General features: G+C 35.8%; 3 protein-coding genes across 3 annotated transcripts; 1 reads left to right on the top strand and 2 right to left on the bottom strand.

Moving 5' to 3' along the window:
- The first annotated feature begins 12,624 nt into the window (after positions 1-12,624).
- LOC108472186 (receptor-like protein 9DC1) lies at positions 12,625-25,800 on the top strand. Its single transcript, XM_053021403.1, has 7 exons — positions 12,625-12,991; positions 13,040-13,298; positions 13,404-13,452; positions 20,162-20,606; positions 20,655-20,913; positions 21,019-21,067; positions 25,699-25,800. Exons 1-7 carry the CDS (start codon positions 12,625-12,627, stop codon positions 25,798-25,800), a joined length of 1,530 nt encoding a protein of 509 aa, XP_052877363.1.
- Positions 25,801-36,965: 11,165 nt separating this feature from the next.
- LOC108472187 (uncharacterized) lies at positions 36,966-37,838 on the bottom strand. Its single transcript, XM_017773693.1, has 4 exons — positions 37,745-37,838; positions 37,421-37,660; positions 37,278-37,342; positions 36,966-37,166 (listed from the first exon to the last, which is right to left on the bottom strand). Exons 1-4 carry the CDS (start codon positions 37,836-37,838, stop codon positions 36,966-36,968), a joined length of 600 nt encoding a protein of 199 aa, XP_017629182.1.
- A 6,942-nt stretch (positions 37,839-44,780) lies between these two features.
- On the bottom strand, positions 44,781-45,925 carry LOC108472188 (uncharacterized). Its single transcript, XM_017773694.1, has 3 exons — positions 45,472-45,925; positions 45,204-45,295; positions 44,781-45,065 (listed from the first exon to the last, which is right to left on the bottom strand). The coding sequence occupies exons 1-3, from the start codon at positions 45,923-45,925 to the stop codon at positions 44,781-44,783; spliced, it is 831 nt and encodes a 276-aa protein (XP_017629183.1).
- Positions 45,926-72,089: the final 26,164 nt, after the last annotated feature.

Genomic DNA, 72,089 nt, shown 5'->3' with positions numbered 1-72,089 from the left:
AATTACGTGTATTATCAAATTTCCCCACTTAGATAATGCTTGCCCTTAAGCATTTCATGCATTTATCAATATGAGCATATCACTACCATTCAAGTTAGTTCAAACACTATAAGCCTCAATTCAATAAAATAAATAGACATTAGTAAAAATTCTAATCCCATAAAGTCTCCTTCAAGCTAACGCTCAATCCATAATCATGTTAAGCACACAATTTGTGAAAAATAAAATAAAATAAAATAAATAAAATAAAGAACACACAAATTTTACGTGGAAACGCTTTGAAAAAACCACGCAGAGGAGAAGAAAATTCACTATGTCGAAAATTTGAATCAATACAAGAGGAATAGACTATGTCTATTTATAGGCTTGTAAAGCCATATTCTAGTAGGATTGAAACACCTTATCCTAATCAATATAAAATAGATGGAGTTTAATAAGGTTTAAAAACCTTATTCTAAAATAAAATAAAAGAAGTCTAGTTCTATATGGATTTTACTTTTATTTTATTTTCCATCGTATTTTATTTAAATAAGAATTTGGGTCACTTAATTCTAACAATCTCCACCTTGACACAAATTCTCAATGAACAAGTTCTTCATCGCGAACTTTCAATAAACAAGTTCTCCACCTCTTCCATAAAACCCTTAAGGGTTTAACTTCAACAATGAACACCAACCAAGTCTAAGCAATGCTCAAACTTGGTTATAGGAAGTGACTTAGTCATCATATCTGCAGGATTTTCATGAGTACTAATTTTGCTCACAACAATATCACCACAAGCAATAATATCACGAACAAAATGATACCGAACATCAATGTGTTTTGTTCTCTCATGAAACATTTGATCTTTTGTAAGAAAGATGGCACTCTGACTGTCACAAAATACTGTGCTGATTTGAAGGTCTTTATTAAGTTCACTAAAGAGTCCCTTCAACCAAACAGCTTCTTTACAAGCCTCATGAATCGCCATGTACTCACTTTGGTAGACAAAGCGATCGTAGTTTGCAAAGTGGCTTTCCAACTGATTGCACAACCTCCGATTGTAAAGACATAACCTGTGAAAAATCTTCTTCTATCAAGGTCTCCAGCAAAATCAGCATCAACATACCCAATGACTCCATCTCTAGTTCTTCCAAACTGTAAGCAAACATCAGTAGTACCTCGTAAGTATCTTAAAATCCATCGAATCGCTTTCCGTGTTCTTTACCAGATTTGCCATGTATCGCTAACTGCACCGATCGCATATGATAAATCGGACGTAAACAAACTATAGCATACATGAGAGATCCCTCGCACTAGAGTATGGAACATGTGACATGTACTCAATCTCATCATCGATTGTGGAGACAAAGTGATGAAAGTCCGAAATGAGTGCTAAAGGAGTACTAACGAGCTTAGCACTCGCATATTGAACTCGCAAAGAACTTTCTCAATATACCCTTCCGACTTAGGTACAATTTACTTGCTTTTCTATCTTTAAGAATCTCCATACCAAGTATCTTCTTTGTTGGTCCTAAATCTTTCATCTCAAATTCTTCACTTAGTTGGGCTTTGACCTTTCTTATCTCTACTTTATAACCAAGAAAACGCATATAATGGATCTCGGTTCCAATTTTCCATTATCAACACGAGCATATGCAGGACACCCAAAAATCTTTAAATCGTAATAATTAGCGGATTACCGACCATACCTCTTGTGGAGTCTTTTTCTCAATGGCAACGGATGGAGATCGGTTGATAAAAAAAACATGCAAGAGAGGTCAGTTCCCAAAATGACTTCGTAAGTTGGCATTTGACAACATACATCGAACCTTCTCCATGATCATTCTGTTCATTCGCTCGCAACGCTTGCTTTGTGTGGAGTATGACGAATGTCAAGTGTCTCATGATCCTTCGACTTGCACAATCTATTAAACTCATCGTAATGTAACTCTAAGCCATTGTCCGCAGCAGGTATTTTATCTGCTTTTCCCATCTGCTTTTCAATCATAATTTTCCAAGACTTAAATACGGAAAACATATCACTTTTCCGCTTCGGAAGAGCGCCTAAACTTTTCTAGAAAATCATCAATAAAGGTTAGCATATAATTAGCTCCACCTCTCAAGGCACTCTAGATGGCCCCCAGATCGTAATGAATATACTCCAATGTTTCCTTCGTGTTATGGATTCCTCTAGTGAATCGAACTCTCTTTGCTTCCCAAAAACAGTGCTCACGAAATTCAGTTTGCAAATTCCTTGCCCATTAAGAAGTCCTCTTTGCTTAATTCTCATGCCATTCTCACTCATATGCCCTAGGCGCATATGCTAAAGTTTAGTAATATCATCATCGACAAGGAAGAGGAAGCGCAATTGCATCACCGATAGAGAGAACCCGCAAAACATATAACTTGGCAATCTTTCTCGCCTTTCATCACAACAAGGACCCTTTGAAATCTTTAAAATCCCACTTTCATGTGTATCTGCACTTTTGAATCAAGAGTACTCAACGAAATTAAATTTCTTTTCAATTCGGAACATGCCGACGTCACTAAATGTTCGACAACTCCATCAAACATCTTAACTTTAATTGTTCCAACACGCGATTTTACATGAAGCATTATTTCCCATCAAAACAACACCTTCAGATATTGTTTCATAAGTTGTAAACCAATCGATTGGGACTCATGTGGAAGGTGCACTGAATCAAGTATCCACTCCTCGCCACTTTAGAATCATTGATGAGGTACTAGAAGTTCACCATCGCGTAGTCTTCTACAACATCACTTCACCGGAATTTTCGGTTGTTTTCCTTTGATTCGCAACCTCCCTTTTAATCTTATTTTGTAGCTTATAGCACTCGATTTAATGTGCCCTTTCTTCTTGCGAAGTTGCAAGTTTTACCTCTATTTGAAGACTTCGATCTACCCTTAGATTTACCACGAGGATTCCGTTCCTGTGTCCTACCACGATCATCATCAGCATTTCGATCTTGTCTCCCACGAATAATGAGACCCTCTTTCTGAGAGTCGGGTTTAACCACAAGATGCTTCATCTTATCGTCGAGGTTAAAGAATCATAAACCTCATCAACTATGAGAGACTCGCTATATAAAATCGTGTCTCTAAAGGTTGAATAAGACGGGCAACGAACAAAGTAGAATCAACCCTAGATCTTCCTTATCATCATCGAACCTCCATGGCCTCCAAGTTTGAGAGAATTTCTTTAAACACTTAAGTTGTTCGTATACACACCTTTCTCCAAACGATGAGCATAAAGACGCCTTCATATGCAACTTGCTTGTTAGAGTTTTTGACATACATATTTGTTCTAGCCTCTTCGATAATGCAATGTAGTTTTCTCTTTCATCACATCCTCGCAAAATTTCGTTGGACAAATGCGATGTAATTGTATTAATGCCTTTCGATCCTTACGCTTCTTCTCTTCATCGTTAATGTCGAAGGCATCTTATCTATCCTAGCGGGCATCCTCCAGATCCATCGTGCAAGAACCGCTTGCATCTTAATTTGCACAACGCAAATCGTGTTGCGATCTAACAATGAATTTCATACTTCAAAGACGCCATTACCGTGATCAAGATGAATAACCCTAAGCTCGGATACCAGTTTGTGAAAATAAAATAAAATAAAATAAATAAAATAAAGAACACACAAATTTTACGTGGAAACTCTTTTGGGAAAAACCATGGGAGAGGAGAAGAAAATTCACTATGTCGAAAATTTGAATTAATACAAGAGGAATAGACTATGTCTATTTATAGGCTTGTAAAGCCATATTCTAGTAGGATTGAAACACCTTATCCTAATCAATATAAAATAGATGGAGTTTAATAAAGTTTAAAAACCTTATTCTAAAATAAAATAAAAGAAGTCTAGTTCTATATGGATTTTACTTTTATTTTATTTTCCATCGTATTTTATTTAAATAAGAATTTAGGTCACTTAATTCTAACACAATTCTTAAATATTCTCTTAATTAGACTTCATAATATCAATTCATACTAAATTGTCAAGACACCCAAATTAAACAAAAATTCGTAACCGTAAACAATTATATGTCTTTTTTTATATTCGATTTTATTAATTTAAGATTAGAATTTTAATTTGCTACCTTTTGAAAACAGAATATTGAATCAGACAAGAATTATAACTAGCTATTTCTTCTACCTACTAATTATGTGTTGAATTAGTTGTTGCTCAGCCATAGTCGATATTGTTGAATAGGAAAGAAATAGAGCACATGAGTTGTAGCCGTTTTTTTTTACAGAGGAACAGTTCATATTATATGTTTTAGACTTATACCCCGCATTGATAACACCATCCACTGCCATTCCTTCTTTCTCTTCTTTACACATCTCCCACAGCCTCATAAAATACAACCCTCTATCAACTTTGATTTTTGAAGTCATGACCCATCAACTTCTCTTCTCTTATGCATTTCTCCATTGCAAACAGCAACTTCTCGGATAACTCTAATGACATGCCCTGCTTTAAAAAAAGAGAAAAAGATAAATTAAATAAAACCTACAGTGCTCCACAAAGATTAACAAAGGTGAAATTTTGACGATTTTAATTATATGTTTCAGGTGAAATTTCATCTGTTATTGGAAATCATACTTCTCTCATGTACATCAATCTTAGTGGTAACAACTTCACAGGTATAATAACATCTTTATTTTCCTTTGTGCTGTTACAGATATGCAGTCTCTTCTAGTTGTAATAGAATTTTGCTGTATATAACTAATTAACTTTATAATCTTTTAACTTCTTACTGTAATATTTTTGGGTTAAAAAATTAATTACACATACTATCCTTTAACTATGAAATTAGAAATATGTAGGAATATTAATATAATAAAATATCAATAATTTGAATTACTACTTACTTAAATTCAGTATACCAAATATGATAATTTGAATATTAAACTGTCTACACTCAACAAAATTTAACATAATTTATAACGATAAAAAATTATACATTATGCCATAATTTAGGTTCCAAAAATCTAAACTCATAAGAAAATGTCAAGACCCAGAATAAGATTTAGATGAAATTTTATATCTTTTTTATTTTTACATTTTTCATTTTAAATTTAATATTTCAGTTAAGAATTTCATAACACTGTAAGAACGAATTAGAGTCATTCTCATATAAAGAGTTAGATGTTGTGAAATAAATTAATCATTCATTTTATACGCTTCGTTCATGTGACATTGTAAATATTATTTATTTACATTTTTTGTTCCAAATAAAGTTGAAGTCATGAATATTATTCCATTCAAGAAAAAGCCATGAATAGTATTGTGTTATATGTTTAAATACCATTATATTATCTTTTTAATAAAGATATAAAATATTCTCAAATTAATATTTGTTACTTCATAAAAATAAGACTTAACTCGTAAATGAGTACTTAAATTATGTTATTTTTCTCATGTTAGTACATAATTTTTTTAAATGGTGATACTTAAATTATATTTCGTTATTTGAATACCCAAAATATTAGATTCATTAATTTTATTTTTTGTCAATTGTAACATCCACGTCATATAAACTTCTTTTACGCCATTTTTTTACTTCTTTTCATTAATTACATATAGATATTTTAACTGGTAGCATTTGATTTTCACCTTAAATTTATAAATTTAACAAATTATTATTCCCAACTTTTGCAGCATTGCTAACCCAACCAAATTGTTATTTTTTCAATTTATAATCTACACCTATAACTTATAATTTATAATATATATATATATATATATATATATATATATATATATATATATATAAAGAACAAACTTGCAAAATGAAAATATTATGAGTATTGACTATTTTTCTATTTTCTCATAGCAAAATTTTTATTATCATTTATAAGTAAGACTTCTAATTTTACTAAAAGTATTTTATTAAGAGAATTTATTTGATAATAATAAAAATTTAAATTTTATTTAAAATTTACATTAAATTAATTTATGTTCTGAAGTATAATTTAGACGTATTTCTTCCTTTTGATTTGCCTTATTATTTAATTGTGTGATTAATTTTTGCTCAGGCCATGGTTTAACAGAGTATATTAATTATCCAAACATGAATAACAAGACAGATTATTATTTGATTAGTGCATCTGCTGCACCATCATTGTCAAGTAGAAAAATATTCTCATACAGAATGGTTTTTATAACACGAATGTTGAGACTTTTACGATATACCATAATCTCAACTAACTCCCAATTATATAAAAATTATAAACACAAAATATACATTTTAAGTATGCTACTAATTAGATTCCGACTCTAAATAAAATTTCAATTTTCTACTAATAACGTTATTTTTTCATTTTTAAATTTCAGTTGTGAGGAAAGAATTTTATAACTAATAATTAAAACTTTACTTATAATGAACAAAAAATAAACACTACATCAACTAATTTGCTTTATGATTTGAGCTATAACTTAGAGTTTCATAAAAAAATAGTTAAAATTATTTGTAGCTATAATAAATACTACAGCAATAAATGTTCGGTGCAGTGATAAGGAACATATATTGCTCTCTTAAGGGAGAACATTCTTAATAAAAACAATCACGAATCCCAATCATAAACTATAAAATATACATAAAAGTACCATTTATCTCTTTTATAACAAATTATTAGGTATAGTTTCATCTTCTTCTTTTTCTATTTTTATACATTTATGCAATTCCTTTTTACTTTTAAGTAATCGAAATAAAAATTTCTTTAGAATGTAATAGTAGTTTCCTTCAATAGATTACAACTTAAAAGTTGTTGTCATGCATCTAAAATGGTTAAAAGTAGTGTAGTAAATTAACCAACTACTTTTATTGGTTATACACATCGTACATGTATTACAATAAAAACATAGTTATTTTACATTTCTGCTCTAAAAACCTTCAAATCTCTAACTCTAACTCTATTTCAATTTATCTTCAGGAAAAATTCCAACACCACCACCTTCACTGCAATGGTATGAAATTTCAAACAATAATTTTATTGGAGAAATCCTTCCTCAATATGCAATTTGACTTCTCTTATGGGTCTCATTCTATCTGAGAATAATTTGGATGGAACAATTCTTGAGTGCATTGGAAACTTGATGTTCTGCGAAGCGTGTGAAAGAGTAAAATTATTGTCTTGAAAAATCACACCAAGTTCAATTCCGGAAAGAGAGGTAGATCACGAAGATCACTTAAATACCAAGTCTTTCCTAGCGAATATCCCTCTATCGTAATTTAATAGCACAATAAATCACTACAATCACATTCACAAAATATGCAAAACAAATAATAAAGAACACCGAATTTTAACGAGGTTCAAGAAATTTTGCCTACGCCCTCGGGCACTACCAAATATATTTCACTCCAAAATTACAAGTGAAATTTACAAATAGAGAGAGAATAATGCCTTAAGTAGAGAATGGCAATTATGGGATGAAGAAAGTAAGAAATGGTTAGGCCTATTTATAGTTGAGGTTCAAGGATCAACTTGCAATGTCCCTATACAATTAGGGACCAAAATTGCAATTATCCCATGCCAACTTTTAACCCAACTTGCCAACCAATATTACTTTCTATTTCTGTGCCCACCCATTTTGACTTTTCAAACAAATGGGTGGGTTCCAATAATCTCCACCTTGAAGATTTGATTAGGATAATCTTATCTTCACACAATTCTTCGCCTTTGACAACAATACTTGATAGTGCCTTCTTCAACTGTTAAACTTGAGGATATTAATCAAGTTCCAACAATGTTCGAACTTGGTTGTCGTTACCACCTTGGTCATCATATCTTCGGGATTATCTGCAGTCTTGATCTTCAAGACAAATTTTCCCTCTTCAATAATTTCCGCACAAAATGGAATCTGACGTCGATATGCTTTGTACGTGCATGATAGACTTGATTCTTTGCTAAATGAATAGCACTTTGACTATCACAATAACGTTAATATGCTCCAACCAACCCCAAGGTTTTAGCCATACCTTGTAACCAAATAGCCTCCTTTACACTCTTACATGACCATGTACTCCTTCGTGGTTGACAATGCAATCAGAGACGAGTGTAGACTTCCAACTTATTGGTCCTCCGCAAGTGTAAAGACATAACCGTGGTTGATCTTCGCTTGTCCAAATCACCGCATAGTCGTAATCAACGTACCAATAACACCTTTACCAAGTGTATTATCCGCTTGAACAAGAATCCAACATCCACGGTCTTCGAATATACCGTAGAATCTATTTCACACTTGCCAATGTCCTTTTCGGATTATGCATATACCGCTCACTATACTAATCGCCTGTGAAATGTCGGGTCTTGTACACACCATTGCATACATCAAGCTACCCATCGCATTAGAATACGGAACTTGCAACATGTATTCTCGTTCGTATTCGTCGAAGGAGATAGTTGTGCGAAAGCTTGAAATGAGAAGCCAACGGGTACTTACGGTTTTGTCCGTTCGTTCATGCCAAACCGTAGTACCTTTTTCAAATCGCTTCGAGACAAGCTAACTCTATTATGAGCTCTATCTCTCCATATTTCCATGCCGAGAATCTTTTAGCTTCTCCTAGATCTTTCATCTCAAACTCGAGATTGAGTTGAGTCTTCAATCTTTCAATCTCAACTTTGCTCTTAGATGCTATTAGCATATCATCAACATATAAGAGCAAGTATATGAAAGTTTCTTCTTGTAGCTTCGAAAATACACGCAATGATCAAATTTACTTCTTGTGTACCTTTGCCCTTTCATGAACTCGATCAAATCGCTTGTACCATCGCTTCGGAGATTGCTTCAATCCATAAAGCGACTTTGTCGGTTTGCAAACCCAATTTTCTTTTCCAGAACCTTGAATCCATCCTGCGAGTCATATAGATTTCCTCTTCCAAATCACCGTTAAAACGCGTCTTCACATCAAGTGAACTAGTTCAAGATCATATTGCAACCAAGGCTAGCAAAATCTGAATAGACGAATGCTTCACAACCGGAGAAAACACTTCATTGTAATCTATTCCTTCTTTCGAGCGTAACCCTTTGCTACCAATCTAGCCTTGTATCAATTTCAATTTTATCAGAAATCCTTCCTTCTTTGCATACACCCATTTGCATCCAATTGCCTTCTTTCCCTTGGGTAGTGTCACCAACTCCTGTGTCTTATTTTTATGAAGAGACGCATTTCTTCATTCATTGCTTGCTTCCACTTTACACCATCGGGTTACTTATCGCTTCGTAAGTAGAAGGAACATCATCATCTGCAATTGGAAGTGCATAGGCCACTATATCATCAAAGCGAGCAGGGCTTACGAATCTCTCTTCTTGGCCTTCTATATGCAATTGAATCTTGTTTGTAGAGGTTCTTGGGTAGGAACCTCTTCATCATTTGTCCCTCCAATATTAGCGGATCATCGTTAACGCTTTCAAGCTCCACCGCGCAAAGTACTCTGGTTTTGTCATCCTTTGTGAATCCTTGTACTTCAACATGGTTGATTCATCAAAAGTCACATCTCATCGAAAACAATTTTCCTTGTATTAGGACACCGAGACGGTATCCTTTTACTCCATCGCTTATACCCAAGAATAATGCTTTCTTTGCTCTTGGGTCTAACTTAGATTCTTTACATGATAATATGCAAGTGGAACCAAATACATGTAAAGAATCATAATCGAGTGATTTACCTCCACATCTCCATAGGAGTTTTTCCATTTATTGCGGTGATGGCAAGCGGTTAATTAGATGGCACGCATATGTAATCGCCTCAATTAAAATTCTTTGTCCAATCCAAGATTGGACAACATACATCGAACTTTCTCCAAGATAGTTCGATTCATGCGTCTGCCACCCCATTCTCTTGGTGTATCCCGAACAGTGAAGTGTCGCACAATGCCCTCATCTTGGCATACTTGTAGAAATGGATCATTTTGTACTCGACCATTATCCGATCAAGTCGTTTGACCTTTCGACGTCCGAGTCTCCACCATTTTCTTCCATTTAAATGCATCCAAAACTTCACTTTTCTTTTCATTAGATACACCCATACTTTTCTTGAATAATCATCAACAAAAGTAACAAAATAGTGCATACCTCCCAAAGAAGCTACTTTGGTAGGTCCCCACACATCACTGTGAACGTAGTCCAGAATTCCTTTCGTATTGTGAATTGCTAGACCAAATTTTACCCTCTTCTGCTTGCCCGAACACAATGTTCACGAATTCCATTTTGCAAGAATTTGCACCTTTCAACAAGCCTTGCTTCGCCAATATCTGCAAAGCTTTTTCACCAAGATGTCCCAATCGCATATGCCATAATCGGTAGCCTCGAATCTACATCTTTTGTAGAAATTGTTGATGTTGATCCAATAATTGTACTTCCATTTAAAAAGTACAAGTTATTTCTTCTTGTGCCTTTCATCACCGTCAATTGACCAGCTACTACTTTTAGTAATCCATCTCTCAAAGTGATTGTGAGCCCTTTAGATTCTAGGGCCCTAATGAGATGAGATTTTTCTTCGAGCTAGGTACGTAGCGAACATCTGTCAAGACTTGGATTGAGCCGTCGTGATTCTTCAATTGGACTGACCACTCCCATTGTCTTACAAGCACTATCATTGCCCATAAGAACAATTCCACCTTCTAGCTCTTTAAGACTAGAAAACCAGTCCTTATTAGGACACATATGGTAAGTACATCCCGAATCCAAAATCCACTCATCCGTTGACATGCCATTGCCATGCCAACCAAGCTAAAGTCCGACTCCTCATCATGCTCCTACACATGCATTAGAAATAGCCTTGCCCTTTGTAGCTTAGGACAATTCTTTTTCCAATGCCCTTTTCATGGCAAAGGCACATTCATCTTTGCGGGTCTCCTTTGGACTTTCCCTTCTACCAGATTCTGTCATTTGTGAACGTCCTCTATCGTTAAGACTTCGGTTGTATCTCCGTGATCTCTTTTATCTTTCTTTCGAGTCTCAGATCTATACAACGACTTTCTGATCGCATCAAATGTGATCGTGTCCTTCCCATGAAGCAATGTGGTGGTAAGATGATCATATTCATCGGAAGGAATTCAACAACAATAATGCCTTGTCTTCATCTTCAAATTTCTCATCCAAATTTAGCAAGTCGCTAAAATTTTATTGAATGAGTTCACATGGTCATTCATCGACATACCGGTGCATACGTGAATCGATAAAGTTTCTTTTCATATAAAGCCTATTTTCAAGACTTTTCGTTAGAAACTTTTCTTCCAGGTATCCCATAACTTCTTCGACGATGTCTCCTCATGACGAGTACTTCGCCTTTGGCCAAACATAGGCGGATTGTACCACACCTGTCTATTGATCTTGGCCCACCTTGTCATCCATCTTGTCGTTTTTCTTCAAGGGCTATATCTAGCTCTTGCGACATAAGACATCCAGATCTCACATTGCCACATACCAAAATTATTGGTACCGTCAAATTTCTCTACTTCAAATTTTGCATTTGTCACAGAGTCCTTTCGATGCGATGTCAGCCATTTTCTCCTCAATCCCAACTCATCGATATCGTGAACAAAGACCAGTATTCGTAAATAGTGCCTTATACATGAATAGTAATGTATCGTGAATATGTCAGTATACGTGAATAGTACCGTAAACGGTCGTATTCCCCAAGTACGAATCTGCTCGATACCAATTGTTGCTGAGCGTGTGAAAGAGTAAAATTATTGTACTCGAAAAATCACACCAAGTTCAATTCCGGAAAGAGAGGTAGATCACGAAGATCACTTAAATACCAAGTCTTTCCTAGCCGAATATCCTCTATCGTAATTTAATAGCACAATAAATCACTACAATCACATTCACAAAATATACAAAACAAATAATAAAGAACACCGAATTTTAACGAGGTTCAAAGAATTTTGCCTCGTCCTCGAGCACTACCAAATATATTTCACTCCAAAAATTACAAGTGAAATTTACAAATAGAGAGAGAATAATGCCTTAAGTAGAGAATGGCAATTATGGGATGAAAAAGTAAGAAATGGTTAGGCCTATTTATAGTTGAGGTTCAAGGATCAACTTGCAATGTCCCTATACAATTAGGGACCAAAATTGCAATTATCCCATGCCAACTTTTAACCCAACTTGCCAACCAATATTACTTTCTACTTTGGTGCCCACCCATTTTGACTTTTCAAACAAATGGGTGGGTTCCAATACTTGAGTTCTTCCTCTCGTGGTTGATCTAGGGAATAATAATTTTCATGGTCAAATACCGAAAATTTTGCTAAGGGTTGCTTGTTGAAAAGTTTACGCATCAACAACAATGAATTAGAAGGGTCACTACCACAATCTTTGGGTAATTGCCAAGATTTAAAACTTCTCAATGTTGGAAACAACAATTTGAATGATACTTTCCCAATTGGTTACGAAATTTGGATCAGCTACAACTTCTTATCTTGAGGTCGAATAAATTTTACGGTCAAGTGGATAGCTTTGATGTTACAGTTTCCTTAAATCTTTTGCATGTCATTGATCTTTCTCACAATAACTTTAGTGGCTACTTACCTGCTCATTTTTTTGAACATTTGGATGCCATTAGAGAAGGGTATGGAAAGAAAGTTGAACCAAAGTACATGGTAGATGCAATTGGTGGAATTACAATGAATTATGCTCTTGGTTTATCCTTTACAACAAAAGGGTTGGAAACAAAGTTTCAATCACTAGTATCCATTTGGACGATGATTGACTTTTCTAGTAATCAGTTCTCGGGAGAAATTCCAAAAATGCTTGGTGAGCTTCATTTACTTATTGACCTAAACCTCTCCCATAACTGTTTAATAGGTCCTATTCCATCGTCTTTAGGCGATTTGTCAGAGCTTGAATCATTAGATCTCTCATCAAACAAGCTCGAAGGAAAAATTCCAACAGAGTTAAAAAATCTTGGATTCTTAGAGATATTAAACCTCTCTCAGAATCATCTCAAAGGACCCATTCCTCAAGGCAAATAATTTGATACTTTCACTAATGATTCCTACTTGGGAATTCTAGATTTATGTGGTTTGCCATTATCAAAAAGTTGTGATACTGACGAGGAAACTCCAGCCAAATTTGATAAAGATGGTGATGAACTGAATTGGAAAATTTCAATATTGATGGGATATGGAAGTGGGTTGGTGCTGGGAATGAGCATGGCATACATTGTATTCACAACTGGAAAACCATGGTGGTTGATTAGGATCATCGAGCGAGTTCAACAAAGATTTGCAGAAAGGTGGAGAAGCCAACTCTTCGGTGAGTTCAACAAGTTGTAAACAGAACAGAAAACTTCATAGCTTGTTGGTATGCAGGCCTTTTTCTGTAGCTGTTTGGGTGCTTTATTGTATGTTATGTAGTTTGCATTATGTTTTCTTAGGTCCTCTCTCATGGCAATGTTTCCTGGTGTGTTTTTGGTACGTGCACTGGTTTGTAAAGACTGTCGTTTTATCTTTTCAATAAAATTGATATGGATTAGTAAAAAAGAAAAGGAAACCCAAAATTGCAATAAGGAATACATACTCCAAGAATGGTTAATTTATTCCAAAGAATTTGTCAAGAATAAAGGGAGGTAAAATAATCCAAAATTTTATCTTTAATACTTTTGAATTGAATTTGAACCATAGTTTTAATTGCACAATACATTTGTTGTTTGTTTTTAACCTGAATCAGATTTGTCGGATATATATTTTTGAGGTTGATTTATTACAGAAGAGATCTGGAATTGAATCTATAAAAGGAAATGACTTGGTTTAGATTAATGTAAATCTTTTTGTGAAATTATAGATATCTTCATAGTCATGTACTTTTATATATTTAATTGGATAAATATATTCAGAAACCATTTCTAGAATTAATAGTAAAAATTTTGGAAAACTCTTTTAACAAATTACAGATGATTATAATAGGATTTTTAATATAAAACTGGCATAAGTCCTGGGCATTATCGTGGATAATAACATGATTCATTATCATTAAATAAAGTAAAAAAATTATATATATTTATAACTTTAAAGAATTTTTATGTATTTTTTACAAAATTCATGATTAATATCATTATATAGTTCTCAATCATGGATAGATTTGCAGCCCAAACTAATCATTGCATATAATATACATAAAAGTACCATTTATCTCTTTTATAACAAATTATTAGGTATAGTTTCATCTTCTTCTTTTTCTATTTTTATACATTTATGCAATTCCTTTTTACTTTTAAGTAATCGAAATAAAAATTTCTTTAGAATGTAATAGTAGTTTCCTTCAATAGATTACAACTTAAAAGTTGTTGTCATGCATCTAAAATGGTTAAAAGTAGTGTAGTAAATTAACCAACTACTTTTATTGGTTATACACATCGTACATGTATTACATAAAAAACATAGTTATTTTACATTTCTGCTCTAAAAACCTTCAAATCTCTAACTCTAACTCTATTTCAATTTATCTTCGGAAAAATTCCAACACCACCACCTTCACTGCAATGGTATGAAATTTCAAACAATAATTTTATTGGAGAAATCCTTCCTCAATATGCAATTTGACTTCTCTTATGGGTCTCATTCTATCTCGAGAATAATTTGGATGGAACAATTCTTGAGTGCATTGGAAACTTGATGTTGCTGAAGCGTGTGAAAGAGTAAAATTATTGTCTTGAAAAATCACACCAAGTTCAATTCCCGGAAAGAGAGGTAGATCACGAAGATCACTTAAATACCAAGTCTTTCCTAGCCGAATATCCCTCTATCGTAATTTAATAGCACAATAAATCACTACAATCACATTCACAAAATATGCAAAACAAATAATAAAGAACACCGAATTTTAACGAGGTTCAAAGAATTTTGCCTACGCCCTCGGGCACTACCAAATATATTTCACTCCAAAAATTACAAGTGAAATTTACAAATAGAGAGAGAATAATGCCTTAAGTAGAGAATGGCAATTATGGGATGAAGAAAGTAAGAAATGGTTAGGCCTATTTATAGTTGAGGTTCAAGGATCAACTTGCAATGTCCCTATACAATTAGGGACCAAAATTGCAATTATCCCATGCCAACTTTTAACCCAACTTGCCAACCAATATTACTTTCTATTTTTGGTGCCCACCCATTTTGACTTTTCAAACAAATGGGTGGGTTCCAATAATCTCCACCTTGAAGATTTGATTAGATAATCTTATCTTCACACAATTCTTCTCGCCTTTGACAACAATACTTGATAGTGCCTTCTTCAACTGTTAAACTTGTAGGATATTAATCAAGTTCCAACAATGTTCGAACTTGGTTGTTGTTACCACCTTGGTCATCATATCTTGGGATTATCTGCAGTCTTGATCTTTCAAGACAAATTTTCCCTCTTCAATAATTTCCGCACAAAATGGAATCGTGACGTCGATATGCTTTGTACGTGCATGATAGACTTGATTCTTTGCTAAATGAATAGCACTTTGACTATCACAATACACGTTAATATGCTCTGAACCAACCCCAAGGTTTTAGCCATACCTTGTAACCAAATAGCCTCCTTTCTGACCTCTCCATTACATGACCATGTACTCGGCTTCGTGGTTGACAATGCAAGCGTAGATCGTAGTGTAGACTTCCAACTTATTGGTCCTCCAAGCAAGTGTAAAGACATAACCGTGGTTGATCTTCGCTTGTCCAAATCACCGCATAGTCGTAATCAACGTATCCAATAACACCTTTACCAAGTGTATTATCCTCGCTTGAACAAGAATCCAACATCCACGGTCTTACGAATATACCGTAGAATCTATTTCACGACTTGCCAATGTCCTTTTCGTGATTATGCATATACCGCTCACTATACTAATCGCACTGTGAAATGTCGGGTCTTGTACACACCATTGCATACATCAAGCTACCCATCGCATTAGAATACGGAACTTGCAACATGTATTCTCGTTCCGTATTCGTCGAAGGAGATAGTTGTGCGTAAAGCTTGAAATGAGAAGCCAACGGGTACTTACAGGTTTTGTCGCTTCGTTCATGCCAAACCGTAGTACCTTTTTCAAATATCGCTTCGAGACAAGCTAACTCTATTATGAGCTCTATCTCTCCATATTTCCATGCCGAGAATCTTTTAGCTTCTCCTAGATCTTTCATCTCAAACTCGAGATTGAGTTGAGTCTTCAATCTTTCAATCTCAACTTTGCTCTTAGATGCTATTAGCATATCATCAACATATAAGAGCAAGTATATGAAAGTTTCTTCTTGTAGCTTCGAAAATACACGCAATGATCAAATTTACTTCTTGTGTACCTTTGCCCTTTCATGAACTCGATCAAATCGCTTGTACCATCGCTCGGAGATTGCTTCAATCCATAAAGCGACTTTGTCGGTTTGCAAACCCAATTTTCTTTTCCAGCAACCTTGAATCCATCCGGTGAGTCATATAGATTTCCTCTTCCAAATCACCGTGTAAAAACGCGGTCTTCACATCAAGCTGAACTAGTTCAAGATCATATTGCGCAACCAAGGCTAGCAAAATCTGAATAGACGAATGCTTCACAACTGGAGAAAACACTTCATTGTAATCTATTCCTTCTTTCTGAGCGTAACCCTTTGCTACCAATCTAGCCTTGTATCGAATTTCAATTTTATCAGGAAATCCTTCCTTCTTTGCATACACCCATTTGCATCCAATTGCCTTCTTTCCCTTGGGTAGTGTCACCAACTCCCAGGTCTTATTTTTATGAAGAGACTGCATTTCTTCATTCATTGCTTGCTTCCACTTTACACCATCGTGGTTACTTATCGCGTCGTAAGTAGAAGGAACATCATCATCTGCAATTGGAAGTGCATAGGCCACTATATCATCAAAGCGAGCAGGGCTTACGAATCTCTCTTCTTGGCCTTCTATATGCAATTGAATCTTGTTGTTGTAGAGGTTCTTGGGTAGGAACCTCTTCATCATTTGTCCCTCCAATATTAGCCGGATCATCGTTAACGTTTTCAAGCTCCACCGCTGCAAAGTACTCTTGGTTTTGTCATCCTTTGTGAATCCTTGTACTTCAACATGGTTGATTCATCAAAAGTCACATCTCATCGAAAACAATTTTCCTTGTATTAGGACACCGAGACGGTATCCTTTTACTCCATCGTTATACCCAAGAATAATGCTTTCTTTGCTCTTGGGTCTAACTTAGATTCTTTACATGATAATATGCGGTGGAACCAAATACATGTAAAGAATCATAATCGTGAGTGATTTACCATCCACATCTCCATAGGAGTTTTTCCATTTATTGCGGTGATGGCAAACGGTTAATTAGATGGCACGCATATGTAATCGCCTCATTAAAATTCTTTGTCCAATCCAAAGATTGGACAACATACATCGAACTTTCTCCAAGATAGTTCGATTCATGCGTTCTCGCCACCCCATTCTCATGTGGTGTATCCCGAACAGTGAAGTGTCGCACAATGCCCTCATCTTGGCATACTTGTAGAAATGGATCATTTTGTACTCGGTACCATTATCCGATCGAAGTCGTTTGACCTTTCGACGGATCCGAGTCTCCACCATTTTCTTCCATTTTAAATGCATCCAAAACTTCACTTTTCTTTTCATTAGATACACCCATACTTTTCTTGAATAATCATCAACAAAAGTAACAAAATAGTGCATACCTCCCAAAGAAGCTACTTTGGTAGGTCCCCACACATCACTGTGAACGTAGTCCGAATTCCTTCAGATTGTGAATTGCTAGACCAAATTTTACCCTCTTCGCTTGCCCGAACACAATGTTCAGTAATTCCATTTTGCAAGAATTTGCACCTTTCAACAAGCCTTGCTTCGCCAATATCTGCAAAGCTTTTTCACCAAAGATGTCCCAATCGCATATGCCATAATCGGTAGCCTCGAATCTACATCTTTTGTAGAAATTGTTGATGTTGATCCAATAATTGTACTTCCATTTAAAAAGTACAAGTTATTTCTTCTTGTGCCTTTCATCACCGTCAATTGACCAGCTACTACTTTTAGTAATCCATCTCTCAAAGTGATTGTGAGCCCTTTAGATTCTAGGGCCCTAATGAGATGAGATTTTCTTCGAGCTAGGTACGTAGCGAACATCTGTCAAGACTTGGATTGAGCCGTCGTGATTCTTCAATTGACTGTACCCACTCCCATTGTCTTACAAGCACTATCATTGCCCATAAGAACAATTCCACCTTCTAGCTCTTTAAGACTAGAAAACCAGTCCTTATTAGGACACATATGGTAAGTACATCCCGAATCCAAAATCCACTCATCCGTTTGACATGCCATTGCCATGCCAACCAAGCTAAAGTCGACTCCTCATCATGCTCACACACATGCATTAGAAATAGCCTTGCCCTTTTGTAGCTTAGGACAATTCTTTTTCCAATGCCCTTTTCATGGCAAAAGGCACATTCATCTTTGGCGGGTCTCCTTTGGACTTTCCCTTCTACCAGATTTGTCATTGTGTGAACGTCCTCTTCTTCGTTAAGACTTCTGCGGTTGTATCTCCGTGATCTCTTTTATCTTTCTTTCGAGTCTCAGATCTATACAACACTTTCTGATCGCATCAAATGTGATCGTGTCCTTCCCATGAAGCAATGTGGTGGTAAGATGATCATATTCATCGAGAAGGAATTCAACAACAATAATGCCTTGTCTTCATCTTCAAATTTCTCATCCAAATTTAGCAAGTCTGCTAAAATTTTATTGAATGAGTTCACATGGTCATTCATCGACATACCGGTGCATACGTGAATCGATAAAGTTTCTTTTTCATATAAAGCCTATTTTCAAGACTTTTCGTTAGAAACTTTTCTTCCAGGTATCCCATAACTTCTTCACGATGTCTCCCTCATGATGAGTACTTCGCTTTGGCCAAACATAGGCGGATTGTACCACACGCCTTTGTCTATTGATCTTGGCCCACTCCTTGTCATCCATCTTGTCGTTTTTCTTCAAGGGCTATATCTAGCTCTTGGCGACATAAGACATCCAGATCTCACATTGCCACATACCAAAATTATTGGTACCGTCAAATTTCTCTACTTCAAATTTTGCATTTGTCACAGAGTCCTTGCGATGACGATGTCACGCCATTTTTCTCCTCAATCCCAACTCATCAGATCGTGAACAAGATCAGTATTCGTAAATAGTGCCTTATACATGAATAGTAATTGTATACGTGAATAGTGTCAGATATCGTGAATAGTACCGTAAACGGTCGTATTCCCCAAGTACGAATCTGGCTCTGATACCAATTGTTGCGCGGAAGCGTGTGAAAGAGTAAAATTATTGTACTGAAAAATCACACCAAGTTCAATTCCCAGGAAAGAGAGGTAGATCACGAAGATCACTTAAATACCAAGTCTTTCCTAGCCAGAATATCCCTCTATCGTAATTTAATAGCACAATAAATCACTACAATCACATTCACAAAATATACAAAACAAATAATAAAGAACACGAATTTTAACGAGGTTCAAGAAATTTTGCCTACGCCCTCAGCACTACCAAATATATTTCACTCCAAAAATTACAAGTGAAATTTACAAATAGAGAGAGAATAATGCCTTAAGTAGAGAATGGCAATTATGGGATGAAAAAGTAAGAAATGGTTAGGCCTATTTATAGTTGAGGTTCAAGGATCAACTTGCAATGTCCCTATACAATTAGGGACCAAAATTGCAATTATCCCATGCCAACTTTTAACCCAACTTGCCAACCAATATTACTTTCTACTTTGGTGCCCACCCATTTTGACTTTTCAAACAAATGGGTGGGTTCCAATACTTGAGTTCTTCCTCTCGTGGTTGATCTAGGGAATAATAATTTTCATGGTCAAATACCAGAAAATTTTGCTAAGGGTTGCTTGTTGAAAAGTTTACGCATCAACAACAATGAATTAGAAGGGTCACTACCACAATCTTTGGGTAATTGCCAAGATTTAAAACTTCTCAATGTTGGAAACAACAATTTGAATGATACTTTCCCCAATTGGTTACGAAATTTGGATCAGCTACAACTTCTTATCTTGAGGTCGAATAAATTTTACGGTCAAGTGGATAGCTTTGATGTTACAGTTTCCTTAAATCTTTTGCATGTCATTGATCTTTCTCACAATAACTTTAGTGGCTACTTACCTGCTCATTTTTTGAACATTTGGATGCCATTAGAGAAGGGTATGGAAAGAAAGTTGAACCAAAGTACATGGTAGATGCAATTGGTGGAATTACAATGAATTATGCTCTTGGTTTATCCTTTACAACAAAAGGGTTGGAAACAAAGTTTCAATCACTAGTATCCATTTGGACGATGATTGACTTTTCTAGTAATCAGTTCTCGGGAGAAATTCCAAAAATGCTTGGTGAGCTTCATTTACTTATTGACCTAAACCTCTCCCATAACTGTTTAATAGGTCCTATTCCATCGTCTTTAGGCGATTTGTCAGAGCTTGAATCATTAGATCTCTCATCAAACAAGCTCGAAGGAAAAATTCCAACAGAGTTAAAAAATCTTGGATTCTTAGAGATATTAAACCTCTCTCAGAATCATCTCAAAGGACCCATTCCTCAAGGCAAATAATTTGATACTTTCACTAATGATTCCTACTTGGGAATTCTAGATTTATGTGGTTTGCCATTATCAAAAAGTTGTGATACTGACGAGGAAACTCCAGCCAAATTTGATAAAGATGGTGATGAACTGAATTGGAAAATTTCAATATTGATGGGATATGGAAGTGGGTTGGTGCTGGGAATGAGCATGGCATACATTGTATTCACAACTGGAAAACCATGGTGGTTGATTAGGATCATCGAGCGAGTTCAACAAAGATTTGCAGAAAGGTGGAGAAGCCAACTCTTCGGTGAGTTCAACAAGTTGTAAACAGAACAGAAAACTTCATAGCTTGTTGGTATGCAGGCCTTTTTCTGTAGCTGTTTGGGTGCTTTATTGTATGTTATGTAGTTTGCATTATGTTTTCTTAGGTCCTCTCTCATGGCAATGTTTCCTGGTGTGTTTTTGGTACGTGCACTGGTTTGTAAAGACTGTCGTTTTATCTTTTCAATAAAATTGATATGGATTAGTAAAAAAAAAGAAAAGGGAAACCCAAAAATTGCAATAAGGAATACATACTCCAAGAATGGTTAATTTATTCCAAAGAATTTGTCAAGAATAAAGGGAGGTAAAATAATCCAAAATTTTATCTTTAATACTTTTGAATTGAATTTGAACCATAGTTTTAATTGCACAATACATTTGTTGTTTGTTTTAACCTGAATCAGATTTGTCGGATATATATTTTTGAGGTTGATTTATTACAGAAGAGATCTGGAATTGAATCTATAAAAGGAAATGACTTGGTTTAGATTAATGTAAATCTTTTGTGAAATTATAGATATCTTCATAGTCATGTACTTTTATATATTTAATTGGATAAATATATTCAGAAACCATTTCTAGAATTAATAGTAAAAATTTTGGAAAACTCTTTTAACAAATTACAGATGATTATAATAGGATTTTTAATATAAAACTGGCATAAGTCCTGGGCATTATGCGTGGATAATAACATGATTCATTATCATTAAATAAAGTAAAAAAATTATATATATTTATAACTTTAAAGAATTTTTATGTATTTTTTACAAAATTCATGATTAATATCATTATATAGTTCTCAATCATGGATAGATTTGCAGCCCAAACTAATCATTGCATATAATACACATTTGCAATACACAAGAATAGATAAGAACAATCATATAATTTAATCAAATTAAAATTAAACCAATAAATTCTACATAAAATAACAAATATATATATATATATATATATATCCGCGTAGAAAACACAACAAATAGACTTGAGAATGGATTTATAAATTAATAGAGATGCAAATAAAGTATTATATAAATTAAACTTCTTAATAGAAATCGAATCAATTTTTTAAAAAAAATTATTAGACTTACTTAGATAATTGTGGATGAGAAGTAGAGACTACGAGCATTCTTTGCAGTGAAGAGATACTGATCATACTCAAGCAAATCTCCAGCAACCACTCACGGTTTTTTTAAAACCAAACAATTAAATTTCAATATTTGGAGCCCAACAAAATTTTGACGTAAACTAAAGACCTATCACTTTTGAATAAAATTGTGCTGATAATGTGTTATAAAATAGTAATAATAATGCAAAGAACACAAGAATAATAGATGAAAATAAGAGGGATTTTTATTGCATTTCTCTTTTTCTATCATCACTACAAGTAGTATATTCCTATATATATAAGGAGATTAGACCCCTCATTTTCTAATACATAAATAGGAAATGGGTTACAAGAAGATGAAAGGTGAAGAGTTAAGGAAGATGAAAGGTTGAACATTTACATAATAACATTCATAACATGGAGGACTTAAAATAAATACTAATAATTTTATTTAAAAAATCTTAAATTCTAAAACCCTGACCCTTAAATATGAGACCATGGACTTTATACCCAAGACCCTAAACCTAAAATCCTTAAACTCAATATCTTAAATATGAGAATTATTAATATTTATTTATAATAATTATATTTAAATAAAATTATTAGTATGTATTTATAAACCCTCCATATATTTTAATTTAATTTAATGATGATATGTCATTCATTCACCATAGATGAATTTTATTTTCAAAATATACAATTAATCAAATGAAAAGTACTTGATATAACTATAAATAGCTTCGAGGCAAATTTATTAAGTAAAAAGAGATTCATAACTAGTGAGAAATCCAGTAAAGCTAATAATAGAGTTGTACGCAAAGTTAAATCTTTTGTTGTAACTCCATATGATAAAATATTAAGTATAATAACTTAATTTAATTTAATTAGAGGTGTTCATAAGCTAGATCAAGCATATGTTCAGTTTTAAAAAATTTTTAGGCTAGCAACTGATCAGGTCAAATCCCATTTCATTATTTAAAAATAATAAATTTATTTAAATTTAATTATGAAAATATATAAATTTAAAATTTAAAAATCATTAATTATGAAAATATATAAATTTAAAATTAAAAATCATTCTACATAAATTTATTCAAGTCTCTCAAATAAATAGAAGTTTTCAAAGTATTACTACCATACTAAATGACAATCACAATCCTCTCTAAACAACAACTCAAATAGCTAAATGTACAATATAATATTAATGGCGAAGTAAGGTGGATTATTGGAAGATAAGCCTCAAGTTTTGTCTCAATCCAATATCTTTGATCCAAAAGATTAGATATAATCGATCCGATTCTCAAGATACATTTCTCCATGTGAATTGATTTTCATTGATGGGCTTGAGTAATACAACACTATCAAGATAGCCCAAAGATTTTGATATAAGCATTTTGTCGAAACCATTTTTTTTTGAAAAATAGGGTCGTCGATTTTTTTTTTGAAAATGAAAATGGGGAGTTACCACTAATCTTTTTTGTTTAGGTGTGATAGGATCACCTCGTAATTTGATTATTTTAATAAAATGTTTTGTTTTACTAAAACAGCAATTTTGGTCTACGAAATTCAAGAAAACGGGTTAGGGAGTTGGTTACGTACGAGGAAGGATTAGCACCCTCGTAACGCTCAAAATTGGTACCTAATTGATTAATTAATGTTTTAATGTCAAAATTTTATAATCTGTAAAGAATTTAAAAATATGATCCTTCTTTTTATTAATGTTAATTTTATAAAAATGTTTGGATAAATCAAGCGGATGCTAAAGACCTTCTTGTCCCAAGTAATAAAATGTCACATCCAAGACGTTAGGACACATCATTTTAAACCTTCGAGAATAAGCTTGTCTTTTGATTTTCAAAACTCATGCATTTTAATTTTAAAAGGATATTCGATCATTTGGGTCAAACGAGAAAATCGAAATCCAAGACGTTAGGGCATGATATTGCCTTTATTTTTAACCTTTTTGAATGAATACAAGTGTAAATTTTTTAAAGTGATGTATATTTATCTCATTGGAGTAAAAATACTTAATCATTTCTAAATATAATGCATGAAGTGGGGCGATGAATCGATACAAAATGAATGCATAGATAGCGTGTTGGAACAATAAAATATAACATAGATAAAGACATATTTCAATAATAATTTAAATAAAACTAAAAAATGAAAAATTAATATACGATTTAAAAAACGTGACTTAGAAATAAACGAGAAATAATAAAATCACAAAGAAAGAGGAAAAACAAATAAAGTAAAATAAAATAAAATATGAAATACAAGTATGAAAATATGTGTAAAATACGAACCGAATGAAAATGGAAAAACAATAATAATAACAGATGGGTAAATATACAAATAATAAAAATGAAATTTGAAATAGTAAAAACGAGATAATAAATAATAATAAAATAGTAAAAAGATACGAATGGAAAAAAATGTAACTATTTTGATTTAATACATAAAAGCAAATAATCAATCAATAGGTAAATAAATAAACAACAATAGTAAGAAAGAAAATATACCAACATCAAAATATATATAAATGAATAAATAATAATGACGGAGGAAAAGATGAAACAAATAGGTAGATTCCGAAAGAAATAGATAAAAATAATAAATAATAAATAAATAATAATAATAATAATAAAGTAAAGAAATATTAAATAAACGATTAAATAAAGAAATAAAGAAATTAAATTAAATGAGAGACTAAATTGATGTTTAAACTAAACTACAAGTATAAAATATAACAAAATAAGTTAATCGGATGGCAAAACAATAAAAGGGACTAATTCAAAATGTGCAAAAAAGTTAATCGGATGGCAAAACAATAAAAGGGACTAATTCAAAATGTGCAAAAAAGTCAAAGGATTAATACGGAAAATATCCCAAATCCATTAGTGCGCTGTTCCCTTCAGCTAATCAGGGGACTAAATTAAAAGCGAAATAAAATTAACAAGCCAAATCTTAAAAGAGGATAAATAAAAGAATTGGGACTGAATTGAAAATGACTCTGAAAGCAGATGGACCAGCAACATAAACATCCCAAAAAATGCAAACACGCGGATCCCTAGGAGCGGGTTCGGTCGCGCGCAGGTCAATACTAAACGACTTCATTTTGGGGCGTTTCAAGCTATCCCAAAACGGCATCGTTTTGGTGTCTTATTTAAGCCTCAAATTTTTTAACAAATTTCACTTTCTACTTGTATTCCTAAAAAAAAAAAAATTCAGCCAACCCCTCTTTTTTTCTCATAGCCCCCCCGGCCGGAAAAAATAAAAAAGGGGCCATTTTTGGCCTTTTGACTCCCCGAGCCAAAAAAAAGTATCGTTTTTCATCGGAAACAACGAACCCAGCCTTCTACAGCGGCGCGAATGCAAAAAGAAGGGGTAAGATTTGACTTTTCTTTTATATTTTTTGTTTTCTCTTTTTTAAAAAAAAATAAAATAAGTGAAATAAAAATGAAAATAGAAGCAAAATAAAAAACCACCTTTGGAAATCTCTGTTTCGAATGCTCTTATTCTTACGTATTTCAATCATTGTATTTTTTTGTATTTTTATTCTCTGTAAAAAAAATACATTCGATTTCATGGCCTTTATAGCCGAAAAAATACATTGTTTTTTGCTTGTTTTTCTTCTTTTTTCTTGCTGCTGTGTTGTTGTCCTTTTCTTTTCTTGCAGGTAGGGAGGCCAGCTAGCACGCGGTGGTGCGTGGATGCCGTACATGGGAGCAACGGCGGCACCAAGCTGTTGGGGCTAGGGTTTGCTGAAAATGTTGTTTAGGTTTTGGGCCTTTTTGGGCTTACGGTTTAGTTGGGTCTTGTTTTAATATTATTGGGTCATATTTTGTTGTTGGGCTATGGACTATTGTAATTTGGGTTGTAATTTTGGCCCTGGACTGTTTATTTGGTTTAATTTCTTTTTATTTTTTTGGGTCCAAGTTAAAATTGGCCTATTACACATTTGACTATTCGGCAACATACAAACTAAAAAAAGCAATGCTCATAAGAGTATTCGGCAACATAGCAATAAGCACAATTTCACATTCACCTAACATCAACAACAGCTCATAAGCATCCGACCAATGCCTTGAAGAGCACACATCCATTCAATCAATACCACACACACAAAAGTCACAAATGAGTTTGGACACACACTTGAATCTATGCAAAAAGAAGAGTACCTACACATTTACAAAAGCCTCAAGGAATGTTGGACTACATAGGAATCGAGACGAGTAAAAATGTGACACATAATAAAAATCCACGAAACATGGCCACACGGTCATGTGGAGGTCTACACGCTTGTGCGATGGTCTACACACCCGTGTGCAAGTTGCACACACCCATGTAGAGGAGACACACACCCATGTGATTGAGTTACATTGCCGTGTGAGCAGCCCGTGTAACTCATTATCCAAAATAGTTAAAATATGGCGCAGAGCAGACATAGTCGTGTGGAAATCTCACACACCTATGTGGCTAAGGGACACAGCTGTGTGTCCAAAACACATGCCCGTGTGAATAATGACCAAAATCCCCAAACGTAGCCACATGGTTGTCTGGCACCAAAAATCACCCAAAAGTTCTAATTCCAATCTCGCATAGTGATATGAACCGCCCGTGTGTGGCACACACCCTGAGGCCACCCGTGAAGTCACAAAACCACCTTAAAATAGCCTGAAAATCGTGAAATCCTTCATCAAAAGTCCCTAACCTCTTAATAGTTTAGAAACACATGAACTTGTATAGATTTCCATGCCATTCAATAGCAATACTGTACATCAATTGAGCAATTTCCAGAACACATAGAAATTAACGTATTCCACAAAATGAAAATTAATGAAATTGAAGAGTTCCAAACACACACCTGATTTGCGAGATAAGCACCCAAAAACAATCAATGAACCACAATTGCCTCATCTTGAAACTCAGTTACATCTCTCTCTTGAAGCTGTATTAATTGAAGACGACAAAGGGAAAGAAAGCCAGAATGAAGGGAAAGGGAAAATTTTAAAAAGTCTCCATAATACTGACCTAAATTTTTGGAATCAAGAACAATAGGAGAAACCTTAGGTGAGAAAAGAGGGAGAGAGAGAAGAGGAACATGAAGAGAAATTTTTGGAATAACTTCTTTTTTTAGATTAAAAAATAAAATAAAATAACAAATAATAGATAAAATAAATAAGTATTAAAATTTTAAAGCAAAACTCAAATAAAATTTATCCCTCTAAAACACTCACAAGGATTTGAACACACCAACATGTATAGTGTTGCGCGGAAGCGTGTGAAAGAGTAAAAATATTGTACTGAAAAATCACACTAAGTTCAATTCCCAGGAAAGAGAGGTGGATCACGAGGATCACTTAAGTACCAAGTCTTTCCTAGCCAGAATATCCCTCTATCGTAATTTAATAGCACAATAAATCACTACAATCACATTCACAAAATATGCAAAATAAATAATAAAGAACACCGAATTTTAACGAGGTTCAAAGAAATTTTGCCTACGCCCCGGGCACTACCAAATATATTTCACTCCAAAATTACAAGTGAAATTTACAAATAGGGAGAGAGAATAATGCCTTAAGTAGAGAATGGCAATTATAGGATGAAGAAAGTAAGAAATGGTTAGGCCTATTTATAGTTGAGGTTCAAGGATCAACTTGCAATGTCCCTATACAATTAGGGACCAAAATTGCAATTATCCCATGCCAACTTTTAACCCAACTTGCCAACCAATATTACTTTCATTTTTCGGTGCCCACCCATTTTGACTTTTCAAACAAATGGGTGGGTTCCAATAATCTCCACCTTGAAGATTTGATTAGGATAATCTTATCTTCACACAATTCTTTCTGCCTTTGACAACAATACTTGATAGTGCCTTCTTCAACTGTTAAACTTGCAGGATATTAATCAAGTTCAAACAATGTTCGAACTTGGTTGCTGTTACCACCTTGGTCATCATATCTGCGGGATTATCTGCAGTCTTGATCTTTCAAGACAAATTTTCCCTCTTCAATAATTTCCGCACAAAATGGAATCAGACGTCGATATGCTTTGCGTGCATGATAGACTTGATTCTTTGCTAAATGAATAGCACTTTGACTATCACAATACACGTTAATATGCTCCTGAACCAACCCCAAGGTTTTAGCCATACCTTGTAACCAAATAGCCTCCTTTACAGCCTCTGTTACAGCCATGTACTCGACTTCTGTGGTTGACAATACAACTGTAGACTGTAGTGTAGACTTCCAACTTATTGGTCCTCCAGCAAGTGTAAACACATAACCGGTGGTTGATCTTCGCTTGTCCAAATCACCGGCATAGTCGAATCAACGTACCTAATAACACCTTTACCAAGTGTATTATCCTCGCTTGAACAAGAATCCAACATCCACGGTCTTCGAATATACCGTAGAATCCATTTCACGACTTGCCAATGTCCTTTTCCGTGATTATGCATATACCTGCTCACTATACTAACTGCCTGTGAAATGTCGGGTCTTGTACACACCATTGCATACATCAAGCTACCCACTGCATTAGAATACGGAACTTGCAACATGTATTCTCGTTCCGTATTCGTCGAAGGAGATAGTTGTGCGTAAAGCTTGAAATGAGAAGCCAACGGGTACTTACAGTTTTGTCTCGCTTCGCTCATGCCAAACTCAGTAGTACCTTTTTCAAATATTGCTTCGAGACAAGCTAACTCTATTATGAGCTCTATCTCCATATTTCCATGCCGAGAATCTTTTAGCTTCTCCTAGATCTTTCATCTCAAACTCGAGATTGAGTTGAGTCTTCAATCTTTCAATCTCAACTTTGCTCTTAGATGCTATTAGCATATCATCAACATATAAGAGCAAGTATATGAAAGTTTCTTCTTGTAGCTTCGAAAATACACGCAATGATCAAATTTACTTCTTGTGTACCTTTGCCCTTTCATGAACTGATCAAATCGCTTGTACCATCGCCTCGAGATTGCTTCAATCCATAAAGCGACTTTGTCGGTTTGCAAACCCAATTTTCTTTTCCAGCAACCTTGAATCCATCCGGTGAGTCATATAGATTTCCTCTTCCAAATCACCGTAAAAACGCGGTCTTCACATCAAGTGAACTAGTTCAAGATCATATTGCGCAACCAAGGCTAGCAAAATCCGAATAGACGAATGCTTCACAACCGAGAAAACACTTCATTGTAATCTATTCCTTCTTTCGAGTGTAACCCTTTGCTACCAATCTAGCCTTGTATCGAATTTCAATTTTATCGAAATCCTTCCTTCTTTGCATATACCCATTTGCATCCAATTGCCTTCTTTCCTTGGGTAGTGTCACCAACTCCGTGTCTTATTTTTATGAAGAGACTGCATTTCTTCATTCATTGCTTGCTTCCACTTTACACCATCGTGGTTACTTATCGCTTCGTAAGTAGAAGGAACATCATCATCTGCAATTGGAAGTGCATAGGCCACTATATCATCAAAGCGAGCAGCTTACGAATCTCTCTTCTTGGCCTTCTATATGCAATTGAATCTTGTTGTTGTAGAGGTTCTTGGGTAGGAACCTCTTCATCATTTGTCCCTCCAATATTAGCTGGATCATCGTTAACGTTTTCAAGCTCCACCGCCAAAGTACTACTTGGTTTTGTCATCCTTTTGTGAATCCTTGTACTTCAACATGGTTGATTCATCAAAAGTCACATCTCATCGAAAACAATTTTCCTTGTATTAGGACACCGAGACGGTATCCTTTTACTCCATCGCTTATACCCAAGAATAATGCTTTCTTTGCTCTTGGGTCTAACTTAGATTCTTTACATGATAATATGCAGTGGAACCAAATACATGTAAAGAATCATAATCGAGTGATTTACATCCACATCTCCATAGGAGTTTTTCCATTTATTGCGGTGATGGCAACGGTTAATTAGATGGCACGATATGTAATCGCCTCATTAAAATTCTTTGTCCAATCCAAAGATTGGACAACATACATCGAACTTTCTCCAAGATAGTTCGATTCATGCTCGCCACCCCATTCTGCTGTGGTGTATCCCGAACAGTGAAGTGTCGCACAATGCCCTCATCTTGGCATACTTGTAGAAATGGATCATTTTTGTACTCAGTACCATTATCTGATCGAAGTCGTTTGACCTTTCGACCAGTCTGAGTCTCCACCATCTTCTTCCATTTCAGAAATGCATCCAAAACTTCACTTTTTCTTTTCATTAGATACACCCATACTTTTCTTGAATAATCATCAACAAAAGTAACAAAATAGTGCATACCTCCCAAAGAAGCTACTTTGGTAGGTCCCCACACATCACTGTGAACGTAGTCCAGAATTCCTTTCGTATTGTGAATTGCTGGACCAAATTTTACCCTCTTCTGCTTGCCCAGAACACAATGTTCATGTAATTCCATTTTGCAAGAATTTGCACCTTTCAACAAGCCTTGCTTCGCCAATGTCCGCAAAGCTTTTTCACCAAGATGTCCCAATCGCATATGCCATAACTGTAGCCTCGAATCTACATCTTTTGTAGAAATTGTTGATGTTGATCCAATAACTGCATTTCCATTTAAAAAGTACAAGTTATTTCTTCTTGTGCCTTTCATCACCGTCAATTGCCCACTACTACTTTTAGTAATCCATCTCTCAAAGTGATTGTGAGCCCTTTAGATTCTAGGGCCCCTAATGAGATGAGATTTTTCTTCGTGCTAGGTGCGTGAGCTTAACATCTGTCAAGACTTGGATTGAGCCGTCGTGATTCTTCAATTGACTGCATCCACTCCCATTGTCTTACAAGCACTATCATTGCCCATAAGAACAATTCCACCTTCTAGCTCTTTAAGACTAGAAAACCAGTCCTTATTAGGACACATATGGTAAGTACATCCTGAATCCAAAATCCACTCATCCGTTTGACATGCCATTGCCATGCCAACCAAGCTAAAGTCTGACTCCTCATCATGCTCCGCTACACATGCATTAGAAATAGCCTTGCCCTTTTGTAGCTTAGGACAATTCTTTTTCCAATGCCCTTTTTCATGGCAAAAGGCACATTCATCTTTGGCGGGTCTCCCTTTGGACTTTCCCCTTCTACCAGATTTGTTGCTGTGTGAACGTCCTCTTCATCGTTAAGACTTCGCGGTTGTATCTCGTGATCTCTTTTATCTTTCTTTCGAGTCTCGAGATCTATACAACGCACTACGATCGCATCAAATGTGATCGTGTCCTTCCCATGAAGCAATGTGGTGGTAAGATGATCATATTCATCAGGAAGGGAATTCAACAACAATAATGCCTTGTCTTCATCTTCAAATTTCTCATCCAAATTTAGCAAGTCTGCTAAAATTTTATTGAATGAGTTCACATGGTCATTCATCGACATACCGGGTGCATACGTGAATCGATAAAGTTTCTTTTTTCATATAAAGCCTATTTTCAAGACTTTTCGTTAGAAAGTTTTCTTCCATGTATCCCATAACTTCTTCACGATGTCTCCCTCATGATGTAGTACTTCGCTTTTTGGCCAAACATAGGCGGATTGTACCACACGCCTGTCTATTGATCTTGGCCCACTCCTTGTCATCCATCTTGTTAGGTTTTTCTTCAAGGGCTATATCTAGCTCTTGCTGACATAAGACATCCAGGATCTCACATTGCCACATACCAAAATTATTGGTACCGTCAAATTTCTCTACTTCAAATTTTGCATTTGTCACAGTAGTCCTTGCTGATGACGATGCTACTGCCATTTTTCTCCTCAATCCCAACTACTGTATACGTGAACAGTACCGTATTCATAAATAGTGTCGTATATGTGAATAGTACTGTATACGTGAATAGTGCTGTATACGTGAATAGTACCGTAAACGGTCGTATTCCCCAAGTACGAATCTGCTCTCGTACCAATTGTTATGCTGAAGCGTGTGAAAGAGTAAAAATATTGTCTTGAAAAATCACACTAAGTTCAATTCCCAGGAAAGAGAGGTGGATCACGAGGATCACTTAAGTACCAAGTCTTTCCTAGCCAGAATATCCCTCTATCGTAATTTAATAGCACAATAAATCACTACAATCACATTCACAAAATATGCAAAATAAATAATAAAGAACACTGAATTTTAACGAGGTTCAAGAAATTTTGCCTACGCCCCTCAAGCACTACCAAATATATTTCACTCTAAAAATTACAAGTGAAATTTACAAATAGGGAGAGAGAATAATGCCTTAAGTAGAGAATGGCAATTATGGGATGAAGAAAGTAAGAAATGGTTAGGCCTATTTATAGTTGAGGTTCAAGGATCAACTTGCAAAGTCCCTATACAATTAGGGACCAAAATTGCAATTATCCCATGCCAACTTTTAACCCAACTTGCCAACCAATATTACTTTCTACTTTCGGTGCCCACCCATTTTGACTTTTCAAACAAATGGGTGGGTTCCAATATATAGATTTCCATGTCATTCAATAGCAATACCGTACATCAATTGACCAATTTCCAAAACACATAGAAATTACCGTCTTCCACAGAATCAAATCAACAATTCGCTAATGAAATTGAAGAATTCCAACACACACCTGACTTGTGAGACAAGCACCCAAAAACAACTGATGAACTACAATTACCTCAACCTGAAACTCAGCTATATCTCCCTGTTGAAACCGTATTGATTGAAGACGACAAAGGGGAAGAAAGCCAGAACGAAGGGAAAGGGAAAATTTTAAAAAGTCTCCATAATATTGATCCGAATTTTTGGAATCAAGAACAATGGGAGAAACCTTACGTGAGAAAAGAGGGAGAGAGAGAAGATATGAAGAGTAAATTTTGGAATAATGTCCTTTTTTTTAGATTAAAAAATAAAACAAAATATTAAATAATAAATAAAATAAATGAGTATTAAAACTTTAAAACAAAACTCAAATAAAATTGATCCCTCTAAAAACACTCACAAGGATTCAAACACGAGACCTAGAGATTCACTATCACACCCACAACCACTGAACCAACAAGCTCATTCTAACATCAAAACACGATTATAATCCTAATTGCTCACTAACCCTAAACACATACATCAAAACTTCTAACCCCAAATTCTTGGGTGTTACATTTACTCTAGAATCTAGAGGTGAATTTCGAATACATACAACACAACTACCATCACAAGAGAGTAATTCATTCTAACTAGTATAAAATGACTCGATTTCATAATCCGATAATAATAACCCATATTGAGTGTTTCCTTCTCAACGTCAAATGTAGTTCAGATGCAAAATCCATCATGACTCATCTTCACATCCAAACAAAAATCAAAACAAACCATAATATATCCGAGACAAAACTTGATGCTCAACTTTGAACTGTTGACATATTGGACATCATAATACAAACTCAGAAATTTCACGTTTTCTTCCTGGCCACTAAAAATTCAATCTCAAGTTATTACACATTCTGTGATTACCTGATTGAATCAAATAGTCACTGTTATAAGCCTATTGTAAGGTGTCTCATATAATCTCAGAATTGTTTAGCATACATACAATTTCTAGAATTAACGATATTGTTATTCTGGATCTATTCCTGTTTAGTGAACAATTTCAAATATTTTATTTGCATCTCACAATTTTTCTAAAGAATTAATGATTTAATTCTCAACTCCGTAATAATCTACTTAGCATTGTTCAAGGTCATCTGAGTGAAGCATTATTATAAACAATGAACTCCTTTATGGATTTCGGCTGAATCAGTACCGAAGCTTCTGCCAATAAAATTCTCAGCTGATCAAAACTCTATTCGCATTTAACTGACCAAACGAATTCAACATGTCCCTATAATAACTTCTTAATAAATCGTCTATAATACAGATTTTCAAATGCCTAGCATTTCATTCAGGAATCATAACAGGCTATAATAACTTAGATGGAACTTAATGTTAAGCTTTCACTTATTAACAAGCTAAACATTTAACCACAAATTCTGAAATTTCATGTTTCATACTGGACTACTAGTACATCTGTTTCAAATCACAAAATATTTTTATACTACTCGAATGAATGGAATGCATACTATTATGAGCCTCTAATAATTTGTCTCACTTCAATTCCAGATCATTCATAACACACAACCCATTGCAAAAATACAACGTACCATCAACACCAACACTGAACTCTATGAAATGACCATTCTGAATCTATACTTGATTAACTAGCAACTACATTAACTTTTCCTAAAAGTATTCAATTATTAGATAATAATATTTCAATAACTCAAGCCACCGTCATTGTCTTAGGTTCAATTCTTTTTGAATCATTAAATATTTTAGGCTAGACCAGTACAAGAACTTCTGTCACTAAAGCTTTCAGCTGGTCAAAATTCTATTGGCACCTATCCGACCAAACAAACTTAAAATTTTTCTATAATAGCTTAGTTATCGATAAAACAATTATTGAGAAATTTTTAACAAATCTATGATAATAACTAGCTAAGCTCAGAAAACTACGTACCTCTGAAATAATCTTCCAAGCTTTCCAGTTGACAATAGCAGAAATTTTACTCATATCGGCATGAATTCCATCCACAAAAATTAAGTGACCATGAAATCCAACCTCCCTAAGCCAAAATTCACATTTAATAAATTTTGCATATAACTATTTCTCACGTAATATTTGTAAAAAATCTTTAAATGTTGAACATGCTCGGTTCTATTTTAGAATAAATCATTATACCATCAATAAACTCAACCACGAATCTATCCAAATGAGGCTGAAAAACTTGATTCATCATATCCGAATGAGGCTGAAAAACTCGAAGCAAAAGTTTTAAACAAGTTCAAACTAAAGATTTCTCTGTGAAATGAGTAAGTTCTATGTAATTTTCAAAATAACACGAGTGTTTTGGCTAAAATGATATTTTTAGATTTTACTATTTTGAAAGTTAGTATTTTACTTCGGGTTTTTTTAATAATAAACTAATGCAATTCCTCGGATTAGCCTTAACGTCTAGACCGAGTTTAGAGTGTTTCAAAAATATTAATAATTTAAGTTAAAATTACTTAAATTCAGTATACAAATATGATAATTTGAATATTAAAATTTTAGTTAAAATTTCATAACACTATAAGAATGAATTAGAGTCATTCTCATGCATTTAACAAAGGGTTAGATGTTGCGAAATAAATTAATCACTCATTTTATACACTTCATCCATGGGTATACATCGCAAATATTATTTATTTACATTATTTTCCAAATAAAGTTGAAGTTATAAATATTATTTCGTTCAAAAAAGTTATAACTATCATTCAAATATTATTATATTATTTTTAATAAAATATTTTGTATAAAAAATAAAACACCCTTAAATTGGTATTTGCTATTTTATAAAAAAATAAGATTTTAATCTACAAATTAGTATCTAAACTATGATAAATTTTTCTAAGTTAACATTTTTTTTTGTTAGTAGTGATACTGAGCTGTATTTTGTTATTCAAATACCTCAAAATATTAGATCCATTAATTTTTAATCAATTATAACATGCGATATCATATAAATTTAAAAAATCATATTTTAAAATCTTTCATTTTCATTTTTCTTTTACGCCATTTATTTTTACTTTTTTTCATTAATTACATATAGATATTAACTTCTAGGACTTGATTTTTAACCTTAAATTTGTAAATATTAACCTCAACTTTTGCAGAATTGCTAACCCAACCAAATTATTTGTGCCTACAATTTATAATCTACATTTATAACTTATAATTATATATACAAAGAAAAACAACATACAAAATCTCTTAGAATTGATGAAAATGATTTTGAGTATTGAATATTTTTCTATTTTTTCAGAGCAAAAATTTGTATTATTAATAAAAAATTATCATTTATAGGTAAGATATCTAATTAGAATGTCAATTTGGCGGGGTGGGTGCGGGTACTCCCACTGCACCCATCCCAGCCAAGAATTTTCATCTCAATCTCTGCCTTACGATTCATTGTGGGTACAAAACCCAAAATCATTCCCACCCCACCATCCACGTAGGTCCCTAAACCCACCTAATCCTCGTTATACCTGCCTTGCAACCCATTTCATACAATGTATTTATAAGTATCAGTTAAATAAATATAAACCAATTTTTTAAAAAAAAACTATATGAAATACTTGCCCTCCGGACTCCCACCACATATGTGACATTATTCCAACTGTCACCATTTAAACAAAAAGTCATTGCGACCCTTTATTTGGTAAATAAAATATAACTTCAACACGAATTTAAAAAATTGATAAAATAAAGTCCTGACAAAATATTCAAATACAAAATACCCAGGTAGCTACGAAGCTCAGACATATTTTTCGATTGCCTCCACTCAACTATAGCTTCAATCTTCTTGGGATTTACTCGGATCCTTACTACAGTTACCACATGACCCAAAAAGGCAACTTCCTGTAGCTAAAATTCTCACTTGCTGAACTTAGCATACAACTATTTTTCTCAAAGTATTTGAAGTATAGTACGAAGGTGATGATCATGCTCAGTTTCAGATTTAGAGTAAATCAGAATGTCAAGTACGATTGGAATACTCAGTTCATTAGATCCATAAAGGCTACCGGGGTGTTCGTCAAATCAAAACGCATTACTAGGAACTCGTAATGTCCGTAACGAGTCCTGAAGGCAGTTTTGTACTCATCAGTCTCCTTTACTTTGAGCTAATGGTAACTAGAGCATAGATCAATTTTGGAGAAAACAGATACTCCTCGAAACTAGTTGAACAAGTTGTCAATCCTCGATAACGGGCACTTATTCTTGATTGTCAACTAGTTTATCTGTCTCTAATCTATGCACATTTTCATCTATCTGTAATTCTTCTTAACAAACAATACCGGTGCCCGCCATAGAGACATGCTCGATCAGATAAAGCCCCTATGGAGAAGTCCTTAGAGATGTGCCTTTAGCTTGGTCAGCTCCTTCGGTGCTATGTAGTAGGGTGTAATAGACACAGGAGTCGTACCTGGTAATAAATCAATGTCAAATTCCACCTCCCGATCCGGAGTTACTCCGGACAATTCCTCAAGAAATACATTCGAATATTCCTTCACAGTGTATATATCTCCCACGATAAGCTTTACTGGATCAGACTAGAATATGTAGGCAAGGTATGCCTCGCACCCCTTGCAGACTAACTTGTCTTCTACAAGTGTGAAGATTACGTTAGAAAGATAATCTCAATGCTCACAAACAATCACTACCTCTTCATTCTCATTCATTCTCAAAGTAACTCTCTTAGTTGCATAATCTAGACTAACCTGATATTCTACAAGTCAGTCCATTCCTAGAATCAAATCAAACTCATTAAAGGGTAACTCCTTTAGGTCGACTGGAAATGCCTTACCTTGGATCTCCAGGGGTACCCGTCTATATACTCTATCAACCTGAATTGACTGACCCAAAGGAATAATCACAAAAAAATCTCTAATAGTATTTTCAGTAGTTAAATCCAGATTTGCAGAAACAACGCTAGCAATATACAAGTGAGTAGATCCAATATCAATGAGAGTATAGTACGATACAAAATGAATAAAGAAAGTACCTACAATGACATCAGCATCATCGCTATCCTCGAGATACCTCGCTACATACACCAAAGTCGGCTAACGAGCCTCAGCCTAACTTGCACATCTACCTAGTGCTCTCTATCCTCTCCCAGACCCATTACCACTTCTACCAATACCATGACCCCTCGGTGGTTGTGAAACCACTCTCGAAAGTTGAATAGATCTCAGAGTCAGAGTCTGTGCCACTGTTGACATTTATTCTGGTCGATGGGGGAAATCCCTAACTCAATGTTCCATTAACCCGCAACAGAGGTATGCTCCTAACTTCCTCCAGCACTCACTGGATAGTGTTTTCCACAATCATTGTACAGTTGAATCTCAGTCGCTACAGTTGGTACCTCGGGCCTTAGGGGCCTATAAAATCTCACCCATTTCTCAGGGCACTATTTAGAACCAGAGGGACTTGAATCCTTCTTACTCTTACTCTGATCCCTCTTGTGGTCATGCCGCTCACGCTCAGTGCACTTTACTTCCTCTACTATATTTGCTTTATCAATTAGAACTGTAAAAACCCACTCCCTCTGAGGAGCTATCAGAACCCGCAGATCATATCTCAATCCTTCCTCAAACCTCACACACTTTCTATAGTCAGACACTACTAATGTTCGTGCATACCTTTTTAGTCATAAAACCTAGGCTTCATATTCAACCATAGATCGGTTGCTCTGAACTAGGCTCATAAACTCATGTCAGTGAGCCTCAACATAACTTGCCCCTACATACTTACCCTGCAAGGCATTCTTGAAATTATCCCAGTTAACCTATTCAGTTTGAGTACCTTGCTCAACTGTCAACCACCACTGATAGGCTTCGTCTCGGAATAAAGACACCGTACATCTTAATTTCTTAGTGGGGTTAAAATCCAGATCAATCATAATATGCTTGGTAGCTTCGAGCCAGTACTCAGCAACGGTAGGAGTGACGCCTATGATGCCCCTGAATAGTCCGGCCCTATTCGACCAAAGTTGTTCAGTAATTAGCCCTCGGCTTGTCGACCTAGAATGGGTCCCTACGACACTCTCCAATGCTCAAATCATAGCATGGGACAGTACGTCGTCCCCAGTAGTCAGAGTTTAGGACTCCGTCTCAGCAGTGGTGTCTCGCTGGTCTCCAGATTGAGCATACTACCCATAGAGGATGACTCTATTGGAGCTCCTCCTTGGCGTCCTCGACGCCCACAAGTTCCTCGCCCACGACTACCACGCGAAATCATTTTTAGTAATCTAGCTACAATGTCAGAGTGTACGGATTAGTTCAGAAATTCAACATGATAATTGTCGAAACCATTTTTTTTGAAAAAAGGGGTCGACTTTATTTAGAAAACGAAAACGAACATGGTAGTCGCCACCAATCCTTTTTTATGAGGTGTGATCGGGTCACCTTATGATTGATCGTTTTAATAAAACATTTTGATTTACTAAAATAACGATTTTGGTCTATGAAATTCGAGAAAACAGTTCGGGAGTCGGTTACATATGAGGAAGGATTAGCACCTTGTAACACCCAAAATTGGTACCTAATTGATTAATTAATGTCTTAACATTGAATATTTAAAAAAGAAATTGCATTACGATCCCTTTTTTTATTAATTTTAATTTTACTAAAAAAGGGCTTGAATAAATCGAAACAACATTAAAGATCATCTCGTCTCGAGATAACAAAAGCTCACATCCCGTAAATTAGGACACGACACCTTGGACCTTTGAGAATGAGCTTGTCTTTATTTTTATATTTTTGAAATCCCACGTGTTTTAATTTAGAAGGATATTCGGTTATTTAGATTCATCGAGAAAAATTGAAACCCCGTTAGTTAGGGCACGGCTTTCTCAAATTTCTAAACACAAAATATTACCTTTATTTTTATTTAAAATTCATGTATTTTAATTTGAAAGGATATTTGGTGGTTCAACGAGAAAATCGAAACCCCGTAAGTTAGGGTATGATTTCTCATTTTCTCAAAATATGAAATATTGCTTATTTTCAAAATTTCCCTTTTACTTAATTTGAATAAAATTAATGTTATATTTAAAACGATAAAGTAATCTAAAATAAACCAACGATATATGTTGGAAAGGATACGACTTGAAGATGTCAAAATAATAAAATGGATGATAGCATAACACCAAGAAAAGGAAATTGATAACCATATAACAACGTATACACATGCGAGCAATATGAATAAAAAGCAAGGCAATAATAAATAAATAAATAAGAAAATATATACGAAAATGAAAAGAAATGAAAAGGCTGAATTTAAACATAACTGATTTTATTGAAATTTAAACGGAACTGGGGAAAAATTACGAAATAATTAAGGAAATAGCGAATAGAGGACTAAACTGAAAATTCAAAAATGTCTAAATCAAAAATAAAATAAGAGAGAAGGTTAAGTTAAAATAGAAGAAAAATAATAAATAAAAAATAGAAGTTTGGAACCCCAAAACTAATACTAAACAAATAAATAAATAAATATAGTGTAACATAAATCAAAAATCATAATATTAATAATGATGATGATGATATCAATAATAATATAATAAAAGTAAAAATATTTTAAAATTTGAAAGATGTAAAGATATAATAACTAAATAGTAAATAAGATGACAAAAATAAAAATAAGTAAAGTCTATTTAAAAAAAGAATAAGTAAATAAAAATATTTAATATCAAATTAATCAGTTTATTAATATAATATTAATAATAACACAAAAAAGGAGGCTAAATTGGAATCAAAACAGAATTTTGGGTAAAAATCAAGGATGACAAATAGGGTGGAGGACCGAATTGCGACACGTGCACAACATGGAGGGACCGAAATAGAAAATATCCCCGCCCTCCAAAACTGTGATGTTCTTTATGGGACCAAAACAAAATAAAAATAAAATTCTGGGGTAAGAATAAAAGATAAAACAATGAAATAGGACTAAATTGAAACGTATGTTAAAGACCCTCTCATCTCGAGGTAACAAAATGTCACATCCAGTAAATTAGGGCACAACACCTCGAATCCTTGAGAATAAGCTTTTTTTTTTTTTAATTTTCTATTCAAAACTCATGTATTTTAATTTTAAAAGGACATTCGGTTATTTAGGTTGAACGAGAGAAATCGAAACCCAGTAAGTTAGGGCACGACTTCTCAAATTTCCAAATTCAGAACATTATCGGCCGTTTTACCCAAAAAGGTCCTTTTCTAAATTTAATTACGAAAATGGGCCATTTATTGGGTTATTTACCGGATCAGGCCATTTTCCATGAAAACGCGTCCACGTCAGCACGCTTTAGTGTCCACGTCAACAAAATGCTTCCCTGGGGGAGCATTTTGTCCACGTCAGCAAAAAACGCGTCCTTGGGGCACGCTTTGCTGGCGTAGACAAAACGCTCCCCCAGGGAAGTATTTTGCCCGTGTAACGGTCAAAAATTTGACCGTTGGCTTCCAACTCCAAAAAATATATATATAAAAAGGCCCTCCCCAAATCATTTTTCACACAAATCTCTCACAATTTCTATAATTCTCTCAAAATTCCTTTCCCTTCATTTATTTTTCACACAATTCTCTCATAATTCTCAACATTCTTTCAATATTCCCTTAAAAAATCTATCAAATTTCTATCAAAATTCTATCAAATTTTTTTGTTTAAATTTTTTTTGAATTTAATTTTTTTATATTAAAAAGATCTGATTGTGTTAGCAATGGCCGGAGAATTAATCTATCTCAATAATAAGCACATCTTCCTTGATCAAATGACAATGGTAAGTGATAATTTTAAAATTTCAATACTATTCAATATTTTTTAATTTATGCAAATTTAATTAAATTTGCAATACTATTTGATATTTTATTCATTTATGCAATTATAATTAAAATTTCAATACTACTTGATTCTTTTTTCATTTATGATGTTTGCATTAATTAATTTATGCAATTTTAATTATTTTTGTTTTATAAATTTTTATAATAGACTGCAGATCCAAGGTTGCAATGCTACATCCATAATATATTTGGTCCTCCATCGCCATTGATCAAGAATTACTTGCGGGAAGCGGGATTTTGGCACGTGGCCACGATAGGCTGGGGGTGCAAGTTGGACCCGAAACTAATCAGTGAGTTGATAGAAAGGTGGAGACCCGAGACACACACTTTTCATCTTCCATGCGGAAAGTGTACTATCGCTCTAGAAGACGTGCATTTGCAATTGGGATTGCCGGTGGATGTGTACGCAGTCACCGGGTCCGCATCATCTACTGATTGGGGAGCTGTATGCTACAAGCTTTTAGGTGTTATACCGAATAATATTAATGGAGGTCGGATTGAGATGGGCTAGTTACGAGACACATTCTGAAGTCAGATAATGATTCAATTGAACTTGAAAGAATACGATATTCTCGGGCATACATTCTTGAGATGATTGGAGGTTATCTAATACCAGACTTGTCACGAAACCTCATACATATGAGATGGCTACTGAAACTCGTAGATTTTAGAGCAGCCGCGAATTGAGTTGGGGGTCTGCCTTGTTGGCAACATTGTACAAGGAAATGTGCGGGGCGACGCGACCGAACAAAGGCAAAATAGAAGGTTGCCTATCACTACTGCAATCATGGGCACGGTTTCGCTTTCCATTTTTATATCCTCGAGTGGACCACCCATATACATTTCCACTCATAACGAGGTAAATTTTATATTAGATTTTACAATTATTACGTAGATTTAGAATATAATTGTATGCTAAAAATTTATTTAATTAGGTGGAATCATTCGGCGAGTTATGTCGGAATACCTACCTCTCTCGAAGATATACGGCTTCTATTAGACCAACGATCGGATGCAGAAGTAAGTATTAAATAAAATATATATACATAATAAAATAATCATTTCGTATTTAGTATTTAGTATTTAGTATTATGTATTATGTATATAAGTAAAATTTTTATCATGTTCATATGGTTTCAATGGACACCATACGAGGATCCGGCAATTCAGGCAGTAATTTCGGATGAATTCCTTCAAAATCCAAACGTTTTGCATGTGAAGGTCCTATTGGTGAACTATGCTACCATGGAGATGCACCAGTCAGATAGAGTATTGCGGCAATTTGGATTTCGACAATCGATTCCCGTGGCACCCGAGGTGTTTGATGATTAGCAAAAAGTCGACTTACGACAACTGCATACGGATTGGCCGAGATTCTGGTCACACTATATCGAAATGTGGGAAAATCGGTATGATTATATACCTACACAGGAACCGATCATCATTCCAGAGTTAGCATGTGTACCAGAATACATGCCATGGTTTAGGATCCATGGCAAACCATATTTATTGTCAGAAGAGGGAGGCGATGACAAATTCATGCCCAAAGGGAATGACAAGGCCCTTTAAATTCAAGAAGAAGAGACGACGACGTAGACCCATTAATAGCACCCACACAATCACCAGCCCAATAGTTCAACCGACAACACCCACATCACAGCCTTTTTAGATTATGCCAGGTGCGTATCCTAGCCCTTATATGTATCCTAATCCTTATATGTTTCCTTTTTCTAGTCCTATGGTAGGATGGAATCCATGTACCAGTTCATCTCCGTTCCTGATTACTCTGAGTCAACAGCTGATATATAAGCCGCCGTTGCATGAGGAATCGTACGAGGTGCCATCGGGGAGCTCTTCTTTCTACCAATCTTCATCACCTTACGGGATTCAAACACCTCTACCATGGGTGATGCAAACACCGTCACAGTCATTATTCTATCAAGGTGGGTCACCCTCCCAACACCCACAACCAGATCCCCTGCCGGAGGAACCACAACCCCCACCGGAAGCTGATCGAAGAAGGAATCCAGCATGGACCCATCGACAGCCCCTATGTGGCACTAATTTTGACCGCCATGGACATTGATTTTTTTAATATATTTGTACAATTTTTTTATATTGTTTCATTTAATAAAATAAAATTTCTTTTGAATAAGACAATTGTAATACAACATAGTTTTTTATGACAACTATCAACTATTTCGATTTGGACATGATCTACTTGTATGGCCTGGGTTCCTACACCATCCGCACAACTTTTATTGATTGGTTGTTTTCCGGATATCCATATTGGTACATATTCTAGTCGAGCAAGGTCGACCCTTTGGTTTGCGACGCAATTCTCTATCCGGTAACAGCTTAAATGGAGCAAGCGATACAGGCGGCCACTTACGTTCATCTGGGACAGGTGGAAATACATGTCTCCACATGTTGTAGATGGTTTCTAGTTTCTACACTTCATCGACGTAGCTCATGGGATCTAGACGGAGATTCTGACAAGTTGCAATTACATGAGCACATAGATAACGAAGTGCGTCAAACCTCCCACAGTCGCAAGTCCTATTTCTCAAGTGTACACAATATTGCCCGCCAATAACACCTTCGTGCGGTCTGTCAAACTCCATCACACGAAACCATAAGTTGTCTCGATCCTGACAGACTGTGTGCATGGTATTTGCCCGCGCATTCACCTTGTTAATTTCTTGCAATCTCTTTGTGCACCATACACAGCCTCCTTGTATTTGGCCTTTATAACTCGCTGCTTACTTTGGAAATAGTGTCGCTAAATGAAAATATGTCTCTTTAACAACCGATGTCATCAAAAAATGACGTGTTCCTTTTAGATCAAAATTTATGCATTCAGTCAGGTTTGAGGTCAGATGACCATATCGTAGGCTACCGTCGTATGCTTATGTCCACTGTTCAAAAGGTATGTTACAGAGGTAGTCTACGCCTTCTTCGTTAACTGAATGCAAAACCACCAACATCTCATGAAAACGATCCTTACTTATCTCATACCCTGCCAATATAAGTTGATAGCAAAAATTACATACCGCTTTTCCATTTAAAATAAATTCAATATTACAAAAGAAATTATATTAATAGATATTAAATACCCATGTTGGTCATTTGTCGTTTTTCACTTGTAAATCGAAATTGCCCGTAGTAGTTGGATGTAACCTGCCTTAGGCAATATCGATGGTGTGTGCGATGCCACAGGCTTCCTTGTCACTCAATTGTAGCTAGTATTACGATGCCCCGGTCTGATATGACACAGATATTAGGTTAGGGGCAGACATGCCTCCTTAACCTAGAAAGAAAGAACTCCTAGTCATCAGCTGATGCTCTCGATGTTATTGCAAATGCAATTGGTAGGATTCTCCCACTGCCATCCTGTGCCATAGCTAGCAACAGCCGATGGGCATATCTACCGTACATAAAGATACCGTCAATTTGTACCAATGGCTTGCAATATAGAAATGCGTCTCGGTATTGCTTAAAGCTCCAGAACAAATGCTTAAATACTTGGCATCCATAGAGCAATCGGTCATTGCAGTATATAGGTTTCGTTTCAAGGTCTGTTATGCAACCTGGGACATATCTCTCCAGCACCTAACACCACTGGCACACTTCATTACATGAAGCATTCCACCCACCATGAATCTTTTCCAACGCCTTCTACTTAGCTATCCAAGCCTTACGGTAAGAAGGCATGTACCTCAACTAGCTACGAATATTGGCAATTAAGACCGGCACTAAAGTTCTAGGATCCACCTTCATAGTCGGTAGTATTAAGGTAGCTAACATATCTAAATCCATCTTGGGATGATCTTCCGAAACACCTGTCAACGAGGTACGTTAAAAAATGCAATAGTACGTAATAACAGTACTGTTAAAAAACTCTAAATAGTTAGTGATACTGTACCAGCAATACATGTATATGGACTTTTGTACTTTTTTATCTCCCATAAGCCTGTCTTTTTCCTCAACGAGGCCATGATTTTTCATGAACATGTACTGTCTTGCACTACACACTTGGCCTCAAACTTATCAGATTTGGATTTAAGCATGTTGTAGTTAACCCCGTTCATTATGCTATGTTGTTTTGATGCACCAAGAAAACTATCTTTATTGGAAAACTCCTTACCAACTTCCAATTTACCCAAATCCAATAAGGAACTTATACAGTCACGCCTTCGGTGTGGTAAATCTGGAAACTCCAACGCATCATCTTGAGATAGATCGACATTATACATGTGGGCTAGAGGCGAGTAAGCCCTGAATCGCAGATCTTCTTCTTCATCATCTGAACCCCCTTCAACATCTTCAGGTATGGTTGGAAGAGGCTCTGGATCAAAAAATAATGCAACTTCTGCACCATCGGGACTGGCCTCTCGAGGTGGATCCTTATCGGACTCATCATCTGACCCATCATTATGTGCAATGTAGAAGGTCCCCTCACCGGTGGACATCGTAGGGAGTACATCATCCCTCCTTATGGACGTTTCACAATGTCTCCAATCAGATGTGGATTGCCAACCATTAGAAGTTGATGTTATTCCCCAATACGTATTGTAAGAGCCCAAATTTGACCGGGCTGAAAACCAAATAAAAAAGGGATAAATAAATAAACAATTGTTTATTTAACAGTCTAAGTCCATGTTACAAAGCCCAAACAGTGGGCCCAAAATCAAATATTTCAAACCCATAACCTAGCTAATTACCTGGTACCCATTACACCTTACCTAACCCAGAATTAAAGTGGCCCAATTGACCCAAACTCTCAAAGGCCCAAAATTTAGAAGCATTCGGCTAAGGTTAGAAACCCTAGCCCTCTCCTCGCGCTGCAAGAAATTTCTAGAAGCTTCGGACACTTCAAATGACGTGGCCTTTCATCTCAATCGTTGCCACCAAGCATGCCGTGATTTCTCGACTCTGCCGTCATACATCACGCCACCATCGATGTGCAAGACACGCTAGAATCCGGCGTTGGCTCCATCAGTGCGCAGACATCAGTGATCGAGCGAGATTCTCGTGGATTACCTGCGAACAAAAGAGGAAACAAAGACAGAAAACCAAGGCAAATATGGAAAGAAATCTTTGATTTCTTTCCTAAAACATAATAGCCTAAGGCTATAAAACCTTTCTGTAAATGGAGATTTGGAGAAGAGACACAGAAAGATACAGAGATAAAAAAAAAAACACAGAGTCATAGGAAAAAATACACCACAAAAAGATATTGTACATCGAGTATTTTTTGAATAATATACCGAAGGATTTCGAGAGAAATGAAGGTGACTCATTGCTCTTTTTCTGTTTTTACTTCATTTTTTATTGCAAACAATCGATATATAATATATTAAACAGACAGAGGAAGAAAATACCTTGAGAATCGCCCTGAAAAGCGAAGCTTTTCAGGTTCCGATTGTCGTGTGTGGCAGAGTCGGTTACGGCGCATGGATCTGAACACGGAGGTCCGATGAACAGAGCAGATCGGCCTAGGGCCGGAGCTCAGAGGACCGGGGAACCATTTCAGAGGATTTCTTTGATTTTTTTTTAGAACCAGGTTTCTAAATGATTTTAAAACTAAGAAGTTGGCTTATATAGCCTTGACGAAACGACGACGTTTTAAACTCCCCAGGATCCGCGCGTTGACCCGATTACCCGGAGAGGATCCGCGGATTTTTAGAGTTGGGTTAATTACCCAATCGGTCCTTCCACCCTTTTTAATTTATAATTACGCTTTATTTTATTTATGATTTGGCCCTATTATTTTATTTTAGTTTTAATTTAGTCCCTACAGTAGCTGTTTTAAATCCAAGGTAAAACACAGTCGTTTTGGGAATTAGGAAATTTGCCCAATGAGTCCCTTTGGTTTTGCACATGTTTTAATTTGGACCTTAATTCAGCTTTATCTTCTTAAATTCGCCCCAGTAATTTTGCTGAACTTTAAATTTAGCCCTATATATTTATTTCTATTATATATACATAAAACTTTATATATTGCTATTTGTTTTATTTTTAATCTTATTATATAGTCATATTATTATATTATTATTATTTATTATTTTTCATAAATTATTTCACACTCTTATTTATATATTATATTTTATTTGTATTATATGTTATTAATTATTTTTATATACATATATACTTTCATATTATATGTTATAATATTATGTTATTTTTATATACTATTATATTTCTTATTTCCTATATATTTATATTATATCTTATTATATAACATTTATTATACTTTTATTTTTACTCTATATTACTTATTTTTTTATACATGTGTTATGTATATCATATATTATCTATTATATTATTTATGCCTATATTATTCATTATATTATTATAATTTTAAAATTTGTAAATTAAATTATATTTTTAACTCATATTATACACATATCTAATTGTTAATTATTTATCGTTATGCATTATTACATTTTAAATTGATATTTTATATTATGAATTCTTTTACATACTTTTAAACCAATATTATATATATATATAATTATTATTCTTTTATAAACATTTTGTTGTTATATATTACATATTGTATATTAAATACTATCCTAAAATTATTATTAAATATCATATTTTTTAATTATAGGTATACTTTGTTAACAATTATTCACTTTATATTATATTTTTATATATATATTAATTCTTTTATGTATTTTATATTGTGTGAATCATGTAAGTTAAATGCTATTTTATATTTATTATTTGATGTTATATTTTGTGAACATATACATTGATATTATATTTCTTTTAAATTGTGTATCATGCATCATTTCTTAATTATTGCTATGTAAGTTTGCATGTTTTGCTCATCCATCTTCAATATAAGTTGTATGTATCTTTGTATATATGATGTAATTCTAAACACGTATGCATTTAGGATATGATTTTTTTGTATTATTGCTATTGTATTGTTAAAATGCATGTTTTATTCACTTATTATTGCAATATTCTATTCTATAGTGATAATGTGATTCCTTATGCATCATTTTTTAAAAAATCGAGACTCCAAAGTTTTCAAAAAATATAAAGGAAATGCTTGGTGTTTTGAAATTTTGAGAAAGTAGTGTCCTAACTTATTGGGTTGCCACTTTTCTCGTTGAGTTGGAATAATCAAGTACCCTTCTAAGTTTTTTTTTGAAGGTTTTCTAAATGCAAGCCACTATCTTGGAATTTCAAAGCAATATGTCCTAACTTATTGGATATAGCGTTTTGCTGTTTCGAGATAGGAATTTCCAAAAAAGGTTAACTTAGTGTCAATACTTTGATACGAGTGAACCCCAATTTTCAAAATTAAAATATTTTAAAGAGGACTACATCTTAAAATTTTTTAATTTTCGACATTAAAGACACTTGATAATCAACTAGGTACCAATTTTTGGGCGTTACGAGGTGCTAACCCTTCCTCGTATGTAATCGACTCGAATCCATTTTCTCAATTTTCAGAGACCAAAATTAATGTTTTAAAACAAAACATTTTATAAGGTGATCCAATCACACCTAAAAAGATTGGTGGCGACTCCCGTTTTCGTTTTTCTTAAAGTCGATTTCCATTTTCCAAAACTCGATTTAAAAATGGTTTCGACAGCTTGGCGACTCCACTGGGGAATCCACCAATAAGAGAGTCAAGCCGTGTAATTGATTATCTCCTGTCTTAGTGTCGGAAATTAAAAATTTTAAAATTTAATCCTCTTTGCATTACATGTGTTTGTATTATTGCATGTGTTGCTATATTCTGATACGCATTGCATTTGCATGACCGCTGTGGTCATACCCTTAAGTGGGAGTGAGAAACTACGCCTTCGTGAGGTTTTCACCTCCGTGCAGGATAGTGGATCACTTTCGGAATACATCCATACTTATGGTTTCGTGAGATTTTCATCTCCGTGTAGCCATAGGGAAATGAATTCCCCCGAACTGAACTCGATTCAAATGAGCCTATAATGGGTGAGAATCGAGGAATCTGCTAGTTCGGGTACCTCAAACTTTAGAACCAACTTCATATCGAAAAACCGTAAGAGCTCAACTTAGTTAGGTTTAAACTTTAGATATTACCCTTATGAATTATCGTTGAAATTTATTGATATCATGTGATACTAACTATCTCTTTTCCTTTTGTGCATGTCATGTTGCATTTGAAAGGTATCGATTCACGGTCAGTTTCTAAGTTATGAAGTTTTATTATGGAGAACGGACTTCTTGATAGAGTGGAAGGCAACGCCAACATCCATAGATGGTCTGAGCAAACTCAAATAGAAAAGGGAGATAGTATAGCTGTGGGATACGCGTCGGAGCTATCAGATTATACCCATATTAGTGGCACGCAGAATAATCTCTAGGAGCTTAAGGAGATTTGGGATCAGTGGGGCAAAAAGACCAAGCAGTTATTCTACAATAATTACAGAAACTTACCTCACTTGTTCGATGTTCAGGTAGATGAGCTGTAACGCCCCAAAATTTGGGTCTAGAAGAGTTGGGTTTTGAGTCTGGGATTTGGATAGAAGAAATCCTGAATATTGAGAAGTTTTAAATATTACTAGTGTTTAAAAAATATATATATATATTGATAAAATATTTATGTTATTACTAATATTTAAATTTTTATGAAAATTATTATCATTATAATTATTAGATACAAATATATTTATAAAATTATTGTTGTTAATTTAGTGTTTAAATTAAATTATTATTAGAAAATTTTATCTGTATCTATTTTTATTGATTTATGGAAATTATAATTATTATTATTAGGAAAAATATATATATTATTGTAGTTGAAATTTTCATTGTTATGGTTATTATTATTATTTAAAAATATAGAGGATATTATTATTAATGTGGTGTTTAAATTTAGTTTTTAAATAAATTTAGAAGTATTTAAAGTGTAGGAAAAATCTTGGTTCGATCCAAGACTTTAGCAAAGAAATTAGTTTTTTTTCTTCTTAGGGGAACTGGGCAATAAGGCTTTAATAATAAAGTAGGCTAAATTAGGCAAAAAGGGAAGCTTGGTCCAGCAGCAGTGGCGCTAGGAGGTTGTAGGAGTGCCTGGGTTCAAGGCACGGTGTGCGCATAAGTTGCTTTTTATTTTAGAAGCCAGGTTGAGCTAAGGCAAAACTTAAGTATAGTTGCGACCAAGTTATGCCACTAAAAGGCTTGTGGCGCAGCGGCAGCAGTGGGTTAGGAGTCCCAAGGTGGCTCAGGTTCGAGTCCAGGCGCATGTATGTTCTGTTTTATTTTTAAAAGAACTCAGGACATCAGCAGGTAAGGTTTAAAGGTAAACGCGACGCTATTATATCAAAGAAGGAGGCCCGCCCCGGTGGTCGTAGCAGTGTTGGGCACCCTAGAGGTCCGTGTTCGAGCGGCGTATGCGTGCAGGTGATCGGTGTGTCTTTTTGATGTGCTGCATCTAAAAGGGTCGTACGAGATTGAAACTCCCCCTAGCAGCAAGGTGCAAGGTGAGTCAGCCAAGCGGAGGACTCCTGCTGTTGTTTGCGCAAGGAGAGTTTGAATTAAATTCAAACTATGTTGTTGGCTATAAAGAAGGACCGTGTTCGAGCAGCGTTGCGTGCAGGAGGGTGCTCCTTTTTTATGTGCGCGTACGAAAAGGGTCGTACGAGATTGAAACTCCCCCTAGCAGCAAGGTGCGAGGTGAGTCAGCCAAGCGGAGGACTCCTGCTGTTGTTTTATAAGGAGAGTTTGAATTAAATTCAAACTATGTTGTTGGCTATAAAGAAGGAGATAGGCACGAGATTTAAATTGGGATTATTCTTAGCCAATTAGTCGAATCTGTTTTTTTATTTTCAATTGATTTTAGGTTGCTCATTCACTTTTCACAAAATCTTCTCCTTATTCTTAATTTATTTATTCCTTTGATTTTCTTTCCCAATTAGTCGAATCTTAATCTCTTCTCTTTTGATAACCTCTTCTATTTTTGTAACCCTTTCTTCTTCGATTTTCTTTTTGAAAACCAAAATAAGCATACCTCAGAATGAGTTTTAGAAGCTGAAACTAGATCCTTTGTTGTTAATTTTCTCTTGGTTCAAACTCCTTCTTCCTTCCATTATTTTTAAGACTATAGCCGATTGCCTCAAATCCCGAAATCCCGAAAACTTGATTCCTCTTGTACCGATTTCCTTAGCCAATTCTCTTATTTTTCTCATCATCTTTGGCCGATTCTCTCATCCTCTAAACCCCAAGTTTCTGTCGAAAGTACCACAGTAAAACCCTCATATTTTATCTTTCTCTACACTATTGCAAAAAAAGCCGAAAATCCCACACTATCCTAGGGACATAGCCGAATACTGAGATCACTGGAGGCTCGACTTTTGTTATTGTTTGAGGGCTTAAAGCTGCATCAGAATCAAGTAGGAACTAAGGGGGAAATGTTGACTAAAAGAATCGGTGGTAAGTCTTTCCAACTTAGTCTATCTTTCAGATTTTAGAAAAGTCAAACCCCTAAAGGTTAGGGAGGTGTTGATTTGGGTTTATAGCCCTAAGGGTTGTGATAATTACTTTATTTTGATAATAGTGTGATCTAGAGGCTGTTGATCAAGGGCTTGGACAAGTGGAACAACCGGATCTAAACCTAGTCGCTAACTTCTAGAAAGGTGGGATCGCTAGTGCCTAAGGTGTTATTGGCCGAATATGGTAAGGAGTTAATATGTAGTTCGTTTTTGATAGTTAGATTAACGTGGTAGTAATACAATTGTAGGCAGTCCGTGCATGGATCTCCTCAACGAATCGTCATAAAGCAGGTGTGTAAACGACACCCACTCATAGACTAGATCGGCAAAAGCCGAAAAGCTAAAAAGCCGGCATTTGTGAACTTGAGAGCGTGCGAGCGCTTGTGAGGTGGTTTGGTTGTTAATTTTGGTAATCGCAAGAAGTATGATTGCAGAGTGCGCAATGTCATGCACTTCGGTATATTTGGGCTTAATGGGCCGAAACAGGTTAGTGGGCCAACGGGCCCAATTCGGTAAAAACACTCGGTAAGTGCTTCTGTTAATGTGTTAATGGTTAGAAAATGTATGTAAACCCTAAAATATTTAAATTACTAGAATACCCCTAAGTATGAAAATTACCATTTTACCCCTAGGTGTAAAATGACCGTTATACCCTAGGGTTAATTTTGACCAAATGCATGATATTCGATTATGTTTGCTGTATGCCATGACATGTATATCTCATTGCATGGGTTTGGGTTTTGTTATGGAGGAAGAACCTGCTCGGTGGTCGTGCCACGATTTCGATATAAGTACTTTGTCGGATTATAGTTAGTGCAAGAACCGGTGCTAACACCGTAAGTGTAGGGATGACGGGTGATTTATTCCCATGTGAAGTGTAGGGATGGACGGAGGCAAGTGTGGTTGGATGGGGTTATCCTGCATTAATCATATGAGATCTGTATTGAAATGGGCCCAATCAGGCCGATATAGGCAAGGCCCAATATATCTCGACTTGTATAGGGCTACGCCCAAATTAATAATGATATGGGCTAGGCCCAAGATACTGTTCATCGTAAGGGTCAGGCCAGATTAATATTGATATGGGCTAAGGCCCAGTTAACACTAAATTCTGAATAGGGTTTAGGCCTAGTAAAGCTTGATCTGATTTGGGCTCTGGTTGGGATACTTTACACACTGAGTTTTCCAAACTCACCCCCCTTTTTCCCATCTTTGCAGGTGAGCCTTAGATCGATGGACTTGGAACTGGGTGGGATTCAGAGTGGACACAAAGATTAAGTTTCTGTTTTCCTTAAAATAAGTTTCGCATTTATTATTTTGATTATTTTTATTCTGGTTTAAGTTGTAATAAGGCCGCTCTTTTTATTATTTTTAATATTTTGGGTTATTAAATTGGTTAGCTCTAGGGCGTGTTTTATAAAAGTTACTTATTTTTAAAATATCACGATAACCGAGCAAAGCTTCCGCAACGTAAATGTTTTCAAAGGAAATAAATATTTTAAATAGACTTAAACTTAATTTGTTGTTCGTGGACAAGTAATAAGCTTAAAGTGTGGCAATGGATGTATGCATGTCTAGGATTGGATCATAGAAGAGCTAGGTACTTAAGCAGTCTAATTGACTCACCTCCTCTTTTCTTGAATCCTACCTGGTGCGTAGTATCCATTCACTTTAAGCCATGACAAAGAAGGTTTGATTTTTTTCGATACTTAACTGCTTTTTTTAAAATAACATGTTTCTGCCACTACAAAGGTTTACAAGTTTTCAAAGTTTCCCATAAGATTTTACAAGGTTGTTAACAATGCTTTGATTATTACAATGAATCACATTTTGGAAAAAAAATAAGGCTAAGGTTTTATTCAAGTTTAAACGGTAAAAGTTTCTAAACATCAAGAAGGGTTTTCAATGAAAACATGGTTTTCGAAAAACACTTCAATGTGACACGCCGGATTCAGTCGTAACGTCTGAACCGGGTTTGGGGTGTTACATGAGCACTTATCCCGAGCCCTTGCTCAGTTTTGGAACCCAGCGTATAGTTGTTTCACTTTTGGGGAAGTAGACTTGGTACCTACTGTGGAGGAGTACACTGCCATGCTTCGTTGTCCCAAGTTCAAAATGATAGGATCTATTCTCAAGCTGCTTGTGTCCCTACCTTTTGGAAGAAACTGATGATTATTATGGGGATGAGCGAGTAGTGGGCCACGGCCCGAATTAAAGAGAAGGGTGAGTGTAAGTGCATTTTGTGGGACGCTTTGAAAGATTTGATTCTGACACACCCTGATGAGACGAAGAAGGTAGATGTTTTTGCCTTAAGTTTGTATGGATTAATGGTTTTCCCTAGGGCTTTGGGATATGTGGATGAGGCAACCACGGATCTTTTTCATCGACTTAATAAAAAGGTCACTTCTGTCCCTGCAATTTTGGCGGAAACATTCAGGTCTTTAGGTGCATGTAGGAGGGCTGGTGCTGGCAGGTTTATAGGGTGTGCTCAGTTACTTTTGGCTTTGTTCTACAGTCATTTTTGGTTGATAGATAGGGTGGTTTGTCGGGTCTTCTTCGAGGATTATTCACCATTGAAAGACATAGTAGCTTCAACTAGGAGAGTTGATGTTCCAAAAGAGAATTGGATAGCACTACTTCAGAACCTTCAGTCGAAGGATGTTGAGTGGAGGGCCCCGTGGATGATTCCTGGTGAGATTCTGTACCGATGTGGCAGTTTCGATTGGGTCCCTCTATTGGGAATTTGGGGTGCCATTGGTTATGCCCCATTGCTTGTACTAAGGCAGCATGGGTTGAGACAGTTCATGCCAGCAACTCATGGGTTGGCTCAAAGTGAATTTGTATACAAAGGGGCCGATTACAAGAGGAGGGTTAGCAAAATTTCTAGTGCTTGGAAGAAGACTTGTCGGTTGAAAGGAGTAGCTATTAGCCCTGCTACGACTCCAGAATACGTAGAATGGAGAGGTAGAAGGGTTAATGATAATATCCCTAAGCCAAGTGTGGAAGGAGCTCGACCAATAGAGGAATATTTGCAAGTAAGGCCCTCAGAGTTAGAAATTATGAAGCAGGAGTTCGAGAGAAAAAACTTGGAGTTCGAGAAGAGGATAGCAAAGCTCGAAGAAGAAAAGATGTACTTGAGTTTGGATGTCGATGTTTAAAAAATAGAGGTCGAGAAAGAGAGGAAAGAAAAGAGGAAGATTGAGGAAGATCGAGGTGATCTAAAGGAGCATTACAAAAGGGCACAAGTATCCTTGATGAGAGCGAGAGTAGGAGGATCTTCGGATCAGTTGCAGAAAGAGGTCCAAGAGGAAAAGGCTAGAGCCGAGTATTGGGAAAGGAAGTTCCAAGAGATGCAGGTGCAGAATTTGGCATTAGAGGAAGAGAATAAAGGGTTGAAGACTAAGGTAATTGAGCTTGGAAGATCCCAACGTTGGCACCAAAACCATAATTCTACGATCGAGTTAAAGGAGCTAAAAAGCAAGGTTGAGGATTTGGAGGTAGCATTGCATGATGGTGAACTCCGGGTTGAGCAGCTCGAGGCGCAAAAAGATTATCTGAAGGAAGAGCTTCACCAGGCTAGAGGACAGGTCGGAGAAAGGGATCATGTCATTGGTGAAGCCATAGCCCAAATTCGAGAGGTCGCTGAATATGTGCAAGGCTTGGCAATTCGAGTTAATGTATTGAGTCTGATGTATTCATCATCGACGGATATAGGACGAGAGTTAGCCCTTTTATTAGATAGAGTTAAAGCTTTGGGCCTTAGGGCGAAAGCGTATTTGTAATCCTCTTATATGTAAAGATATTCTTTTTTTAAATAAAATTTTCTAAATGAAGTTGAACCAGAATCGATATCCTTTTTGCATTCATGCATTTGCATCTCATAGAATTTCATCACATCATTTGCATTCAAAGTTATAGAAAGACCCTGATTAGTTAAAGTTTACTTCCGAAGGTAGAAAAGAAAATCTAGAAATCACACATCCTTACGGCACTCGCACTAAAACTAAGAGTATGGATCAAAGGTTTGAGCAATTACAAAAAGATATGCAAGACCAAATGCAAGAGCAGTTGGCCAAAATGCAGAATGAAATGAAGGAGCAAATGCTAGAGGGTCAGAGGAACATGATGGCTGAAATGGCTCAGCTGCTGAGATCCACTGATAAAGGAAAGGCTCCCATGGCGATCACTGAAGCAGAGAATGAAGGTCCTCCTCCAGGTTTTACTCCGCCTCATGTGCCACTGCAAACTGAGGCACCTCCTAGAAGGCCATCTGTCACTGTGAGGCCTCAACATGGGCCAGTTGATGCTGGAATCCTCGTAAATTTCCCATCTGGGTTGGGAAATAATTTGGGTGATAGCTCGATCAACCCTATCACTCCTGATCTGGATTTGATGGAGAAGGAAAGAATGGCAACTGAATCTGCGAAACAATTGGAAGATCGTTGCAGGTGGTTAAAGGAGAAGTTTAGGGTTTTGGAAGGCACTGGAAATCATCATGGGATTGATGCCAAAGACTTAAGTTTGGTCCCAGATTTGGTGCTTCCTCATAAATTTAAGATGCCAGAGTTTGAAAAGTACAATGGGACTACTTGTCCAGAGGCACACATAACAATGTTTTGTAAGAGGATGACTGGATATGTGAACAATGATCGATTATTGATCTATTGTTTTCAAGACAACTTAGTAGGAGCAGCGGCTAGATGGTACAATCAGTTGAGCCGTGCAAGAATCGGTTCATGGAGAGATCTGGCATAGGCCTACATGCAACAGTACAACCATGTGACTGATATGACGCCAGATAGGATCACACTTCAAAATATGGAGAAAAAGACTAATGAAAGTTTTAGGCAATATGCACAACGATGGAGGGAGGTGGCAATGCAAGTACAACCACCATTGTTGGAAAAGGAGACCACCATGTTATTTATTAATACTTTGAAGGCGCCATTCATCACTCATATGATTGGAAGTACCACGAAAAGTTTTGCAGATATAGTTATGACAGGTGAGATATTGAGAATACTGTGAGGGGCGGTAAGATCGAGGGGGAAGTGGCTAAAAGGTCTGCCCCAAAAAGAAAGGACAATGAGATGAATAGCCTCAACTCGAGAGCAGTTACAATTGGTCAACCCAAAGCTGAGCAACAAAGTACTCAAAGACAGGAATCGAGTACAGGACAGAATTAGGAGAGGATACAATTCACGGCTATCCCTGTGACGTATCGTGAGCTTTATCAAAGCTTATACGATGCACATGCCATCGCTCCATTTCACTTGAAACCACTGCAGCCACCGTTCCCTAAATGGTATGATGCAAATGCTAAGAGCGAATATCACGCGGGAATACCGGGGCATTCAATTGAAAACTGCACCGGATTCAAGAAGGTCGTGGAGAGGCTTATCAAGATGGGGGTTGTGAAATTCGATAGTACCCCGAATACTAAAAATCCGTTACCAGATCATGGCAATCAGGGAGTGAATGCCATCGATGAAACAAAGAAAGGAAAAATCAAAGAAGATATTGCTGAGGTAAAGACACCTATGAAAGTAATATGGGGGGAGATGGTGAAGAGAGGTATGCTGACCTCTAGAAAAGGAAGTGAAGGAATAGAGAACTATTGTGAATTCCATGGAGAGATGGGTCATATGATCCAAAATTATGAAGTGTTCAAGGCCATGGTACAAGGCCTTATGGTTAACAAAGAACTACAGGTTTCTGATGGTAATTCTTGTGAAGGACAAATTTAAGTGTTGGAGAATGAACAACAAAGAACCAGCCAACCAAGAATTATTATTTCCTTGCCAGGGAATAATGAGGCGGGGCCACAAACTGGGCCCAAAATCGTCATCCATAAACCCAATCCTTTCCCTTACAAGGATGACAAGAGGGTGCCATGGAGCTATGACTGCAGTATAACAATACCGAGGGGAGAGAGAGCAGTAGCATGCCAGGGCACGAAATGAAGGTTCTCATACTCAAGTGGGAAACGTTATGACGGAGGGAACACTAGAGTAGAGCCTGCAAAGACAAAAGATGTCGAGGTTGAACGGAGAAAGAGACCAAGTACCCATCAATGAGCCAAGAAGGAGGTGTAATGGGCCAAATTTGCCCGACCCAAGCAAACACAAGAAAACCAAAACAAAATATAAAATAAAATAAACAAATAAAAACCACATCCATTACATCCAATTACAAAAAACCAAGCCCAAATTAATATTAAACCTAGACCCAACCCCAAAGTACACCGGCCCAAATGGCCCAAAAATTTTTAGAACAAACAGAACCCTAGGGTTCTCTCCTCCTCGCAGACCAAACCCCGGCCCGGCCTCCGCACTCTCCAATAGCCACACACACGTGTCTCCAGACTCCAACCTAGACCAGACCAGCGCCAACGCACGACCAAGGTCTCAGACCGCAAAAGAAAACAAACAAAAGTAGCAACAAGCCAATACAAAACAAGAGGACAAAAATTGTTGTTTTCTTTAGTTATTTGGTATAAAGCCTTTGATTTTCGATTGTAAAAGGGAGACTACAAACAGATTACACAAAAAAAAGAGGAATCAAATACAAAGAAGTTGAATATTCTGCAAAGGTTGTTCCCTGTTTTCATTTTTACGCCTCTATTTTCTTTTTATTTTGAAATCTATCTCAAAAACAAAAAAAAAAGCAAAAGAGAGGTTTACCTTACGAGTTGGCCATCGTTTCCCCTTCATTTCATCAAAATTGGGGTTTAGAAGGGATCCGACAGCCGAAATGGTCATCCTTTGAAGCCCCGGGCTGTTCGTCTCACGATAGACGCAGACGGAGCTAAAGGGGAGTTCTAAGGTCGACGAGAGGGATAAGAGGGCTAGGGTTTGTTTGGCGAATGATTCAGCTTTAGGTCCTTTTAAAGGATCAAATACGACGCCGTTTAAGCTCGCTTCAATGGCTCGAAACGACGTCGCCTAATCGCTACCGACCCGATCCAGCTTTGTCGCCTGATGACCCGCGTGTTTTTACGGTGAGGTATATTTCCAAAACGCCCTCCCTTTCGCACCACATTTCAATCAGCTCGCACTCATGCTTCGTGATTTTTTTATTACCCTGCGATTTGTGCGCTTGCACTCTAGTCCACCGTGATAAGGTCGCTTTTGGGCATCTAGAATATTTCCATTTTAGTCCCTACATACTTGTGTGGATTATTTATTGACCCAATTTTCGATTTTTATTTATAAACTATTCATCTTATTTTAATTCATTTTTATTTTAGTTTTCTATTTGTATAACTTACCTTTTAAACATATTTATTACTTCTATATCGATGTATTTTAATCATTTTGTTTGGTTATATTTGTACATTTGTTTTTGAAGATTTTATTTAGATTATTTTAACATTCTTGTACAATATTCTTTTAGATAATATATATATTTGTACATGTAGTATTTTAATTGTGTTTTGACTCGTAATGCTTACTCTTTTAAAATTCCTAATATTCTTATATACGTGTATATATGTGTCGAGTTCTTTTGAAAACTCTATTTTGTTTATAAAATCATCGTTTTAAAATTCTTTTCACGTTAAATTATTTTAGCACTTTTATATAACATTTTGATTAAATACTTATATATATATTGGTACATATATTTGATCTATATACTTTATTAGATCCATTATTTTATACTTATAGTCTTCTTTGTGTAATGAGTTCAAGGTTCTTTTTATCATGTTATTTCGCTATTTATATGATATTTCTTTAAATATTCTATATATGTGTCATGTACATTTTTTAAATCAAGGTTCATAATTTGTAATTTATAATATTTGTACTTTAAAGTGCTTAACATTTTATATATTTGTTGAACTATTTCAATAACTTTTTCATATATTTTTAACCATCATTTTATAGTTCATTTTATACTATATTATTTAAAATATCTATGTAACACTTGCTCAAATGTTTCACGATATTTATTCATAAATGGTTAATAATTTAGTTCTATGTACGTATTTAGTCCCATACTAAGGTTATTTTATGAATTCTCTTAATTTTTTTTTTATATATATATATATATACTTTCTTTTACGTACATAAGTCACCTTTTTAAGAATACATTTTACCACACATTGTTTTGGTTTAAAATTTCACACTTAAATACTATTTTTATACATGTACACATGTTTCATAAATCTATTTTGTGTATTAAGTCTTGTCATATATCTTTATTCTCATTCTTTTATATTACATTATTTAAATCATCATGTAGTTTGTCAACTTTTAAATGTATTTGTATTTAAAATATTTTACATGCAATTTGACCTAAACTTTCATTCTATAATATCGTTTCAAAAAGGTTTTATATATATATCCTTAGTTTTATACAAATTTTCAACCTATATTTTATATGTCCATTTATTCGTCATTATTGTGAAATGGTTTTATACAATATTGCTTCTTTGGTTTGCATTTTGTTTGGTGCCTCTAATAATTTTTATTATGCCATGTATGTTGTCGTTGCATTTTATGTATTCATTATTGTCAAGCTAATTATTCTCCATGCATGATTGAAGTTGAGTTATATTTCCAAGCTAGTTATGCTTAGTTCTTGTAGTTGATTAGATAAATTATATTATCCTCATTTTTCCATTGTCGTATTTTTATGCATACACATATTACCCCATTCATCGTTTTCCACTTGATTTTTGAAATGTGGTTTTATAAAATCCAAATTTTACGATTAATTTCATCCTATTTCAAATCGAATTAATGCGTTTAAAGCTAGTTTTACAATTTTTTTTTTAAAAAAAAGAATTCTTTAAAACGAAGACGAGATTCGGTATTTGGCAATTCGCGAAATAGTGCCCTAACGTGTTGGGTTGCAATTCCGCGTTTGCTCAAAAATAATTGAATATCCCTTTAAAATTTCACTCATATCTTCTAAAAATCTTTTAAAACTAAGGCAATACTCGGTATTTGATAATTCGAGAATCATGCCCTATCGTGCTGGGTTGTGATTTCTCATTTGATCAAAACAATCGAATATTCCTTTATATTCGCACTCATGTTTATTAAAAGCACTTTAAAACGAAGACGATGTTCAATGTTTCACGATTTGAGAATCGTGCCTCTATCGCGGTTGGGTTGCGCTTTTCATTGGTTCAAACAATTGAAGATCCTTCAAATTTCATTCACATTTTCTAAAATCTTTCAAAATGAAGGCGATATTCGATGTTTGGAAATTTGAGAATCGAGCCCTATTGTGCTGGGTTGCGCTTTTTCATTTGTTCAAATTAATCGAATATCCCTTTGGAATTTCACTCGTATTTTCTAAGGTGAGGCAATGATCAATGTTTTGAAATTCGAGGAATCGTGCCCTCCTGTGCTGGGTTTCGATTTTCCGTTGAACTAAATAATTGAACATCCTTTTGTGATTTTCAAATTAAAAATTTTTTGGATGTCGAAACAAGAAGATTTTTGGCAACCGACTCGGGTTATTTAAATGTTATTAAATAGAACCATCAGAGCACCCCAAACCCGCCTGGTTATGGCGGATCCGCATGCCACATCAAAAACGTAAAAAATTTCCATTCTAAGTCCGTAAAATCATATTTGATGTTCAAAAGATTAATTCATTAAGGGTTAAAGTGAATGGAAGTCATGCACCGTAGGAAACCGAAAAGAGGTGGTGAGTCCATCGGATCGCTATACCAAGCTCCTTCGGATCCAATCCTAGACATGCATACGCCATTGCCACACCTTAACGTCATGGATATTTCTAGGAAACCAATTTGATTAAGTCATTTTAAGAAAAGTGATTAATTTTGGAAAATACTTTCATTGTGGAAGTTTTGCTTGTTGTCGTGTTATTTTGAAATCAACTGTTGTTTTTGAAAACGCGCCTAAAGCAATCTAGTTTCAACAGTTAAAATAAGTAATACCTATCTTAGTAATACATATTAAAATCATCAAAATAAATAAGCGGCCTTATTACATTTAAAAGCCCAAAACTTGAAACGTAAATAAAAGGATGTCCAGTTCACCAAGAAAATCAAACTTTCGAAGCGGTGGCCACTCCGAATTCCTCACGACTCCAAGCCCACTATGGTTGGGGATTTTCGTGGATGAAAATAAAGGGGTGAGTTTGGGGAAACTCGGTGTGTAAGGAAAACCCATTCAAAGTCCAAGTCACTCAAGCCCATTGGGCCTAAGCCCATTCAGTAATAAATGGTATCTGGCCGAGCCCTTTTCAGACATAATAAACCGGGCCTTAGCCCTTATTCAGATAACAAGATGGCCCATAGGCCCATTTCAAAATACATGCAACATCAATAACATATGCAAGCCCATTTGGGTAATAAAGTGATATGGCCAAAGCCCTTTTAGATTACAATAAACCGGGCCTTAGCCCTTATTCAGATAACAAGATGGCCCATAGGCCCATTTCAAAATACATGCAACATCAAGAACATATGCAAGCCCATTTGGGGAGACTACTCAACCCACCAACCACTACACTCCACCCGCATCAGCCATACACTCCATGTGAGGAATAGCTCAACCCACCCAAATTTAACACTCCACAGCTTGTACCTTTGTCTTGTCGCTTATCAAAGAATTGAGGCAAAGCCTCCAAGACGGACAAGCCACTTTCAAGACTTCCTCCGTCAATATCCCAAATTCCATGCATCGATAATAACAACATGGCATGCGATAAATAACAACAATCAAACATGCATTTAGGTCAATTTAACCTGGGGTATTTTTGTAATTTATCTCCTAGGGGTAAACCGTAAATTTTCCACTTTTAAAGGTATTTCAGAATTTATCTATTTTTGGGTTTTCATGCATATTCCTACTTTTCACGTACTAACGTAATCACGCATCGAGGGTTCTCACGAATTGGGCTGCTATTGGCCCATCATTCCAATTTTGGCCCATTAAGCCCAAAATATCGAGGGCATAGAAATCATGCACTTTGCGGTCCAAACATTGCAGCTTACCAAAAACATTAATCGATTTACCTTACGAGCATTCAGACACTCGCAAATCTACAAAATACCGCTTTTTGGCATTTCGCTTTTCGCTTTTGCCGATCTAGACTAAGAAAGAGGGTGTTAGTTACACACTGCTTGCGACGATATCTCGACGAGATCCACACACGAACCGCCTACAATTGGATTACTAACACGTTAATCTAACTATTCAAATATGAACTACGATTAATCCCTTACAATATTCGCCAACCACACCTACAGATCATAGTAAGTTTATAAGAAATCAATAAGCAACTCATTAACAAATTTTTGTCAATGTTTACCACATAATCATAATTTCGCTGCAAGCTGTCTTCCTGTGCAACAGTCACTAAATTATTTATAACTGGAGCTACGAAACTCCAAATCAAGTTCTGTTAATTTTCCTTGAAAATAGACTCATATATCTTCTATCCATAAAATTTTAAGAATTTTTGGTTTAGCCAATCAATACCAGATTTTTCTCAAAGTTTCCCATGTTTCACTGTTTGACTAATCTGACTACAGTTCATTACGAATCAAATTTCTCATTGTACAGAATTCAAAATATGTTCTCGTTTATTCCATTTGAAACTAGACTCATTAATCTTTAATTACATAATTTATTAAACTTCTAATTCATCTCCCACAATTTATGGTGATTTTCCAAAGTCACGTTACTGCTGCTGTCCCAAGCAGATTTATTACCAAATCACTCTTTCATACACCTATCTTGCATGCATGTTATTTAAACATGTATATCACCAATCAATCATCACATATCTATGATTTTTACTTAAGTATAATCTCCATTTCATCATTTTAAAGCACAACATGTTAGCCGATTTTTCCCTTTAACATCTAAGGCACATGCATGCTCATTTGTTTGGCTCAACTTCACCTATCTTCCATTTTTCATCAAAAGAACATGAAACAACAACCATTTCCTTCATTTTAATTCATGACTAAATGCTCACAACACAACTAAAAATCAAAATATACTTCAAGAGTTAAGGTAGAATCAAGAAGAACTCATGAACCTCAAGATAGAAGCAAGGTACCAAGAACTTACCTTCAATTTTCCTCCTCCTAATGACCAAATAATCAAGAGCTTTCTCCTCTCTTTTCTCTTCTCTAACTTTCAGCTATGATGAACAAAGATGGACAAAACTTTGTTCTTTTCACCCTTTTCTTTTAATAAAACTTCATATTTCATCCATTTAATTCTTTAATACAAAAGACATGAAATTCTTATCATGAAACATTTACCTAACCTATTATCATGGAACATTTACCTAACCTATTATCATGGAACACTTACCTAACCTATTATTATGAAACATTTACCTAACCTATTATTATGAAACATTTACCTAACCTATTATCAATTTGTATCAATTTGTACCATAAATTATGGATATCAAGTACTCATATTGTCTACAACAACATGATGGCTAGCCACTTCATGTAAAATGGGAGGTTTGTCATGCAAATCCTCCTATTTTGCACTCCTATTTATTTGGCCACCTCAATTTAGCCTATAGCATTTTCAAACATTTTCACATAAGTCCTATTTCATAATTTCACTCCCTTTTTCTTATGGAACAAAAATTAACTAAAATTACCGGGTTCTATCTAAGCTTGGGCCTTCTAGAGGCCCACAAACATAATTAAACCTATGCCAACATTCACGAATTCCCAAAAATTGGGCGCTATAACTCTACCCCTTTAAAGAAATTTCGCCTCGAAATTTACTCGATCCAAATAGTTGAGGGTATTGTTGACGATAGTCTCTTCCGATTCCCAAGTAGCTTCTTCCCTCCCATGATTACGCCACAAGATTTTTTACCAACGGAACCGACTTCCTTCTTAGAACTTTAACCTCTCGATCTAAAATTTGTATGGGTTCTTCCTCAAAGGTCAAATCGGTCCTTACTTCAATCTCCTCCACTGGCACAACATGTGAGGGATCCGATCGATATCGTCTTAACATAGACACATGAAAAACATCATGGATTACGTCTAACTCGTGGTAACTCTAATCGATACGCCATCGCCCTACTCGCTAAGAACTCGATAAGGCCCTATAAACCGCGGACTCAATTTGCCTTTCTTGTCAATCTCAAGATCTTCTTCCAAGGTGAAACCTTTAAAAACCATATCCCCAACCGCGAACTCTATCTCTTTGCGCTTTAGGTCCGTGATACGACTTCGTTCATCGATGCCTCTTTAATCGATCTCTTATCAACTTAACCTTACTTTCAAGATCTACCACCAACTCGGTCCAAGCACTTGTCGTTCACCCAACTCGTCCAACACGTAGGCGCATCGACATCTCCGCCCATAAAGTGCCTCATATGGAGCCATCTGAATACTTGCTTGGTAGTGTTATTGTATGCAAACTCCACCAATGGCAAGTAGTCCTCCCAACTCCCACGAAAATTGATGATACAACCCTTAACATATCCTCCAAAATTTGAATAACCTCTCCGATCGTCCATCTGCTTGTGGGTGAAAGGCAAGATCGAAATCCAAACGTGTACCCAATGCCTCTTGCAACTTCTTCCGAACCGAGATGTAAACCTAGGGTCTTGGTCGGAAATAATCGACACCGGCACTCCATGTAGTCGCACTATCTCCGCCACATACAACCCGCCAACTTTGCGGGAGTAATCAGACGAATCGGTATGAAATGGGCGATTTTGTTAACCTATCCACCACTACCCACACGTAATCTTTCTTGGTGGGTGTCAAAGGTAGCCCACTCACAAAGTCCATAGTGACTCTCTCCCACTTCCACAATGGAATTTTCACCGCTGCGAAGAATCCGTAGGAAATTGATGTTCACTTTCACTTGTCGGCATGTCGACATTTCCCACGAACTCCGTTATTTCTCGTTTAAGCCCGTGCCACCAAGACAATTCTTGCAAGTCGTGATACAACTTATTCCCTCCGGGATGCATGGCACAAAGTCCTCCATGAGCTTCCTTCAATATTGACTTTCTCAAGTCGAGTCCTTGAACACAAATTCTTCCTCGGAAGCATAAAACTCCTTCAGTATTCAGTCCAAAATCCTCATTCTCACCCTTCTCAACTTGCTGAAACCGAAGAATCAATGAGTTATCCTTCAACTGTTTTTCTTTAATTTGTTCAGTCCAAATAGGCCTCACTTGCAATTTCGCTAATGACTTCCATCATCAAACAGACTCAAACGTGCAAACAAGGCTCTCAAATCGAAACAACCCTTCGACTCAACGATCACCACCACGTTAGCCTTACAGGTGGTACTCAATCGAATAGTCGTAATCCTTAAGCAACTCTACCCATCTTCGTTTCAAGGTTTAACTCCTTCGAGTTAACAGATACTTTAGGCTTTTATGGTCCGTGTATATGATACACTTTTCTCCATATAAGTAATGTCTCTAGATTTTCAATGCAAAGATCACCGCTAGCTCTAAGTCGTATGTAGGTAGTTCGCTTCATGAGACTTAAGTCGTCGGGAAGCATAAGCGACCACCTTACCCTCTTGCATCAAGACACAAGAAATCCTGAATATTGAGAAGTTTTAAATATTACTAGTGTTTAAAAATATATATATATATTGATAAAATATTTATGTTATTACTAATATTTAAATTTTATGAAAATTATTATCATTATAATTATTAGATACAAATATATTTATAAAATTATTGTTGTTAATTTAGTGTTTAAATTAAATTATTATTAGAAAATTTTACTGTATCTATTTTTATTGATTTATGGAAATTATAATTATTATTATTAGGAAAAATATATATATTATTGTAGTTGAAATTTCATTGTTATGGTTATTATTATTATTTAAAAATATAGAGGATATTATTATTAATGTGGTGTTTAAATTTAGTTTTAAATAAATTTAGAAGTATTTAAAGTGTAGGAAAAATCTTGGTCGATCCAAGACTTTAGCAAAGAAATTAGTTTTTTTCTTCTTGGGAACTGGGCAATAAGGCTTTAATAATAAAGTAGGCTAAATTAGGCAAAAGGGAAGCTTGGTCCAACAGCTGAAGTGGCTTAGGAGGTTGTAGGAGTGTCGGGTTCAAGGCACCCAGCGCATAAGTTGCTAAGGCAAAACTTAAGTATAGTTGCGACCAAGTTATGCCACTAAAAGGCTTGTGCTAGCTGCAGTGAGTGGGTTAGGAGTCCCAAGGTGGCTGAGTTCGAGTCCAAAGCATGTATGTTCTGCTTTATTTTAAAAGAACTCGTGACATCGCAGGTAAGGTTTAAAGGTAAACGCGACGCTATTATATCAAAGAAGGAGGCCCGGCCCGGTGGTCGCTAGCAGTGTTGGGCACCCTAGAGGTCCGTGTTCGAGCAAATGCGGCAAGATCTGCGTTCTTTTTGATGTGCGCTGAAAGGGTCGACGAGATTGAAACTCCCCCGCAAAGGTGCAAGGTGAGTCGCCAAGCGGAGGACTCCGCTGTTGTTTGCATAAGGAGAGTTTGAATTAAATTCAAACTATGTTGTTGGCTATAAAGAAGGACCGGGTGAAAGCAAGCGTCAAGTGCGAGGGTGCTCTTTTTTATGTGCTGCAAAAGGGTCGTGACGAGATTGAAACCCCAGCAAAGAAGGTGCGAGGTGAGTCGCCAAGCGGAGGACTCCTCCGTTGTTTATGCAAGGAGAGTTTGAATTAAATTCAAACTATGTTGTTGGCTATAAAGAAGGAGATAGGCACGAGATTTAAATTGGGATTATTCCAATTATTAGTCAATCTGCTTTTTTATTTTCAATTGATTTTAGGTTGCTCATTCACTTTTCACAAAATCTTCCCTTATTCTTAATTTATTTATTCCTTTGATTTTCTTTCCCAATTAGTCGAATCTTAATCTTCTCTTTGATAACCTCTTCTATTTTGTAACCCTTTCTTCGATTTTCTTTTTGAAAACCAAAATAAGCATACCTCTAATGAGTTTTAGAAGTGAAACTAGATCCTTTGTTGTTAATTTTCTCTTGGTTCAAACTCCTTCTTCCTTCCATTATTTTTAAGACTATAGCCGATTGCCTCAAATCCTCAAATCAAAACTTGATTCCTCTTGTACCGATTTCCTTAGCCAATTCTCTTATTTTTCTCATCATCTTTGGCCGATTCTCTCATCCTCTAAACCCCAAGTTTCATTTAAAGTACCACAAGAAACCCTCATATTTTATCTTTCTCACACTATTGCAAAAAAGCCGAAAATCCCACACTATCCTAGGGACATAGCAACATCGAGATCATGGAGGCTCGACTTTTGTTATTGTTTGAGGGCTTAAAGTCTGCATCGAATCAAGTAGAACTAGGGGAAATGTTGACTAAAAGAATCGGGGTAAGTCTTCCAACTTAGTCTATCTTTCGTATTTTAGAAAAGTCGAAACCCCAAAGGTTAGGAGGTTGTTGATTTGGGTTTATAGCCCTAAGGGTTGTGATAATTACTTTATTTTGATAATAGTGTGATCTGAGGTGTTGATCAGGGCTTGGACAAGTGGAACAACCGATCTAAACCTAGTCGCTAACGGCAAAGGTGGGATCGCTAGTGCCTAAGGTGTTATTGGTAGAATATGGTAAGGAGTTAATATGTAGTTCGCTTTTGATAGTTAGATTAACGTAGTAATACAATTGTAGGCAGTCCGCATGGATCTCCTCAACGAATCGTCATAAAGGTGTGTGTAAACGACACCACTATGATAGATCTAAGAAAAGCAAAAGCAAAAAGCCAGATTTGTGAACTTGAGAGATGCGTGAGCGCTTGTGAGGTGGTTTGGTTGTTAATTTTGGTAATCGAAGAAGTATGATTGCAGAGTGCGCAATGTCATGCACTTTATATTTGGGCTTAATGGCCGAAACAGTTAGTGGGCCAACTGCCCATTCGGTAAAACACTCGGTAAGTGCTTCATAATGTGTTAATGGTTAGAAAATGTATGTAAACCCTAAAATATTTAAATTACTAGAATACCCCAAGTATGAAAATTACCATTTTACCCCTAGGTGTAAAATGACCGTTATACCCTAGGGTTAATTTTGACCGAAATGCATGATATTACGATTATGTTTTGTCGATGCCATGACATGTATATATCATTGCATGGGTTTGGGTTTTGTTATGGAGGAAGAACTGCTCGGTGGTCGTACACGATTCGATATAAGCGCTTTGTCATGGATTATAGTTAGTGTCAAGAACCGGTGCTAACACCGTAAGTGTAGGGATCGGGTGATTTATTCCACGAAGTGTAGGGATGGACGGAGGCAAGTGCGGGTTGGATGGGGTTATCTGCATTAATCATATGAGACCGTATTGAAATGGGCCCAATCGGCTGATATAGGCAAGGCCCAATATATCTCGACTTGTATAGGGCTACGCCCAAATTAATAATGATATACCAAGATACTCGTTATCGTAAGGGTCATGGCCCGAATATTGATATGGGCTAAGGCCCGCTAACACTAAATTTGAATAGGGTTTAGGCCTAGTAAAGCTTGATCCGACGGCTCGGTTGGGATACTTTACACATCGAGTTTTCCAAACTCACCCCTTTCCCATCTTTGGTGAGCCTTAGATCGATGGACTTGAACCTGGTGGGATTCAGTGGACACAAAGATTAAGTTTCGCTTTTCCTTAAAATAAGTTTCAGATTTATTATTTTGATTATTTTTATTCGTTTAAGTTGTAATAAGGCCGCTCTTTTTATTATTTTTAATATTTTGGGTTATTAAATTGGTTAGCTCTAGCGTGTTTTATAAAAGTTACTTATTTTAAAATATCACGATAATCGAAAAGCTTCGAACGTAAATGTTTTCAAAGGAAATAAATATTTTAAATAGACTTAAACTTAATTTGTTGTTCGTGGACAAGTAATAAGCTTAAAGTGTGGCAATGGATGTATGCATGTCTAGGATTGGATCATAGAAGAGCTAGGTACTTAAGCGTCTAATTGACTCACCTTCTTTTCTTGAATCCTACCTCAGTGCGTAGTATCCATTCACTTTAAGCCATGACAAAGAAGGTTTGATTTTTTCGATACTTAACTGCTTTTTTTAAAATAACATGTTTTCGCCACTACAAAGGTTTACAAGTTTTCAAAGTTTCCCATAAGATTTTACAAGGTTGTTAACAATGCTTTGATTATTACAATGAATCACATTTTGGAAAAAAATAAGGCTAAGGTTTTATTCAAGTTTAAACGGTAAAAGTTTCTAAACATCAAGAAGGGTTTTCAATGAAAACATGGTTTTTAAAAACACTTCATGTGACACGCCGATTCAACAGAACGCCCTAACCGGTTTGGGGTGTTACATGAGCACTTATCCCGAGCCCTTGCTCGGTTTTGGAACCCAACAGATAGTTGTTTCACTTTTGGGGAAGTAGACTTGGTACTCATTGTGGAGGAGTACACCGCCATGCTTCGTTGTCCCAAGTTCAAAATGATAGGATCTATTCTCAAGTCGCTTGTGTCCCTACCTTTTGGAAGAAACCGATGATTATTATGGGGATGAGCGAGTAGTGGGCCACGCCCCGAATTAAAGAGAAGGGTGAGTGTAAGTGCATTTGTGGGACGCTTTGAAAGATTTGATTCGACACACCTCGATGAGACGAAGAAGGTAGATGTTTTTGCCTTAAGTTTGTATGGATTAATGGTTTTCCCGCTTTGGGATATGTGGATGAGGCAACCACGGATCTTTTCATCGACTTAATAAAAGGTCACTTCGTCTCGCATTTTGGCGGAAACATTCGTGTCTTTAGGTGCATGTAGGAGGGTCGGTGTTGGCAGTTTATAGGGTGTGCTCGCCACTTTTGGCTTTGTTCTAGTCATTTTTGGTTGATAGATAGGGTGGTTTGTCGGTCTTCGAGGATTATTCACCATTGAAAGACATAGTAGCTTCAACTAGGAGAGTTGATGTTCCAAAGAGAATTGGATAGCACTACTTCGTAACCTTCAATCGAAGGATGTTGAGTGGAGGGCCCGTGGATGATTCTGGTGAGATTCTCAGATCGATGTGGCGCTTTCGATTGGGTCCCTCTATTGGGAATTTGGGGTGCCATTGGTTATGCCCCATTGCTTGTACTAAAGCATGGGTTGAGATGGGTTCATGCCAAGAACTCATGGGTTGGCTCAAAGTGAATTTGTATACAAAGGGGCCGATTACAAGAGGAGGGTTAGCAAAATTTCTAGTGCTTGGAAGAAGACTTGTTTGTTGAGAAAGAGTATTAGCCCTGCTACGACCTGTAATAGAATGGAGAGGTAGAAGGGTTAATGATAATATCCCTAAGCCGTGGAAGGAGCTCGACCAATAGAGGAATATTTGCAAGTAAGGCCCTCGAGTTAGAAATTATGAAGCAGAGTTCGAGAGAAAAACTTGGAGTTCGAGAAGAGGATAGCAAAGCTCAAGAAGAAAAGATGTACTTGAGTTTGGATGTCGATGTTTAAAAAATAGAGGTCGAGAAAGAGAGGAAAGAAAGAGGAAGATTGAGGAAGATCGAGGTGATCTAAAGGAGCATTACAAAAGGGCACAAGTATCCTTGATGAGAGCGAGAGTAGGAGGATCTTGGATCGGGCCAGAAAGAGGTCCAAGAGGAAAAGGCTAGAGCCAGTATTGGGAAAGGAAGTTCCAAGAGATGCAGTGCGAATTTGGCATTAGAGGAAGAGAATAAAGGGTTGAAGACTAAGGTAATTGAGCTTGGAAGATCCCAATTGGCACCAAAACCATAATTCTACGATCGAGTTAAAGGAGCTAAAAAGCAAGGTTGAGGATTTGGAGGTAGCATTGCATGATGGTGAACTCCGGAGCAGCTCGAGGCAAAAAGATTATCTCAAGGAAGAGCTTCACAAAGCTAGAGGACGTCTGAGAAAGGATCATGTCATGGTGGAAGCCATAGCCCAAATTCGAGAGGTCACAATATGCAAGGCTTGGCATTCGAGTTAATGTATTGAGTCGATGTATTCATCATCGACGGATATAGGACGAGAGTTAGCCCTTTATTAGATAGAGTTAAAGCTTTTAGGGCTAAAGCGTATTTGTAATCCTCTTATATGTAAAGATATTCTTTTTAAATAAAATTTTCTAAATGAAGTTGAACCGAATCGATATCCTTTTGCATTCATGCATTTGCATCTCATAGAATTTCATCACATCATTTG

Source organism: Gossypium arboreum, chromosome 11, assembly GCF_025698485.1.
Source record: "Gossypium arboreum isolate Shixiya-1 chromosome 11, ASM2569848v2, whole genome shotgun sequence".
Classification (NCBI taxonomy): Eukaryota; Viridiplantae; Streptophyta; class Magnoliopsida; order Malvales; family Malvaceae; genus Gossypium; species Gossypium arboreum.
Note: the sequence above shows the minus strand (reverse complement) of the source record. Positions and strands in the feature narration are given on the sequence as shown.

What these genes read in the sequence shown, in the direction of transcription:
- LOC108472186 (XM_053021403.1), top strand. Translation starts at nt 12,625, where the DNA reads ATGGTAGATGCAATTGGTGGAATTACAATGAATTATGCTCTTGGTTTA. An exon ending in CAAAGGACCCATTCCTCAAG is followed by an intron (nt 12,992 to 13,039) that starts GCAAATAATTTG and finishes TGGGAATTCTAG; the next exon opens with ATTTATGTGGTTTGCCATTA. An exon ending in TGTTTTTGGTACGTGCACTG is followed by an intron (nt 13,453 to 20,161) that starts GTTTGTAAAGAC and finishes CAATAACTTTAG; the next exon opens with TGGCTACTTACCTGCTCATT.
- LOC108472187 (XM_017773693.1), bottom strand. Translation starts at nt 37,838, where the DNA reads ATGTCAACAGTGGCACAGACTCTGACTCTGAGATCTATTCAACTTTCG. An exon ending in TCATGGTATTGGTAGAAGTG is followed by an intron (nt 37,661 to 37,744) that starts GTAATGGGTCTG and finishes TGGTGTATGTAG; the next exon opens with CGAGGTATCTCGAGGATAGC. An exon ending in GAATGAATGAGAATGAAGAG is followed by an intron (nt 37,167 to 37,277) that starts GTAGTGATTGTT and finishes TACATATTCTAG; the next exon opens with TCTGATCCAGTAAAGCTTAT.
- LOC108472188 (XM_017773694.1), bottom strand. Translation starts at nt 45,925, where the DNA reads ATGTCCACCGGTGAGGGGACCTTCTACATTGCACATAATGATGGGTCA. An exon ending in CAAGTGTGTAGTGCAAGACA is followed by an intron (nt 45,296 to 45,471) that starts GTACATGTTCAT and finishes CCTCGTTGACAG; the next exon opens with GTGTTTCGGAAGATCATCCC. An exon ending in ATCCTAGAACTTTAGTGCCG is followed by an intron (nt 45,066 to 45,203) that starts GTCTTAATTGCC and finishes CAGTGGTGTTAG; the next exon opens with GTGCTGGAGAGATATGTCCC.